The sequence below is a fragment of the Cryptomeria japonica genome, chromosome 2 (genome assembly GCF_030272615.1).
Source record: "Cryptomeria japonica chromosome 2, Sugi_1.0, whole genome shotgun sequence".
Taxonomy (NCBI): Eukaryota; Viridiplantae; Streptophyta; class Pinopsida; order Cupressales; family Cupressaceae; genus Cryptomeria; species Cryptomeria japonica.
The window spans coordinates 92,494,304-92,566,392 of NC_081406.1; the positions used below are offsets into that span (position 1 = coordinate 92,494,304).

The following is a 72,089-nucleotide window of genomic DNA, read 5'->3' on the forward strand; positions in this document are numbered from 1 at the left end:
CCATTGTCCACGTGTCAATGGAGCGCGTTGTTGCTACAGCAGTAGCAAGTTCAACTACTTTAACAGAAGTATGAGACATATTTGTAAATTTAGCATTACATTTGTTATCTTAATAATATGTTATTGAAAATTTTAACGACACTTGTATTTAGTTTAATTTATATTGTGATGCTTACAGGAGGGGCTTGTCACTCTAGATCATGAACGTGCACCTGTTGTGGATGAACATCATGATTATTTGTATGCGGTAAGTGACTATTATGTTATATGTCATTCTAAAATTCAATTTTTGTATATGCTAACATCATTCTTTTCATTGTATCAGGTGGAGTTACAAAAAAGTCTGGAGAGGAGGTCGAGTGGATGTACTCGAAAGACACTTGCATCATATACATCTCCATCCCCTCGACAGGCAAAGATATCTCATGATCTATTTCCTTCCCCTAGAGGGAAATGAATAGAATAGGATCCTATGTTGTATGCCTATATGACAATTTTGAACATATGTTTTGTATTACGAATATGTGACATTCTATCGCCATATGGCTTTTGGCAAGCTCCTATTTGACTTTATTGGATACCATGTTGTATGCCTATATGGAAAATTTGAACATATGTTTTGTATTATGAATATGTGACATTCTATGTCCATATGGCTTTTGGCAAGCCTCTATTTGACTTTATTAGATATCATGTTGTATGCCTTTATAGAAATTTTGAACATATGTTTTGTTTTATGAATATGTGAAATTCTAAGTCCATATGGCTTTTGGAAAGCCTATTTGTTTGCATTGGATATATTTGATAGTTTTAACGGTATACAATGTTGCATGGATTTGTAGCTTTTTGGTTAATGCAAATCATTTATCATGGTTATCCATAATTGCAGTACAAATGATTAGATGAATAATTGCACAAAATTTATTGTTACTTAAGCTTTGAACCTAAATATGTGTTTGTAATCAAAGACACAAGCCACCCCAATGCATACGAGCTGACGGTTCGGTGCCGTAACACGAGCCCGCAGGATCAGACGGATCATTCTTATGATTAACGGGCGCTGAGAAACGTGATGCCGAATATTGACAACTTTGAGCAATTTGAGCACTTGGGCGATTTCGCTGCTAGGGTGTGTCCCACAATGATCGAGAGAGTTGGAAAGCAAAAAGAATGCATTCCTAGCATAAACCCAGCCACCCTGACGTGTACGAGCTGACGGTTCGGTGCCGCGACAAGCGGATTGAAAGATGGGGGATTGTGCAACTTTTCATTGAACTCATCTGACGCTTTTTGTCGCAACCGAGAAAGAGTCGCCACGAGCAACTAGATCCGAGTCTACTTAAACCGAGAGAGGCTTTTTTAGAGTGCCATAACACGACCCTGTAGGATTAGATGGATCGTTCTTATGATTAACGGACGCCAAGAAACGCGATGCCGAATATTGACAACTTTGAGCAATTTGAACACTTGGGCGATTTCGCTGCTAGGGTGTGTCCCGCAACGATCGGGCGAGTTGGAGAGAAAAAAAAGGAATTCCTAGCGTAAACTCGGCCACTCCGACGCGTACGAGTTGACGGTTCGGTGCTGTGATGAGCAGATTGAAAGATGGGGCATTGTTCAACTTTTCATTGAACTCATGTGATGCTTTTTTGTCGCCACAGAGAAAGAGTCGCTAAGAGCAACTGGATCTGAGTCTACCTAAACCGAGAGAGGATTTTTAAAGTGCCATAACACAACCCCGCAAGATCAGACAGATTGTTCTTATGATTAATGGGTGCCGAGAAACGCGATTCCGAATATTAACAACTTTGAGCAATTTGAGCACTTCGGCGATTTCGCTGCTAGGGTGTGTCCCGCAACGATTAGGTGAGTTGGAGACCAAAAAGAAGGCATTCCTAGTGTAAAACCAACCACCCTGACGCGTATGAGCTGATGGTTCGGTGCCATGACGAGCGGATTGAAAGATGGGGCATTGTGCAACTTTTCATTGAACTCATCTGACGCTTTTTGTCGCAACCGAGAAAGAGTCACCATGAGCAACTGGATCCAAGTTTACCGAAACCGAGAGAGGATTTTTTAGAGTGCCATAAAATGACCCCGTAGGATCAGACAGATCATTCTTATGATTAACGGGCGTTGAGAAACACGATGCCAAATATTGACAACTTTGAGCAGTTTGAGCACTTCGGCGATTTTGCTACTAGGGTGTGTCCCGCAACGATTGGGCAAGTTGGAGAGAAAAAAGAAGGCATTCCTAGCGTAAAACTGAGCACCTCGATGCGCATGAGTTGATGGTTCGGTGCCGCAAAGAGCGGATTGAAAGATAGGGCATCGTGCAACTTTTCATTGAACTCATCTAACGCTTTTTGTCTTAAACGAGGAAGAGTCACCACGAGCAACTGGATCAGAGTCTATTGAAACTGAGAGAGGCTTTTTTAGAGTGCCACAACATGACCCCATAGGATCAGACAGATCGTTCTTATGATTAACGAGTGTCGATAAATGCGATGCCGAATATTGACAACTTTGAGTAATTTGAACACTTCAGCGATTTTGCAGCTAGGGTGTATCCTGCAATGATCAGGCGATTTGGAGAGAAAAAAGAAGGCATTCCTGGCGTAAAACTAGCCACCCCGACACATATGAGCTGACGGTTTGGTGCCGCGACGAGTGGATTGAAAGATGGGGCATTCTGCAACTTTTCATTGAACTCATCTCACGCTTTTTGTCGCAACCGAGAAAGAGTCGCCACGAGCAACTGGATCCAAGTCTATCGAAATAGAGAGAGGCTTTTTTAGAGTGTCATAACATGACCTTGCAGGATTAGATGGATCATTCTTATGATTAACAGGCACTGAGAAACGTGATGCTGAATATTGACAACTTTGAGCAATTTGAGCACTTCGATGATTTCACTGCTAGGGTGTGTCTCGTAATGATTGGGCGAGTTGGAGAGAAAAAAGAAGGCATTCCTAGTGTAAACCCAACCACCCCGATGTGTACGAGCTGACGGTTCAGTGTTGCGACGAGCGGATTGAAAGATAGGGCATTGTGCAACTTTTCATTGAACTCATCTGACGCTTTTTGTCGCAACTGAGAAAGAGTCCCCACGAGAAACTAGATCCGAGTCTATCGAAACCGAGAGAGGATTTTTTAGAGTACCATAAAATGACATCGTAGGATCAAACATATTGTTCTTATGATTAATAGGCCTTGAGAAACGTGATGTCGAATATTGATAAGTTTGAGCAATTTGAGCACTTGGGCGATTTCGCTGCTAGGGTGTGTCCCGCAATGATTGGGTGAGTTGGAGAGAAAAAAGAAGGCATTCCTAGTGTAAACCAAGCCACCCCGATGCGTACAAGCTGACGGTTCGGTACCGTGATGAGCAGATTGAAAGATGGGGCATTGTACAACTTTTCATTGAACTCATCTGATGCTTTTTGTTGCAACAGAGAAAGAGTCGCTACGAGCAACTGGATCTGAGTCTACCAAAACTGAGAGAGGCTTTTTTAGAGTGCCATAACACAACCTCGTAAGATCAGATGAATTTTTCTTATGATTAACTAGCACCGAGAAACGCGATGCCGAATATTGACAACTTTGAGCAATTTGAGCACTTGGGCGATTTGGCTACTAGGGTGTGCCCCGCAATGATCAGGTGAGTTGGAGAGCAAAAAGAAGGCATTCCTAGTGTAAACCCAGCCACCCCGACGTGTACGAGTTGATGGTTCAGTGCTGCGACAAGTGGATTGAAAGATGGGGCATTGTGCAACTTTTCATTGAACTCATCTGATGCTTTTTATCGCAACCGAGAAAGAGTCGCCACGAGCAACTGGATTCGAGTCTACTGAAACTAAGAGAGGCTTTTTTAGAGTGCCATAACATGACCTTGTAGGATCAGATTGATTGTTCTTATGATTAACAGGCACGGAGAAACACGATGCCGAATATTGACAACTTTGAGTAATTTGAGCACTTGGGCGATTTCACTGCTAGGGTGTGGCCCGCAACGATCGGGCGAGTTGGAGAGAAAAAAGAAGGCATTCCTAGCATAAATCTGACCACCGCGACGCATACAAGCTAATGGTTTGGTGCCGCGATGAGCGGATTGAAAGATGGGGCATTGTGCAACTTTTCAGTGAACTCATCTAATGCTTTTTGTCGCAACCGAGAAAGAGTCGCCACGAGCAACTAGATCCGAGTCTACCGAAACTGAGAAAGGATTTTTTAGAGTGCCATAACATGACCTCGCAGGATCAGATGAATCATTTTTACATGTCACTAACATCGAGAAAAACCATGCCAAATTTTAACAATTTTTCACACTTTGAGTGATTGACAACAAATGAGCATTTTTTACATCTTTTACCATATTAGCAGGGTATACTTCATGAAATGATCCCATGTGATCTCTAATGGTCCAAAATGACATTATTTACATAAAATCACACAAAACAAGACAAAACCACAATTTTTTATATTACAATGCCTCGAGTAGTCAAAAATACAAGTCATGTACATATGTCCAAATAAGATTGATATTACAATTTTTTACATTTACATTTAATCCAATGAACCATCTGGATCTTTTCTACTCTTTATCGTGTCTAGTATGACCTCATGGTCAGAATCACGAACCTTCCATAGGTTCTTGTTTAGTGGTCTACCCCCATATCTGATCAAATGAACATTTAAAGCTACAACAAGGTTGGAATAATGAAGAATCTTCCTATGTGTCTCGAAGTCCTTGAACAACCACAAGTTAGACTTCTTCATTGGGTACCTTCTAAGCCATGTACTAGTAACAACTACTGATCATGTGGGGTACTCAATATTTTCTCCATCTATCACAAGGTGATCCAATTTCTTTTTTGCATCCACACAACGACACAGGTAATAATTTGTTCCTTCTTCATTGTCTTCAGCTGCAATTATTGCATAAACATGCCCTACAATGATAAAGTGAGAAGAATTTAGCAAACAACTAAGGTAAAATATTAAAGTACAAAAAATTTTATGTGGAGAATTTACCTGGTTGGACTAAATCTGACACATGGTCTAAGTCAATTGATGCTTCCATCTATGTGAGTTGTAGTGCACTCAGAGGTCGGTATGTCTCAAGTGGGATTAGAGGTCTCATACACCATTCGTCCACCCACTCCTTTGACTCACAGTCATTATAGGGACCATCTCTACATGAAGAACAATAACATATGGATTGCGGCATTTACAAATTTGTCAACATATGGATATTGGACAAGAAATTGGTAATGAATTAGTAGAATTTGGAAAATATAAGACAGTGGCCTACATGCTAAAAGATGGAAAAGAAGCAAAAAGGTGTCCTAAGGGGTCATATGGTGTCCTATGACCCCTTAGGACACCATATGACCCCCTAGGACACAATATGGTGTCGTTATGGGTCGTATGGACACCTAAGGGGTCAGATGGTGTCCTATGGGGCCATAGGACACCATATGACCCCTTAGGTGTCGTTATGAGTTGTATGGTGTCGTAAGGGGTCATATGGTGTGTTATGACCCCTTAAGACACCTTATGACCCCTTAGGTATTGTTATGGGTTGTATGGTGTTGTAAGGGGTCATATGGTGTGTTATGACCCCTTAAGACACCATATGACCCCTTAGGACACAATATGATGGGTCATATGGTGTCGTAAGGGGTCATATGGTGTCCTATGACCCTTTAGGACACCATATGACCCCTTAGGACACAATATGGTGTCGTTATAGGTTGTATGGTGTCCTAAGGGGTCATAGGACACCATATAACCCCTTAGGACACAATATGACCCCTAATGACACCTAAGGGGTCATATGGTGTCCTATGACCCATTAAGACACCATATGGTGTTGTTATGGGTTGTATGGTGTCCTAAGGGGTCATATGGTGTCCTATGACCACTTAGGACAAAATATGGTGTCGTTATGGGTCCTATGGTAACCTAAGAGGTCATATGGTGTCGTTAGGACACCATATGACCCCTTAAGTGTCATTAGGGATCATTTTGTGTCCTAAGGGGTCATATGGTGTCCTATGAACCCTTAGGACCTAGAGAGAGGAGGGAGTGAGGAAAAAACCAAGGGAAAGAGGTGAGAGAGGGAATTAGATGGGTGTAAGGATGAAGAGGGAGATAGCTCGAGGGATAGGAGAATAAGGGAATCGTGAGAGCTAGAGAGGGGAGGGACAAAGAAGAGAATGTATCTATTCCACATTTGGCATGCGCCAAATAGGGAGAGTGCCAAATGTGTACATAGAAACCCTCATCTCACCTCTCCCTTCTTTATCTCCCTTCCCTCGTAGTTCCATCCCTCTCTATGAACTAGATCACATTTGGCGCACGCCAAATAGGGCGCTTCCATATTTGGCGAGCGCCAAATGGTCCGCTTTGGGAAACACCAAACCTATGGTTTTGATTTGCCTTGGGCATCCAACCCAAAGGTTTGGACGACCATTTTAGGCTAGAGACGTGTTTTTGACAGAACATTGAAAATTTTGACATATTTTTGGTCGTGCTCTCCGTCAAGTTTGCACGTGTTTCAATGAAGTTAAAAAAAATACCGTGGTAAACTTGAGCTCCCTCTTAGCTATCCAAAAATGTAATTGATTTCAAATTTTTATTTCGTTAAGTCTTTCATCTATAATTTCTTTTGTTAGTGTGTCCGTTTTTTGTCAAAAACCAGCATGCATTATTTTGGGTATAGATTTTTACACGTTCATCAAATTTTGAGAAAAATTACATTTTTAGAAACTAGACTCCATTCTACACAATTTAAAAAAATAGTTTTGATTTTTGATTTGTTTTCAATGATTTTAGGGGGGAGCATGCTCAAATTTCTATTTTTTAGGATGTGTCCACTTCGAAAATTAGTAAAAAATCATATACTCATTAAAAAATTAGCTAAAAATTCTGGCATAAACTACAAGGTGTTAGCTAATTGCTCACCGAAGCAATTTTAAAAATTCAAAAAAAAATTAACATTTTAGGGGTCACAATAGACGCTATGTTATGTTTTTTACATAAAAACAGGACCACTTTTTGTGGCCCCCCTTTTTGAAGCCCTTAATCTCCACCATTTTCAAAAAAAATTAGTAGTTTAGAAAGTAGACTCGAAGCACTCTGATTCTTGTTCTTGTTGCATCTTCAAATTTGGAGTGTAACTATCTTCAATTTGTCGTTGAAGTTTAGACTTTGCTGATTTCAGAAAAAAAAAAGTGGCATCTTAAGACCCCCTTTTGTACCACAACTTGGTGCACATAGAATTGAGACATCAATACATCAATGTTATCCAATCCTAGAATCATATAAAGTTCTATATCCATAATGCATAAAAATAAAGCATCCATAATAGTTCCAACATGAAAATCACTGAAATGCTAGGATGGGTCGGGGTAGGGCCTCACACCCTCCCCCTCTAGGCATGAACCTCCTCCTAGAGTTCATCAAAAAGATGAGGGTACTGTGATCTCATACATGCTGCATCCTCCCATGAAGTTGTAATGTCATCATAGAAATCCCACTGGACCCTAACCTGGTCCAGCTCTCGACCTCGAAGGGCCAACGTCCAGCGAGCTAAAATGCGAATGGGCTCCAAAGCTAGCTGCGCGTCCGACTCCACCTGCAAGGCATCCCAATCTAAAATATGAGACTCATCATAGATATACTTCCTCAAAATTGATACATGAAACATATCGTGGATGCGTGATAGGCTAGGTGGCAAAGCTAGGCGATAAGCAACTGGTCCTATCCTCTCAAGGATCTCAAATGGTCTGACAAAGCGAGGTGTGAGTTTAGAACCCTTTCCATAACAGATTGGACTCTTATGCGGTCGCACTCTCAGGAAAACTCTGCCCCCAACCATGAAGTTCTGGTCTATCCTCTTTGCATCTGCATACTTCTTCTACATATCCTGTGCCTCTCCAAGGCACTATCTAATCAAAATTACCTGTTACTCCATATCATGAACCATCTCAGGACCTACGACCACTCTATCCTCAATACGGTCCCAACTCAAAGATGTCCCGCAAGGTCTACCGTACAAGGCCTGAAAAGGTGGCATCCCCAAAGAAGTGTGATGCCCATTATTATAGGCAAACTCTACTAAGGGAAGGTACTCCACATTTTGGTATCAGAACAAGATTTCCAACACTAGGAACCTTTCTCCATTACGTTTCACTTTAATTATTTAATTAATTAATTTTTTTCTCCAAAATTATTTATTTATTTTGTTTTGTTTTATTTTCTCATAAGGATGCCTCCGACTACGTGACAAGCTCGCAAGCATGGAAGGGGTCCTAGGCGTGCACGTATGGCACACGAAGATGTTGATAGGGAGGAACTGGTTTTGGAAGGGGACCCAGAGGCTCCTCCTGAATGACCGGTTGACTCAAACCAAGACATCTTATTAGCACTTTAGAACCTGATTGGGATAGTACAGGATAGGCTTCCAGCAGTTGACCATCATCCAGAAAACCAGAAATCAGGGAGCCATAGATCAACAGTTAGGGAACGGAGTAGGAGTCCACCTCCTAATCCCTTAGAGGGCCAGGTTGAGCATGAGCCTGAGTCCATTCATCTACTTGGACCACCTCCAGTAGAAGCACCTGTATATATTGAGAGAGCACGTCGTGATCCAAGGGATCTGATCAGAGAGGTTTTGCGCCTCCAGCCACCATCTTTTGGGGGATCTACTGACGGGGTAGAGGCTGAGGCTTGGCTTTTGAGCCTAGATCGGTGCATTGCAATGCGTTCCTATGAAAGCAATTTGAAGGCACGAGTAGAAGTTCACCTTCTGAGAGGAACGATCTCCACATGGTGGAGATAAGAGGAATACAAGTGTGGCCTAGTTGCAGACACCCTCACATGGGAGATCTTTATAGAGAGGTTCAGGGAGAGATACATGTCGGAGCACTTTAGGCAACGCAGGATAGATGAGTTCCATGATCTCCAGCAGAAGGGTCTCTTAGTGACCTAGTATGAGAGTAAGTTCATCAAGCTCCTACCATATGTGGATTACCTGAAGGACGAGAAGCTTGTTGTCAACTATTTTATCAAGGGACTGAATGCCGAGATAGCAGGACCAGTGAGGATGACCACTCTAGGAAGCCTTCGGGTTGTTGTGGAGAAGGCCTTGATAACTGAGGAGATTCAGGTCAAGCCTAAAGACATGAGGGATCGGTTTCAGAACCGAAACCTTGCACCCTAGTCTTTTGGGTTTCAGAAACCCCACTAGAAAGGCAACCATAGGAGTACATCGGGGTCCTTTAAACCCCCTCCTCTGTAGTAGTCACAACAGAATCAAAGGTAGACGCCCCCTTAGGGACAGCAGGGCTTTAAGCCCAAGCAATGGCATTCACAGGGTCCTAGGTGCGACCAGAGAGCACAGGGTACTCATACACCTCTAGTACAGACTCAACACTCCTCCAGGGGTGGGTATAGTGGTTCGAGTAGGATAGGCGGACAATATTTCTCTAGGCCTCAGAGTGTATAGTTTCAGACACGCAGTGCTTGTTTCACATGTGGAGCCATGGGGTAGATGGCGAGAGAGTGTCCGTAGGGGCAGATGGCAGGTAGTCAGAGGATGGTAGCATCAGAGCCTACGGTTGGGGATATGGGCAAGTCCCATAGAGTCTTCGGAGCGGTTGACAACCGCCTAGAAGAGCACGAGGCCACAGTTATTGAGGCTGCAGGTATGATCAGAGGTATCAGTATTTCTATATTGTTTGACTTAGGAGCTACTAACTCCTTTATATCTCCATTGGTTGTGGAGCATTGCGGGCTAGTGGCAATTAGGCAAGGTGTCAGTTGGGAAGTGGAGTTAGCTTCAGGGGCTAGAGTGTTAGTGGATTCAGAGGCTAGGGGATGTCAGCTCCAGATTGGTAATACCACCACCTTAGTAGACCTTAGAGTTACACCACTCAGATCTTATGGTGTCATACTTGGCATGGATTGGCTTTACACCCATAGAGCCAAGATGAATTGTTGCCAGAAAAAGATTGAGTGTGAGGATGATCATGGTTCTCCCATAGTAATCATTGGGATTCAGAGGCTCGTGTCTCTTCATATGATTTCCGCTATACAGCTTAAGCAGAGCATGCAAAAGGGATGCTAGTTGTTTTCTATCACCATCAGTGATAGAGAGGAAGAAAATGAGAAGGAGCCTTCCCTAGACGATCATCCCATCCTTGAGGAGTTTGTAGATGTGTTTCTAGCCGAGCTACTGGGTATGCCACCTAGAAGAGAGATTGACTTCCACATAGATCTTGTACCAGGAGCCGAGCCAGTTTTGAGAGCACCTTATAGGATGACCACAAATGAGCTTAATGAGCTCAAGATATAGCTTGAGGAACTCTTAGAGAAGGTTCACATTCATCCTAGCATCTCCCCTTGGGGTGTACCATTCATCTTCGTGAAGAAGAAGGACGGGTCCCTTCAGTTATGCATGGATTACAGGCAGCTAAACAAAGTGACCATCAAGAACCATTATTGATAATTTTCATATAATTCTAGATGTCTTCATGTCTATAATTATAATTAATTGTTGGTGATGTAATGACATAGTCAAAGTTATAAATTGATTAGATTTTCTAATATGCACACTTCATATTCTTATATTAAGGTATTGATATGTGTAATGAATCAAATATAAGATCGTACATGATAATTTCAATGTTATAATTTGATCTTGTAATAACACCCTTTTATAATATTATATTCGTCTCATCCTTCCATTATATCATAGCATAGATGTCAAAATTGGTACACAACACTCACACATTCAATTTAACATGATTTCAATAAATTTATCAATGATCTAAAGTGGCTATAATATCATTTAATTAAAGAAAAATGCATATACTTAATTATAAAAAATATAAATGAGTATTATGTAAATATTATTGTCATTCAGGTATATTAGATTGTAGGTTTAATAATTTGACTAATTTATGTATAATAATGACAACTTGATAACAATAATGTCATAAATGAATAGTATATTGAATTGATTTCTCTCTCTAAATGTATAGTTTGATGGGGTGCATAGAGACAAAAGACAAGAACAAAAAATAGACAAATGCAAACATTATATTATATTAAATAACATAAACATTACATTCACATCTCCTTATAGCTCTACATAGTTGGACCCATGAAAGAGTGAGAAACAATTCATATTGCATCTTATTTATAGCCAATGATGAAGATAAGGAATAAGTATATAGAAAGGAAACATCTAGAATGTCCACTGTGAAAAATGTCTAGAATTAGAAACATCTAGAATTCAAATCTAGAAACTTCCATCTTAAATGATAGGCTTGATGATTATGCACTGGTAGAAATTACTAATTACCAACACTCCCCCTTAATTTCTACACGAATTCTCATTGCATTCTTAATTTCCTTCACCAATGCTACTGCATAAAAAATCTTCAAATACTAGTGATCGAACCTAGGAAATCTCGTGCTATTGTTGGGATGCTCTTGCCACGAGCTCTGGTTCATTTAGTAACTAGTGCATTGTCGGTTCAAGTGCAAGACACATGTATTTCCTTTGCACCTCCCATAGAGTCACTCTACAGGTGCTCGAGGATCCTAGCAAGCTCTACTAGCCTCAAACATGCTTACACAAATCCAAAATAATTTTTTTCAACAACTGCAGTTGTATTCAAAAAACTCTTCAACTTTGACAAGATTTTTGCGTTAGATATTTTCTCTCGACTGCGACCATCTCTTACTTTTCAGATCTCATGCCTCACGACTTTTATCGGCTTCCACGATTCTCCTTACTTTGCTGGCTTGAGCAAATTTAACGACTTTTAGTGAATTCTTCCGCAACGACCTCCATGGTTGTGGCCTCCTATAATATACATCAATTTCTAGATCTCCTTTATGATGACATCAATCTCACTTTTAATGAACACAATCACTTGTAGGCTGGAACACTCCACTCTTAACCTGACTTCTCCTAGATCTCTAGGAACACAACCATCGGCTTTGATACCACTTTGATGGGGTGGATGGAGATAGAAGACAAGAAAAGAAAATAAACAAATGCAAGCATTATATTATATTAAATAACATAAACATTACATTCACATCTCCTTACAACTCTACAAAGATGGACCCATGAAAGAGTGAGTAACAATTCATATTACAAATTATTTATAGCCAATGGTGAAGATAAGGAAGAAGTATATAGAAAGGAAACATCTAGAATGTCTATTGTGAGAAACATCGAGAATTCAAATTTGGAAACTTCTATCTTAAATTCGAGGCTTGACGATTATGCACTGGTAGAAATTACTAATTACCAACATAGTTACCTTCCTAAGTATATAAATTTGAATGATAAGAGAAAATAGATGTTATTTAAGTCATGTGAACTAAAATATAGATTTTCCTTATATATATATATATATATATAGTTTGTGTATACATATACACATACACATTCATATATGTACATACATGTATATACATATAAATATATACATACATAAATATATGTATACATATATGTTTCTATGTATATATGTATATGTATATACATATAAATATATACATACATAGATATGTATACATATATGTTTGTATGTATATATGTATATGTATATACATCATATGTATATGGATATGGATATGGATATGTATATGCATATATGTTTGTCTTGAATTGTTACAAATTAAATTTCAAAAAGGAAAATGTGTGTTCATGACTACTTGTCACTATTGTATTTAATTGTTATCTTGTCTAAGGAGATCAATGTTTCCCTTACCTAGGACTACTACCTTGGAGGGTACATTCTCACGATTGGTTTCTAGAATGCACTCATTCTTCTATGAATTCTATAAAGATTATGATGTAAGTTCAATAACACACATGTGTAGTGCACACAAAGCATTGTGAAGTGTTCCTACCCCCTTGAAATAAATTGGTCTTACCTTACGTGTTTTCCTTGTTCATTACAACTATTTAGTTTTTCAAAGAATACAACCTTACTAAGTAAAGATTTGATGTTTCATTGCAATTCAAAATTATGTACATAATCCCTCAATTATAGGCATATTCAATATTCTTTTGACATTTTTTTGTTATATACAAGAATTTTATTTAACTAGGTATTAAACAATTCATACGCTTATCAATTTTTTGCCCCTTACTCACACTCTAGCATTAGCATATACGAGGGATAATTGTACATTTGCTGGAGCTTTGGTTTGATAGATTCTATAACTAACTTAATTTTATGTTTAAACTTGGTTGTGTATCTTGTATCATAATTTATCATATTTTTTGAGACATAAAATGTCATTCTGTGTAAATTTTCATAAATTGTTTAATATTTATATCTATATATAATAATAGGTACTAGTTGTTGAATGTTAAAAAAATTAGATTACAATTCCACAATTTTAATTATTTTATCTTCTAAAATATTATCTTTTCTCTAATAAAGTTTAATTTTATTAAGATTAGATTTTAAAATTTTCCCATATAATTGATGTTAATAATGACAACAAATCATGGGATGCAGTTGAAATTCGAAACACTTATCTTTCCATGTATAAAGAGAATTCCAATTTTATATACTTTTTTTTTCTACTCCCATATTTATTGAATTTAGTTAAGAGCTTAAAACAACATTTAGTATAATAATAATGTTAGCTACAACTATGTAGACCTTTAAGAGTTATTTTGATGAATTTATTTATAATATAGATAGGGTGATCTTGAAACTCATAAGTATATCAAGTGAGATATGGAATTTGATGCATATAGTTTATGTTAATCCTATGAGGATCCAGTTAATACTGAGAGGGGGGGTGAATCAGTATTAAGACCAATTGAAACTTTAACTCATAAATAAACTTATCTCAGATCTAAAATCATTTAACAAATAACTCAACTCCTGTAATCAGATCTAATAACCTCTTTATCATATTTTCTTAACATATTTAAACAAATCATTTACCAAAAAATTCACCACCCAAGTAATCATATAAACTTGATCATTTACCAACTCATTAACCTTATCAATAAGATAAAATACTTTCTCAAACAACTTCTTATTAGTATCGGTAACCTCTGATAAAATTCTAATAAAACATCATAAGTGGTGTTTTTGAAATAATACATGAAATGAAATATAAACAAGAACATCACATGAAAAAAATTCCACACATGAACACCATAAGTTTTTGACGTGGAAACCCAAATAGGGAAAAACCACGGTGGAAATTGGTACCCACAAATATTTGTAATCTTTCGAAGTACACCCTGTTAGGAGCTTAGCCCTGTTAGGAGCTTACAATACACCCAGTTAGGAGAAGACCCTATTAGGAGTCACCTGGTTAGGGGATTTGCCTTGCAACCCGGTTAGGAGCTTGATGATCTGTTAGGATCAACCTCGTGAGAGGATTTAACACTCTTTTGAGAGCTGCCCTGTTAGGGGAATTAAATGTTTTAGGCCTATTAGGACCTACCCAGTTAAGGGATTTAACCCGCTGCAACTATTAGGGAACAACAGTGAAATAATGATATGCTACTTGCACTTCTCTACTTGCTTGATCAGATCCAATTATACACAACACTCTGCAAATCTTAAGTAGATCTCACACTTTAATTGGACGGCTTAACACATTCTTTAAGACCACCGACATGATGAACATCAACTGTGTCAACATAAATAGCCATCTCAACTAGGTCAGCCACAAAACCCTTATTACATATTGAATTTACAATTAGATCAGAAGACATCATCATAGATCGTTATACAGATAATTACAACAAATTACAATGCAATGTTAACCGTTGGTTGATCATAACCCATCACGGAAATCCGATCTGTATCCACAAAACACTCTACTATGTGTTTCACTGATTCCCAAGAAAATATTCCTTGAATCGCACCAAAATAGCTACCCAATCTTTCGCGCGGGTTGTGTCGTGTTACCAACTTGATGTAGACTAGTCATAACAAAAATCATTACTGGTTTGAGGATTTAATCACTGGTCCTTAAACCCTACTAAAACCTTAGCAAAAATTCATTAGAAATTTGAAACAAACCTTTCGGTAATCATCACAAGTTTCGGTTCTGGTCACATACACCTTTCCATGATACAAGTTCACCATCCAAACCGCAAATCACCAACCATCGCCAATTGACCGATCCAATCAAAACAACTCTGTTTTACCAGTTAAAGTCCTATTTCATAGGCTTTGGTTCTCTACTGGTAAACCCAGTCTTTCGGTAAACCAAATCACTTAGATGACAAAACAAAACATTAGGAACATCAGTTGACATCAATGACAACACAAATAACTGAATCATGTCATCTATTCATAGAATCTCAATCTCTTCATCACAAACAGACTTATATCCTTTATCGGTGTAGTCATCGAACTTCAAATGCACCACTTGATTTGCATCACTTATGCCAAATGGCAACAGTTTCTTTAAGGAGGATATAATTTCACAAGATTTTTTTTTGACATTTTAAAATATTTTTTATAGATATGATGTTCGTTTACCCCTATCAATTATTTGATGGCATATTTAGGTCATATAACTAATTTAAGCTCTATAATTTTGAACCATGTTTCAAACTTAGGGGATTCACTTAATAAAAAATTGACATAATACATGCTTTCATAGAGTATAAATTAAAGCATTGACATAGAAAATTTAGATGAGTTATGACAAATATATCAATTTATAGAAAGTTTTGAATTAAAAGTACTTGTTCATTTCAATCCCATAATTCTTATTATGCCAACTCAAACAGTGAATCCCCTTAATAACATATATCTCACTTACACTATACATTTTTTTTAAAAATTATAATAAAAGGATTTTAATAATTCTTGGTGATTATTACAGGCAGGATCATGACATTACCAAAATGTGTCCATAATTGATTTTAGGAAACTTGATAGGATGTATTGAACATGCATGACCTAAATGTGACCATTGTTTCCTTTGTTAAATATATGAATTGAGGTTAAGTAGGAGCCTTTAGAATTACGAAATTCTCACATAATATAAAATTGTGTTGTTTAAAAAAAAATGTTTCATTATATTGACAAGATTAACATAATTAAAAAAATTCCTCTAATGTGAATAATGTGTAAAAAATTTGAAATACCTCTTTTAAACAACTTATCTCTTTTTACAAATCCTAATCACTAATACCCACTTATATCACATTAACTAAATTACCCCTTTCCTTTTAATACTAAACCATATTTTAATGATTTAAAAACTCCATATTCATAGTTACTCTAGAGGTTAATCTTTCAAAAGTTCAAGCTTTAATCAAGCTTTCGTTTAGTTATAAAATGGATGGACCGGTCACAATTATGAGGAATGAATCTTCCATGGGTTACATTAGAATCCATTAAATGGTATTTCCCATAAGCCTTTTAGTTCTATTTGAAATGCTTTCTAAATCAACGCTTATCATCTCTTAATATTGAAGGGTAAGGGAAAGCTTGGTGTAAAAAATTTAGTCACAAATATGTTCTTTACATGCATGAACAGATAAATTTCAACACATTCTCTCATTTGGAAAATAATAATGAAATTATTCATTAGAAGTCATCCATCCCTTCTGAAGAACCAAATTGAATTGTCCAGAAAGGAACAAATAAGCCAACCAAAACCTATTATACTCCATACTTGAAATTAGGTCAAACATTAACCTCTGAACATACTATAAAGGTGGCAAATCAAATGAAAGCAAACACTTCTTATAAGTTACGCACACAATTTCTTACGTTGCAGTTAATTATATAAGACCTGAAGAATACTGAACACCTGTAGATGGCAACCACGAATTTCCTTGTATGAATTGACCCACAGTAAACCGGCTTGCTTCCCCCGATGTCGTAATGACATGGTAGCCCCGCCATTTTACTCTATTTGCAGTACGAGAGCCAGGGCCGTCATTCATGTATTCTCCATAATAGAGCGTATCCAATGCAAAGTTTCCGGTCCATTCATACCAGCCGGCAGGATGAATGAAATCACCCAGGTAAGACTGCATTATTACAGTACGAGAATATTGTCTCCATGGCCTTCCCAGAAAAGCCTCGAACGAACTTTTCACGGCAGCAAAGTCAGGGTCTGCTGTCACCTTGCAGTTGTGAATAGAGATGCCGCTGTTCTGATTTGGGTCCACTCTGCTCTGAGCAGTGTACGTTATTTTTTGCTGTGACAACGGCCTACGCGCCAGGATATTACTGTTCTGAAGAACCACTGCCGCATTGCCACAGATGAAGTCTACAGTGCCATGGATGTCACAATCGCGGAAGAATTGGCGAAGGGAGTGGACGTAAAGGGTGTCCTGGAATCCCTTAATACTACACCTGTAGATTGCCGACATATCTGATCCCACGCGAAGGGCCACCGCCTGGTGTTTGGCTGGTCCTGCCGTGTTCTGGAAGGTCATGTCGCGAGCAATGAATCGCGTTCCTCTCACAGCTGCAATGTTCATTCCAAATTATAGGGTTCAGTTTCTTTCGAGCTGTCCCAAGAAGAGATAACTGTATGTTTATTCAATTAATATCACAGCATGAGATTACTCTACGTTTATTCAATTAATATGCCAGTATGAGACGTGAACTTCACTCCTAGATTAGAAGGGGAAAAGAAAATTGAAGTTGGAATTCAAAAAATATCTTCTGAAAATTATGACGTAGGAATTAATAAAGTTTGTGTGTATATATCAAGGCCGTAATTTTCTTTTGAAAAGCTGTCATGGGAGTTACAAGCCACATATTTTGGATTGAAAAATTAGATAAATAGTGATATTAACATATCATTAATAGTTGAGATTGACAATAAACATGAATCTGTCATCCGTTGGCTTTTTGGGGAATTTGAGGTGGCTAGGAAGAAAATCAACAGACATGAGGCCTTTCAAGAGCATCGAGTTGGGAAATGGATGACAAGGACCAGAGAGTTTGGATGGTGGTTGGTAAATTTGTCAAAACGTTTGACAAATGGGAAGGTTTGGAGAAGGTTGTCAAGGGATTCCGTGAAAAAATGAACTAGGGAAATGATACTTAGGATTTGGTGGACGCAATTGAGGCTTTGCATGAAAATCAGGTGTCTATGAAAAGAAAAATGGAGGATATGATTACTCAAAATATGGAGATGACTGAGAAGAACTTTGCTGGTCACCAAGCCATACAAGAAGAAATTGAGAGGAGGCAAGCATAAAAGAGGTGCAATTTGGAGTCCTCCACTACCACTGGGTAGGAGACGTCTATGTCAAAGGTGAAGGCAACCCCATATTCCTTGGCTATCTCCTCGAGGAAAGGATCTACCAAAAGGCTCTCCTTTTTAGAGTAAGCTAAAGATATAAGCCATATAGGAAGTTGGTGATGTCCCCAACCAGGTAAGCCATTGGTTCATGCCTTTTGTGGGGGTGTGTTTTGTTCTATTTTTTAGGTTTGTTAGTTATGCTTTTTTGTAGTCTAGATTTAGTTTGTAGTGTTGGATGCCTGCTGAGTTTTCTTCCTTTTTGGCATTAGGCATCCTGGTCTTTAGCCCTCAGTCCTCATAAGCCCTTGATTTTTGTTGCTAGTTTTTTGTTGTTATGTAAAGGTTAGGGCCTACCCTGATTTAATCTATTCAAAATAATTGAGATTGAAATCAACACAAAAATACAATAGAGCACAAAACATAGTTATACAGTAGCCAACTAAAATTCCCATGATAGCTATTTTTACTTTAACAATTGAAAGCAATTAAAATATTTTAATTTTTAAGATTTTGATGTCTTAAAAATCTTTAATTAATTATTTGATTCAGTTTTATTAATTACAATAATTATTGTTGAAGGAATTATATTTTATTAGTTAAATTGGGTTCTCATAGTGGATACTCAAAATTGAAAGATACCTAAAATTGAATTTCAAAAGAAAAACTAATATAGAATTCTAAATTGTGACTCTTTATCTTTTCTATTGATTTCATATTGATGCTTACATCAACAAAATATTTTTAAATTATTTAACAATATTAATTCATTTTTTAAATTGAAATTAAAAAATTCATAAAGTTTCAATAAATTAATTTTATTGTTAAATTTTAAAAAAATTATTAAGTATCATATAATAATTTTATACAATATATTTCTATTAAGTTTAATATAGATTAGAAAATAATAAAGTATTGTATAGAATGGGGTATATTTATTTCAAATATGTGTAAATTATTAAGAAATGAGACAACAATAATGTGCAAATAGAAGGAATATAGCTATTAGTTATTTATATTTAATCTTAAATAATTAATATATAGTAATATAAATTTAATTAAAATGATTCTATATTATTTGATATCAAATGAATTTATACATGCAAATAATTATCTATTTTTAAGATTATAGTTTATATAAATTATAGAATCAATGTTTAAAATTTATAACATTTGATAAAATAATTAAAAAAATCATTTAAATTTAATTTTAATTAAAAATATAAATAACTTAAAAAAGTTAAAATGAAATAGATTTTATTTTCTTATTTTGGTTGGAATAAATTTCTCTTCTCTTATGAGTCAAATATTTTCTTAATTTTTTTTGGGACAAATGAATGGGACTTATACCTAACAAGACATCTAAGACAAATGGATGGAGAGAGTAAGTGTGTATGTTTATGTCAAATTTGAAAGGCGTTTGGAAAACTTGATCTATTTCGAGAAATATTTAATAATCAAACCTAAATAAAAAATGAAGTTTATATTCCATTGGACTCTCAGAACTTGTATGAATATAAGGAGGTACATTTTCTAACCTGTGTTTCTAACAATATTTATAGTGCTGTTCTACAAAATCTAAAGAGATTACTATAGAAGGGTCAATCTTAAATCACACATTAAGCAACATATTAAACTTAAAAATGAATATTTAACGTTTTTAATTTTAAAAGTGAATATTTAACATTTTTAAATTTAAAAGCAAAACTTAATATGTGTAATTTAAACCACATTAGAATACTTGATTAAGCACAATCTACTGTCGAAGGTTATAGATATTCAAGTTAATTCTACGAGTTCGATTACTTACCAATACAGCGTTGCATTTCTAATTGAAAACAGCGATATCCAATGTGATGAATCCTTTTGCTATTTACAGAGGAAAGGACGACTCACCAACAGTTGCAGAACGATACATTGTGTAGCCATCCTGAACGTTTCGACTACCGGTAACGACGGTCACACCTTTGCCATCTCCAATGAACATGAGATTGTGCTTGCTTTTGGGTATCTCCACGTTCTCCTCATACACCCCTGCTTTTACATGGATCACATATCTCGTCTTGCTCTTCGCAGGAGCTGCATTCACAGCCGCCTGAATGCTACTATGATGCTCGCTCCCATCCCCGGCAACCACAGCGTCAATCCTGATCATACGGGCAGGAGCCCGTAAAACCCGTCGATCTTCCGCCGACATCCACGACGGGAAACCCTCCTCGTCAGATGCAATGAAATGCTCCGACAACAGACGGCGCCGGCGATTGGAAAGCGAATCCGCATGGCCCAGGGCTTGATTTGCTTTGTCAGATAGATTACCAACCATGGCAAGAGAATTGCTCACCAAATTCGACACGTAGCTCAGTGGACCATTCATGTCCTGTTCGAGATTTCCTTTGGAGAGTTGCAAACCCTCGAGGCACGTGTACTGGTTTGTCATGGCCGCACTCAGCAGTGTCTGCATTTCAGCACCGTGTTTTGGCATGGACCAAAATGAAATGTTGTGCAGATGGGATAGCGTGCCATTGAGCTGGTCCAAAGTGTCATCGAACAACTCCATGCAGTCTTGCAGAGCGGTGCGCTGCGTGAAGTCGAGGTCGGGGCGATAAAGACTGCGAACGTGGGCCATCACTTTCTCCACCGCCAAAACGCCCACACTCACAGCAGCATTCACAATCTCCGTGGAACCCGATTGACTGGAAAGCCCGCCAAAACTTAAGATACTGGAGACACACAATTCAGGATGAAGAGTGCTGCTGCACGCCTCTTTCACGGCATCTGACGTCGAATTCCCCCATCCCAAATGATTTGTTCTCACATGATTGTCTCCCTCTTTATCATGCCCATGAACTCCAACTGCGAGGAAGATAACGGCACCGACTATCAATACAGAAGCCAATACGGTACCGAGAATTCTCTTACTACTCTTGCGCCTCGCGGGTTGCTCTGATCTACCATTGAGCTCATCATGGTTTACATTCACCGAGCCCATTGTACTATAAACCACACTACCTCAGAACCTTGAATCAAAACAAAAATACATGGAAAGATAACTTCTCTCCACTTGGCCTAACTGAGATGTCAGGCTTGGGATTGGCTCTACAAGACTGTATGGAAATGTTCGATGGCATGCGGGTTTATATAAGAAACCTCTCTCTATTGAAGAGTACGAAAAATGGCATATGTTGTTTGATAGAGGGGTAAAGTATTTTTCTTTTGGGCATTAAGTCTACCGATTCGGGTTAAAGTTGTATTTCGTTGGGTGATGTGTATTTCTAAAATCAAAAGCAATTCGTTATTCGTCATGGACTTCTTTTTCTAGTGACAATGCCTTGCATGGATTACAATTTGTCGGCAGAAGACATTTGTCGGCAGCAAGTCATAACTCTGGAATCTTCCTTTCTTTGAGAAAAATTGCAAAGCGCAAATTGGTGTTCTTCGTCCACTTATGACGAGTCATGTGTTGCAGGCCAATAGAGAATTAACGTCACACTCAAAATTGTATTGTTAACATCTATCCTAGGGAGAATTGGCGGAAATGGTTCAATTCACTATTCAAGTCGTAGTAGGTAATGATGATAGACTGTTTGGGTGTCGCCATCTTCATATATTCTTAATTGCACTTGTTACAAGTTAACACTAAAGATTCTGATTTACAGAGACCGCATTCCTTTTTCACTCGATCAAACTTTGATTTTTTGGGTTAATTTTAACTTTTCATGCATGGGATTCTTTATCGATTGCCTAAGAAGATGGTAAAGAATATCATGTCACATTGTTGTGATTGGTAGGTTTTGATTTGACAGTCATCTAATAAATGAAACTTTATTTGGATAAAACAAAATATCACTTTGATGATTGCATCTATTTCGTATTTGACTGCTTTACGTTGGGAATTAAATTTTACATGTGGATTATTTTCCGTTTTTGCTTGTCTCGTGACGTGGCCATGGAAAATATATTCCATCTTATTAAAACAAATTGTTAGGGTTTGGTAATATTTTTCCCACGAATTTTGTCCATTTTTCCTCATTGCCGTGGTTGAAAGGATGTATAATCTTAAGGTAAGTCACTTGCTATGGTTTCAATAAGTTTTTATGGTAATATGTATATCAATTTATTTATATGTGCAATGAGGATTACCATTTTTAAGCCGATAGGCTTTTAGTGGGGGAAAGGGTTCGGAATATTGCAAGACATTCCAGCGGCCGCCGGAATGTCTTGCCGGCGGCAGTAATCCTCTGGTGCGTGCGTGGTCTCCGGTGCGTGCGGTCTGTTTCCCAAAGGGCGCTGCCTTTAATGATGTCTTTAATGATTTTGTCCTCAAGGCTGTGCACGAATGACGACGTTCTTTATGCATGTTTGCAACCCTAAAATGTAGTTTGTTTTGTTGTTGTTGCCAATATTTCGCTTTGCAATTTTCGCTCTGGAAATGTTCGCATAGATTGTTGGGTTTTGTCCGAATGTTTGCCTCTGCAATTTTCGCTCTGGAAATGTTCGCATAGATTGTTGGGTTTGCTTCGAATATTTCGGTCTACAATTTTCTCTCTGCAAATGTTCGCATAGATTGTTGGGTAATGTTCTCATTTTCACTGTTTTGTGAGTATTTTACTGGGCTTGCTTCTGAGGTTGACACCGTTAATGGTTTGAAGTTGGAAGGTAAGGTTCTGTTTTTTTTAAATCTGCATTTCGCTCTGCAAATGTTCGCTCTGCAATTTTCGCTCTGGAAATGTTGGCATAGATTGTTGGGTTTTGTTCTCGTTTTTACTGTTTTAGTGGTTACGTTTGCTTCGCATTCTGAGTATTTTGCTGGGCTTCCTTCTGATCTTGACACCGTTAATGGTTTAAAGTTGCAAGTTTTGTTTATAGCCTCTTTATTTCTTGCTTCCGTGTGCTTGCAGGGTTGCTCCTTTGTTTGTGTTGCTTAACTGTTTGTGGGTGTCGCTCCTTCGAGTTTGCAAGCAATTTTACAGGTTGTTCTGTGAGTTCCAGGCCATGAAAGCTTTGAATTAGCAAGGTAGTTTTTTGTATTATTTTTCCCTTTTGTGTGCTTGCAGAATTGTCGGTTTGTTTATGTTCTTTAAATGTTCGTGGGCGTGGCTACTTGCACTTTCAAAGCCATTTTCAAGGCTGGTTTGTGACTTTCACGGCGTACTTGCTTTGAATTTGCAAGGTAAGTTCTGCCATTTGTTTTATTCTTGTAAGCCTTATTTCGCTCTGCAAATTTTCACATGCGTTTGTATATAGTGGTGTAGTTAGGTTTTGTTTTGGTTGTGCCTGTTTTATTCCGCTCCTTTATGAGCTTTATGCCTTGAATGCTTTGATGTGCTTGCAGGGTTGTTTGTTTGTTTATGTTATTTAACTGTTTGTGGTCGTGACTATTGAAATTGCAAGGTAAGTTCCCGTTTTATTTAGATTCTTTATGGGCCCTTTGAATCCTAAATTCTAATTGGTTTTGTTGTTGTCGGCAATGTTTCAGTCTTCAAATATTCGCATAAGGTTGCATATAGTCGTCGGCCGTGAATCGTTTGAATTGTTAAGGTAAGCATTGATTTTATTAAATTCTTTTTGGGTTTTGTAATGCTTTTTTATTATAGTCTTCTTATTTCCTCCTTGCCTCTGCTTGCAGGGGTGTTACTTTGTCTATGTTATTTAACTATTTGTGGCCGTGACTACTGCCAGTTTGCTAGGCAATTTCACATTGCTTTCGATATAGTTGTTGCATTAGGTTTTGTTGTCGCTTTGAGTGAATGGTTTGAATTTGCAAGGTGAGCTCTGCTTTTAGTTAGATTCTTTTTTTTTTTTGTATTGCATTTTTCTAGACTCTGCTTATTTCCCAGTTTTATTGTCACTCTGAGTGAATGGTTTGAATTTGCAAGGTAAGTTCTATAGATTCTTTTTTGTTTTGTAATGGATTTTTCTATAGTCTGGTTATTTCTCGATTTCGTGTAGTAGGGTTTTACTTCGGTTTTGCTATTTGCAGATATTTATTCATTTAATTTTTTTACTTTGTTTTAATCTTTTCATCTCTGATGATGTGCACCAATGCGGAGTGTTTTATTGGGCTTGTTTCTGAGCTTGTTGGCGTTAATGGTTTTACATTTCCAGGTACTTGTTTATTTTGTTTTTAAACTTTTCAAAATTTGTAATGCATTGTTTCATACCATCCTTATTTTTGGGTATGCTGTGCTTGCAGGATTGTTACTTTGGTTATGTTATTTAAATCTTTGTGGACGTGATTACTTTCAGTCTCCATCGTCTCTATTCACTTTGAGAGGTATTTAGCTTTTCACCATTCTGTTACTAATGAAATTCTGGCCTATGTTAGAAGTGTTTTAGTTTGCTGCTTAGAACCCTAAAATCTAATTTGTTTTGTTGTTGTCAAGAATGTTTTGCTGTGCTCATCTCCATGCATGTGGTCTGTTTCTCAAACAATGCTGTCTTTAATGATTTTACTCCCAAGGCTGTGCATGGTTGTCAACGTTCTTTATGTGTGCAGAGATTATGAAATTGTTACAGTATATATATATATATATATATATATATATATATATATATATATCTGTGTGTGTGTGTGTGTGTGTGTGTGTGTGTGTGTATACACTTTTATTAAATCTCTGTTTGTATATGTACATAGGGTGCTCTATGTTGTAGTGTGAAAGTAGTCACGTCCACAAATAGTTAAATAACATAAACAAAGTAGCAAGCCTACAAGTACTTTGGTTATGTTATTAAAGTGTTTGTTCTATTTTAATAGCTTAAAGAATATTTTGTTGTGGCCATCTCCATGCATGTGCTCTGTTTCTCAAACAACGCTGTCTTTAATGATTTTGTTCCCAAGGCTGTGCATGATTGTCAATGTTCTTTATGTGTGCAAAGATTGACAAATTGTTAGAGTATATATATATATATATGTGCGTACAGACATGTACGTATATATATACATGTGTATATACACTTTTATTAAATCTCTGTTTGAATAGCTCTATTGTAAACTGTCTAAGATTTGTTGATATAAGACTACACTGTAGTCTAAATGTAGTCATGTCCACAAACAGTTAAAAAACATAAACAAAGTGTATATATATATATATTTTAGAACACATTCAAGTACTGATATATGTATATGTGCATACACATGTATACATGTATATCAATACACACATGTACACATATATATATGCATGTATGTACATACAACCATCTGCGTATGTATATATACATAGGGTACTCTATGTTGCACTCTGAAAGTAGTCACCTCCACAAATAGTTGCATAACATAAACAAAGTAGCAAGCCTACAAGTACTTTGGTTATGTTATTAAAGTGTTTGTTCTATAGTCTAAATGTAGTGACGTGCACAAACAGTTAAAAAACATAAACAAAGTATATATATATATATATTAGAACACATTGAAGTACTGATATATGTATATGTGCATACACATGTGTACATATATATACATACATGTATGTGTACGCATGTATACATGTATATCAATACACACATGTATGCATATATATATGCATGTATGTACATATAGGCATGTGCGTATGTATATGTACATACGGTACCCTATGTTGTAATCTAAAAGTAGTCACGTCCACAAATAGTTAAATAACATAAACAAAGTAGCAAGCTTGCAAGCATAAAGGAATTTTTACAGTCTGAATACTTCTATATAAATCTATATATATATACATGTATGTATGCCTATACAAATGCAATTATATATATACATGTTCAAATATATAAACATGATGTGCATATACATATCAATTTATCTTACTGAATAAAAACCTTCGTGTGCACAGAGCAGTAAATACTCATACCTAAACTTGCAAGCAGACGAAAGAAGGAAATAGGTAGACCATAAAAAAATTGCATTACAAAACAAAAAAGACTTTAAATAAAAACCAAACTTACCATCCAAATTCAAACCATTCATGGCATGAACCTCATGAAGAAACCATATAAAACTATCATATCCACAACAAAACCTAACTCCATAACTATATACTGCCTTATACGAACATTTGCACAGTGAAATATTGTCCACAACAATTAAACTTGAAGTAGGCATAGCCACAAATAGTTAAACAACATAAACAAACCTAAATAACATAAACAAACAAACAATCCTGCAACAACATCAAAGCATTGAAGTCGTGCAGGTCATAAAGGAGTTGAATAAAACTGGCACAACCAGAAGAAACCTTAACTGCACCTCTATATACAAATCCATGTGAAAAATTAGCAGACTGAAATAAAGCTTACAACAATAAAACATATTACATTTTATGGTTGCAACCGGTGGAACTTAAATTGCAAATTCAATTCATGCAGACCGTGAAACTCACAAAACAGCCTGAAAAATGCCTTCCAAATTGCAAGTAGGCATGTCCACAAACAATTAAACAACAGAGAGAACAACCTTGAAAATTGCTTCCAAACTAGAAGTAGTGACACCCACAAATAGTTAGTGAACAGAAAGAAAGCAGCAAGCCTGCAAGCACACGGAAGGAGAAACTAAACAAGCTATAAAAAAAATGCAATACAAAACAAAGACATATTTAAATAAACTGAAACCTTACCTTGCAATTTCAAACCATTAACAGTGTCAAACTCACAAGGAAGCCCAATAAAATAGTCACAACGAGAACCAAATGTAACCACCAAAATAATCAGAATGAGAACAAAACCCAACAATCTATGCGAACATTTCCAAAGCGAAAATTGCAGAGCGAAATATTGGCAACAACAATAAAAGAAATTCCATTTTAAGGTTGCAAAGAGCCATAAAGAACGTTGACAGTCATGCATAGCCTTGAGGACAAAATCATTAAAAACATCATTAAAGACAACATCCCTTGAGAAACAAAGCATAAAACAGTCACAAAGAGAACAAAAGGTAATAACCTTATGTGGAAATTTCCACACCAAAAAATGCAAAGCAAAATATTGTTGACAACAACAAAACAAATTAGATTTTAAGGTTGCAAGCAGCCATAAAGAATGTCAACATTCATGCACAACCTTGAGATGAAATCATTAAAGACAACATCGCTTTGGCAACAAAGCCCACGCACACAGATGACCACAAGACAACATTGGTTGACAAAATATTTGCCCAGCGTAACGCAAATCAAATAACTAACTCTGTGCACATGAAGGCTTTTAGTCTCAAAGATAAATATAGATATATATGTATATATATCAAATGTATATGCACACATCTATGTACACTAATATACACATGTATACTTGTATATATACACATGGATATATATACACACATACTCTAAAATAAATGCAACTAAACCCTTCTTTCACAGAGTGAAAGCTTTGTAAGTTGAGTCATTAGACAATTTACAAAACTTAATGTATTGCCCTAATTATTACAAGTTTTTAGAGTTTGTTAATAGTAAATTCATCATGATTCACAAAAAAAAATGTGATCTACTTAAAGATTTGCTGTATTATTCTTGTATGTTCACTTTTTTTAGTAATGCATTTCCAATCTATCATTCAAACAGAAAACAACCACACTAACACAATTAAATTTCAACAATGGATACGAGTTTGAAAGCAACAGAGGACATCAACAATGTAATTGAAAGCATGTTGCAAGAAAGCAACAAGTTAAAGAGTAATCTCAGAAAGATCATTGCCCACTATGAACATAAATCACCAAAGCAAACAACAATCAACCTCTCTACATCTTCTAGTGCTGTAACAACCATACATAGTATTGAAGTAACACCTTTTCCAATACCAAGTACTGAACAATTACTTGATCCAACAGTTATTTTCACATTGGGAGACAAACTATTTAAATGGAGTGATAATGACCTCGGATGGGCTGCTTGGGTTGATCCTATGTTGTTGAAATTATTCAATATTTGAAAAGTTACATTCATATTTTGGTTAACATTCAAAACAGATAGAACCATCTCGTATTTTGAAAGATCTTTGATCAGATAAACTCATATTTTGCTAATATTCTCTCAAATATATAAATCATTATGTCATATTTAATTTTTTTTGAGCTTATCAACATATGACCAATTATCGCTTTCAATGCATGTTTCAATCACATTATGATCAATTCACTAGCATTTGAAACAAAAAATAAATTGTAGCAACATTACTCTATGCTCAGTTAATTTTACTCTACTTGTGCATATATACCTTTGATAAGCTTACATCATCTTGTGATTGTATTCTGATTTAAGAACTACAATTCATCATGCTTATAATTTACTTTTAATTCTCAAAAGGTATATATGCACAATGGCATCTTCAGCAGCTACCTCTGAATCCATAGAGCCTCCACTATTGATAATTTGGTAAGCTAAATTATCAAAGCTTTTCAATATAGAAAGCTTTTATGCTCTTTTTTTGGACAGTTCATTGCTCTTTTGCATACCATCCTTTTCATTACCACATGCATCCTTTTTTCATAGCATAGTACAAAAGTAGATGCATACTATATACATACCATAGCTTGATTACATAGTTTACTAACACAAGCTTTACATTAACAAGTAAGGAAATATATGAGCTGCTTCCCATTAAAATTAAATCCTCTATATTCATATTATTTTTTGTAGGCAAAAAACCAAGAGTATGTCCCTACCCCTTTTGCAATTCAATCTATCAATGTTGGGGATGACCTTCCTTCAACATTGCTACAAGTTTTGTCATTTCAGAAAATGCAGAACAACACATATGATACTAACAGACATAAATTAGTGTTATCTGATGGCAAATACACGCAGTTGGCAATCTTGCCTTCTAAATATGCTACCCTGATAGATTCAGATATTCTAAAAATAGGCACAATAGTCCAGTTATCGAGCTATACATGTCGATACATATGGAACACAAGGTAGGAAATCAACTATGATTATTAAATACAATATGTTTCAGCTTTTTTTAATTTCGTTTATGTATAATTAACAGTAATTTAAGAAGAAGTCTTTTGTTTTCACAGGACTATTGTAATACTTAGTCTGGAAGTGAAACAAAGTGATTGCCCATTCTTTGGTAAACCAGAATATATATTCAAAGAACAACAACCAGAAATTATGTCTGAGGACAGACCATCAACATCTAAACGGTCACTTCAGTTTGCAACTGAATTGCCATCCCCACAAACAACAACTTCTGAAAATATAAGTCCTATCAAAACTTTGAATCCATACCAAAATAAATGGACAATCAAAGGGAGAGTTACTCATAAACGACCTATTAAGGCATATAGCACAGCCACCAAAAATGGCCATGTCTTTAGCTTTGACATTGTTGATTGTGATGGTTCTGAAATTAGAATTACATGTTTTGATGAGATAGCTAAGTTACACTCTAACCGTGTGGACATAGGTTCACATTATATTATTTCAAAAGGATCTGTTAAGGAGGCAAATGCAAGGTATAACAACTAAACAGTCATTTAGAAATCACCTTGTTTGATACATCCATAGTAAAATGCTGCACCAACGAAGAACAAGCAGATCAACAAAGTCCTCCTTTCACGCCCATTAGTGAATTGTTTCAACTAACAAATAACACACTGGTTGACATAATTGGTCTTGTTCTATATGTTGGAGATATCATTCCTATTCACAGGAAAGATGGCAGTCAAACACAAAAAGGTGTGGTGAAAATTAATGATCTATCTAGTTCAACAATTGACATCAACTTATGGGGCCCAATGGCAGAACAAAAGGGCTTGGAATTGAAAAATATGTTGACCAATGATAGTGTGATTATCCTTGCTTTACGTAATGCTCGTGTTGGCTATTTCAATGGGAAGCTTGTAAACATAACAACTGCAACAACATTACATATCAACCCAAGTTTTCTAGAAGCAGAGCTTCTAACATTAAGAGGAAAGGACCCTTTGTTGCAGAAACTATCCACATAGATGGCAAATATACTAGAATGACAATTTATTCAATCCGTGAGTGGATGAGCATCAAACCAAAAACAATTTAGACAACATTGCTAGCTGGTCTATGCTTTGTCAACGCTAATGACCAAAATTTCTATTACACAGCTTGCCCACTGATAATCAATGGAAGGCCTTGCAAGAAAAAATGTACACAGGAAGCTGATGATTCTTGGTTCTGCTCTAGATGTCAAATGAGTATGCAAGACTATAATTATAGTTACCTCTTGCCTCTAAAGTTGCAAGATTCCACAGGTACTCTATGGGCCACTGCATTTGATGAGGGTGGGAATCACTTGCTACACAAAACTGCAAGACAGCTCTATGCACTACAAAATGATGCAACAACAACAAAGACACTTTCCTCAGTGATCAAGGCAGTACTGTCACGTTACTATTCATTCACACTGTTGGTTTCTACTGAGACATACAATTCAGAATCCAAGATGAAAGTGACGGTCAATAAATTTGCTCCTGTTGACTTCAAAGCTGAGTGCCATGCACTGCTTGTAGAAATTAGCTACCTAAGTACAAAGACTTAAAATTATAACACATCTTTTCTAATTATTAAACTTTGTAGTTTACAATACAATTATACTATTAGCTAATTTTCATCTTTAATACTTTTACCTATACAAACAATTACGTTTAACAGAAACAAGTGTGCTTCTATAAATATCTATATGGACATTTCTTACATCTGCCAATTATCTCTTTGAAAGTTTTTCCTCTTGACATAAGTTACTTTCAGTCATACTTATTACTTTTAAATGTGTTGACACTATGTTATTTGCAAATAAAATATACATATATGCACGTATATTGTTCTTTTTCTGGTCTAATATCTTTCTATATAAGAATATACATAACTATATATAAGTATTCATAGTTATAGTTTTTTTGAAATACACGTGTAGTTATATATGTGCATATGTTCATATACAAAACTTTGATTTTTTAAATTATATGTATATGTACATGTGTATATGTGTACATACATTTGTATGCATCAGAATTTACTATAGTTGTGCATACCTATATTACAATCATGCTTTTCAAAACACAAAACAGCTAAGAACAACAAATATATATATATATATATATATATATATATATATATATATATATATATATATATACTATTATTGTTCATAGTGTCAATTTTTGTGATATATACATGTGTAGTTATATATGTGCATATGTTTGTATGCAACACTTCAAATATTTAATTCATATGTGTATATACATGTGTACATGTATACATACATGTGTATGTATCAAAAATTACTATATATAACGCATACCTATATGACAATACTACCTTTTGAAAAACTAAGTTGCTAACAACAACTTGTTTACGCAGTACAACACTACAAAGTCAATTTATGACTTCCCACAACCCACAGATTTCAACTAAAGTCATTTACAAGTATATAAAAAGCTAGACATATAAGTTGAGTCGAGGAGAGCAACAACACAACACAACAAATCGTTAGAGATACAAATAAACACAACAAAAGCAACTTACATACACAACAAATCCTCTAAAATCACATAACCATACATGAAGGAATTTTCAATTCTCATACATTCTTCATACATGCTTCAAAGTTAACTACCTTCAGTTATGAAAATTCTGACATACCTATGCTCTCTTTCAAATATTAGATATCTATCCAGCCTTGCCCTCAAGAAATTGATTTTATCAAATTGAAGAGAAGCCAGACCAATAGAACTTATTATGCAAAGAACAGAGGCGATATCTCCAAGAAATTAAAACTGAAGCGTCATGCACTTCATAGATCTTCCAATAACACAGGAAAGTTATTAGAAACAAAAAACAATGATGTTGAGAAAATTAATCTCAATCAAACATTTTCTATTGCTCCTGAACTTGCTATGAAGGCTGCTTCATTTCAAAATACATTGTCTAATTTCCGCAAAAAGATTGATATGTTGGAGATGACACAACCATGTTCTATTTGCAAAGAAATGTATGTGGCCATGACTATTAAAAAAGTCAATCATGTAGTTGTGTGCATGAGATGTTATGGTGAAAAAGGCCTCCACCGCTTCTCATTATCAAACAATATGGACCCAGGTGAGCAACCTTCTATTTTAAAGTCTCTCTCTCAAGTAGAAGAAATGCTCATATCAAGAATTTCCCCTGTTTTACAAGTAACACATGCAAGGGGAGGCCAATACAAATATTCTAGCCATACAATAAACTTCCCACAAGATATTTCTGATATTGCAATAACATTACCTCGCCATATTAACCAGTTAGAAATTTTAATTGTCCGTAGAACTAATTTGCAAGGTTTAACTTATGACTGTTACGTGAATAGATTTCACGTCATGAATGCATTGACTTACAAAATGAAACATGATCAATACTACAAGGATGTAGTCATTGATCCAGATGCAGTGCTTCTATTGCCAGAGCATAACACTGACATTACAGAGCTGCTGCATGCAGTGTATTCCCTGCAAGAAGATGTTGTTGAAGATACCTCTATTCTACCGAATATTGATAACGAGGAACAAACCAGAGAGAATACTTCCTCATTTATCCCACAACTACCATCATTAATACCTGAACTTGATGCAATCAAAAACATCCTCCATTTAGATAACAGCATCAACAATGTTATTCCTTGGCCAAAAATTAGTGCAACACCTATCAATGAGTACAATACTGAGGGCCTCCTTTCCATGGCATTCCCAACGCTTTTCCCTACTGGAATTGCTTTACCACTACAACAAAGAGCAAAGCAAGTGCATTTACATGAATATGCTTTGCACTTGATCAAATACTATGATCAAAGATTTGGGCAACATGTTAGCTTTAGATATTATATCTACAATCTCATGATGAGACACCGATCCCAGCAATCAGCTTCTGTCTTCATTAAGACTAATCTACAAGATAGTCTTCCACAAAATCTTTATGGTTTAAAGGAATACTTGCAGAACACACCTTCAAGTGAATTACCAAATCACATCATGCGATATGCAGCCTCATTGCGTGGTACCTGGACATTTTGGAGCAAGTCCCGATGTGACCTTACATCAATGATAGAACGGTTAGGTTCACCTACACTATTCTTCACCTTAAGCTTAGCTGACACAAAATGGCTAGACTTGCATAAGTTATTGCCAAAGTCAAAGTCAGCTACAACACCTAACAATAGAAGATAATTTACCAAAACTTTAAGCAATAATCCTCACATTACAGCTTTGTACTTACACTTAAGATTTCAAATCTTTCGTGATGAAGTCATTGTCAAAGAATTGAAATCTATTGACCACTGGTACAGATATGAATGGCAACACCAAGGATCTGCACATATACATGGCTTCCTTTGGTTAGCACAATCACCAAATGTTGATAACCTTGACTGGTTATATCATGCAAATATCCAATCAATTAAACACTTCTTTGACCAGTACATCACAGCATGGAATCTACATTCTGAAGAGGCTCGCTTGAACAGGCAATATATGCTTGCAATTTTAGATCCATGCCTTGCAGATACAGAGATCATATCCAAATCAGATCCTTGTACTGATTACACTGAGTTGCTCAATGCTATTCAATGACATACGAAGTGTTTAGAGTCTACCTGCTTGAGGAAAAAAAAATCAATCCTTCAATGCCGATGCAAAGCTCCTTGGCCTGAACAACCTGACTCCTCACTAATATTAGACCAGAACAATAACCCATCATACAAACCAGCAAGGAATGATACCCGCCTAAATGTACATAATCCTACAATGCTCGCCATATGGAGTGAAAATGTTGATTGTCAGCCTGTCTACTCCAAAAAAGTAGTTCTACAATATATTTCAAAGTATGCATCAAAAACTAAACAAAAGTCAGAAAGCTATATTGATATCTTGAAACATATAGTTGAATTGGCAAATTCAGATGATACAATCCTCTTGGCATACCAAAGGTTGCTCATGGGAATAGTTGCTGATAGGGACATTAGCGCACAAGAAACTTGTCACATGCTGCTTAAACTCCCATTGATATCTTGTACACGCCAATTTGTAACACTGAATGTTGGTAAAAGAATCTTCCAGCGCATAGCTAATTGTGATGAACAAACTCAAACGATGATATCTTACACCTCAAACTACATGAACCGACCACCAGAATTAGCAAACCTCACTTTGCTTCGTTCAACCCAGCTATATACATACTCTGACCACCGTAAATCATGTAAATGGATGAAAAGAAAGCTACCCGCAATTGTAAATGTCTACCCACAACACAAATCATTACCTTTAGAAGAGGACAACAGTTTTGAAAGTTTCTGTTGGACTGAATTGCTTCTTTACAAACCATTTTGAATTATTCCTCTACATATAGGGAGCACACCTAAAGAAATTATCATAAATTGGAAACATCTTCAAAGTACAGATTACATTCGTTGGCATGTAAATGGTTTTGAAGAACACATTACCATAGAAAATGGTGAAGAGCTACAAATAGAAGATATTCATCAATCAACTCAAGAAGGACTATACGAATGGGAGTTTTTGTCACAAATGGGGGCATCAAATAACTTCAACGTTGCTACTCTTCAACTGCTTGGCAAACGTGATTTTGATCTACAGTTTGATTGGACTGCTTCTATACCTGATGAACCACTGCATTCAAAAGCATTTAACTTTATTTTAACAGAGAAAAGACAAGCATCCCACAGTCTTGCCAACCCGCATTTAAATGCACCTACTAACTATGAGCTTGCACGAAACCAAATGATTGCACTTGATATTATTAAAACTCATGCTGAACACAACCTACATTCTTCACCATTACGATTAATCATTCAAGGCACTGCAGGTACTGGAAAATCATTTCTAATTGACTGCATATGTAGACAGTTAAATTCAAATATAGAACATGCACAATGCCCTTTGCTTGTACTAGCACCAGCAGGTGTCTCTGCATATAATATCCAAGCAACCACAATCCATGCTACCCTTCGTATACCCATTCAAGAATACAAACCCTTAACAGGCCATTCTCTATTAATGTTTCAAGAACAATGCAAACACTTACATTACATTTTAATAGATGAAATGAGCTTTGTTGGCCCTTAGTTACTCATTAAGATTGATAAAAGATTGTGAGAACCTTTCCCCAGTAGACAACATGAATCATTTGCAGGTATCTTAGTCATTTTGGTTGGTGATCTTGCACAGCTTCCACCAGTTATGGATAGGCCATTATATGCATCGCACTCAATGGCACTAGCTCTATGGCACACATTCAATACTGTTGTCACCTTGGATATTCCATTTCGTCAACAAGGCACGAGTTCTTCACACATAAGATTCTGTGAAATATTACTTAACATCCGCAACTCAACACCATTGCAAATAGATTGGGAATCCCTCCAGTTGCGGTCAACCCATGCTTTGACACTTGATGAGAATAATCACTTCAACCAACAGAAGCATTTGTTTGCAACAAATGCAGCTTCAAGTGCACACAACATAAAAATGTTAACACAATTGCACTCGCCCATTGCACATGCAACAATAATCATCACACATCAAAGAGATAAGAAGGCACACCAAGAAGAACAACTAGCATTTGAAATTCTTCTTTCTATAGACCAGGAAATTATGCTTATTGCAAATTTATGGATAGAAGTTGGCCTTGTAAATGGTGCTTTGGGCCAGATCAAACAAATTGTCTACGATCCAAGTTCAAAACCACCTGATTTGCCAAAATATGTTGTTGTTCTTTTCAAACATTATACTAGCCCTTCATGGGATCCACAAAATGCAAAACATGTCCCAATTGCACCAATTACTAGAGGAAATTGAACACAAATTCCACTGGCAATGGCATGGGGCATTATAATTCACAAATTACAGGGGTTGACATTAGACTTTGCCACAGTTGACATCGGAAAAACAGAGAAACAAGGCCTAACATTCACAACCCTTTGAAGACTAAAAGCAATTGAACATCTACGTATACAACTAGACTTCACTACCAAAGGTACTCCCGATTGAAAGGTGCAACATCAACAGTACTTCGAAAGATAGAGGAAGCTCGCTTGCTGCAACTTTCACACAACATAGAACAAGCATACCTGCAGATGAAACATAATCAGGTATGCGAATCAAATCTTGATTATGTTTTCATGTATTGAATCTCTTCTATTCAATGTATCAACAAAAAACAATATTTCTACTTTACATGATCAACAACACAATGAATGACTGTGGAAGTCTAGAGCACTTTTGCATCCCCGAAGCCTGTAATGAAAAAGGTACACACATAACACCTGCTCGCTATTCAACGATTCCCTACATTTCATGTACTAGTACAATATTCTCTCTGCCATTTCACTTCTTCAATAATTTTAATATTAACTAATAATGCACTAATACAACATTCTTCTTTAACTGCACCTCTTCCATTTTACAGGTTTTACACTTTATGAACATTACCTTTCAAAACAAAAAAAATCCAATACACCAAGTTCAATAATTTAAAGGTATGTAACACTCTTTAGATTTTATGTCCTCTACTTTCAAGTATCTTGCTTTGTTCATGTTCTCTAACTGTTCACAGTTTTCACCACTTCTAGTGTGCAACAGACCTATTCAATTTTACACATTTATTTGTGCTTATGTTCCCTCACTCTGCCACTCTTTAAATCGATTTGTGTACTTCCAAGGTTCGGTTTTGCTATTTACAGATGTTTATTCATTTAAGTTTATAACTTTGTTTTAATCTTTTTGTCCCCACTGATGCGCACCAATGCAGACTGTAGGATTATTACTTTGGTTATGTTATTTCACTGTTTGTGGACGTGACTACTTTCACTCTCCAACCTCTCTATTCACTTTCACAGGTATTTGCAATTTGACAATTCTGTTGTTAATTAAATTCTAGTTTAAGTTACAAATATTTTACTTTGCTGATAGTACCATAAAATCTAATTTGTTTTGTTGTTGTCAACAATACTTTGGTCCACATTTTTGGCTCTGCAAATTTCCACATATCCCAAGAGATGATGTCTTTAATTGTTTTGTTCTTGACACTATGCATGAACCGCAATGTTCTTTATTGCCAACATTTCACTCTGCAATTTTCACTCTGGCAATATTCGCATAAATTGGTGACTTGTTTTCTCATTGCAAGTATTTTGCTAGTTACGTTTGCTTCTCCTAGTGACTATTTTACTGGGCTTCCTTGTGAGCTTAACACCGTTAATGGTTTGAAGTTGCAAGGTAAGGTTCCGTTTTACTTAAAAAATAATTGTTTCGTATTGCCTTTTCTTTATAGTCTGTTTATTTTCTGCTACCATGTGCTTGCAGGGTTCCTGCTTTGTTTCTATTACTTAATTGTTTGTCACTGTCACTACTTGCAGTTTGCAACCAATTTCCAAGGCTATGATGTCTATTGCAAGCAATGAAAGGTTTGAATTTGTAAAGTAGATTCTTGTATTATTTGTTTTCAGACTCCAAAGTACCTATTCTTTGCTCAATGTACCTCTCTTTGCTCACTGTTTATCATTACACCATTCCTTTACACCTTCAAATTATTTTCATTCAATAAATAAGCTTTCAGTAAAGAATACCATCACATCCAACTACATCATTGGTTTCACGGTATGTAAACCTTGCTTGCTCATTCAATCTATTGAATTCTCAATGTCACCTTGCAGGCTTCTTACTTTGTTCAGGGTATGCTTTCTCAAGGTTTTGAATCTGTACCTTTTATTCAATTCTACATTTATTGCCTTCTCTCTCTAACACCCATCCCGACTTTCAGGTTCTCTTCACTGCAAAGACAACTTTCCATGAAAAAAGATCAGGTAAATCCTTTTCACATTACATAAATACTCTTAAGTTCCTTTCACATCTTAAACAAAACTTAATTTTTACTCTCTTTAAATTCACTGCAGAAAAACTACCTCACAACAAAGAAGTACTCACATGCATCATACAGGACAGTCCAATTCTGCAATTACACATTCATCACGTATTATATTGCTAAAAAATACTATCTTTCAAATTTTCAAGATTTTCAAAGTTTTTAACTTCACCAGATTTTTATATTATCCAAAACTGACATATATAAATGATAAAATGATGCAGGTATTTCACCATAAACATCACATGCAATTCAACAAAAGGCTATATAACATGCTGGTCTTACCAGCATGGGGGATGGAGGGTGGATAAGAACAAGACTCTGGGTCCAAGAAAAAAATTGGTTGGGAACAATATAGCCTACAAAAAAAAATGTATAACTATATTCATAACATATTCTTCATGTACAACATGCTGCATACGCCAGCATGGGGGATGGTGGGTGGAAAATTGTAAACTTTGGGAACAACCATTCGTTGGGATATGTACACAAATAAATGACTCTTTCACTTTAATAAAATTTCCTTGTTTAGTTATATAATACACATCACCTCATGTCTCTTTATTTCCCTAACTTCTCTAACCACTCTCATTTATTGGACAACCTTACTTTATAAAAATCAATAACACTGTCATTCAGAACATCATGCTACTCATGTCTATTTGTATAACTCTATTGAAGGCTTCTACCGTTAACTAAATTATATCGCTCATTCATGCTCCTTAACAATCACACCTATCGGCCTCCCATTGCAGGCACTTCCCCTGCAACTGCTAGTTTATGTTGTTGGGGGAGTTTAGAGGATGCACATCAAGTGTTTGAAAAATTATCTAAAGCAATTTTGGTGTCATGGAACACACTGCTTGTTAAATACACTTATAAGATTATATGGAAACATTAATATGTTCTAGATTAGTACTAAGAGTGGATGGGTAGGCAGATGAATTTCTTTTGTCAAAATTTTGAAGGCATGTGCTAGTTTGAGGGAGATTCAATTCGGGAAGCAAGTTCATTGTCATGTTATGAGAAATGAGATCATGTTTGATTTGCTTTTGATGACAACATCCCAAAGAACAATGAAGCTTGTCCATGTCTTGTTTTGAAGAATTCCATGAAATACTGTAATCTCTTTTAAATGTTTTCATTGAGACTTTTCTACCTAATATTGAGTAAACATAAAATTCTATAGATCTTTCACCTTTAAATCAATATTAGACCATCCTCATGCTAGATCCCAAAATATCTAATCCTCTTCCTATAATATATTTTACTTATAAGGCTAGGGTTGTCAACATATGAGTAAAATGGCCCATCAATAGAATTGTGAAGGATTCTAAGATAACTTGTCAAGGGTGGCTTTTATCTCCTATGTTTTGATCTTATCTTAGAATGATGAGGTTGTTCCCAAGGATATTGGAGAAAATGAAATAATGAAAGCCAAACCCAACTCGATGTCTTAACCCCAAATACTATCACAAAACTAAGGACAACTAGCAATAAATAATCCATATATAATTGACTCATCTAAAATATTTCTATTGACTATTCACTTGAGAACGATTCCTTGGTTATATCTATAGTGATGGGTGCATATGGAGGACTGCCAACACTAAACTAATGCTTAAAATATTTTGATTTAAAATATGAGATTGGTCAAGTGGGAAAAGAGATTGGTTCCTATCAATTGGTCTATAGTCATAGATGTAGGGAAGAAAACCATGATTGAAGCAAAAAATAATTAATCTGGGCATACATACCATCATATCACAAAAACTGCATAGATATCTTACTTAGTTATCCAGACCAAACTACATGAATCCACATAAATCAAATCAATAACTATTGCAAAAATTATAACATATTAAAATGTTGTCACATTTATCAAACATTAATTACATTTGTACCAACAAGTGTGGCAAGGAAGAATCTTTATAATAATGATAGAACCCCCAAGAAATATATAAAAAATAATTGAGAGATTCCCTATAATATGATATCTATACATGCACATTACCTTCGATGAACCCTATGAAACTATAGTCATCCCACAAGTAGACAAACCTTAAGTTGAAACTTGAGATAAAATTTTATGCTTGTGTACCTCTAGCAACCATGAAGAGAACCAACATCTTAAAAATAAACAAAATCTACCAACATATATGCATAGGAGGAAACCCTAAATTGCAAGAAAGTGTAGCACTCAAAACCAATCATGGAGGAGATCACACCAAAATAAATTCCTTATGTTGCTGGAAATCAGCAACACTGAATGTAGGTAGCTGAGATGGGAGGTAAATTCAATGCAAGTTGGTGGGGAAGATGTGCTAATTACATTCATTGTAGTCATCTTTTGAAATTACATTGTCACAAAACAACAAAACATAAATACATTCACAACCAACACTATATGAGGCCTTTTTATTTAAATTATTAGGACATAGTGCTACACTATTACAAGCATTGAGTTTTTTAGGAAAATTGTGTTGAAATGAAAAAAGTGATTAAATGTGCTCATAATATTAAGATCAAGTTCTATATGATTATTTAATAGTCCAGGAACAAAAGAAATCATCTAGGGCTACAAAATCTTGGAGAAAATAGGAGGTCTACCTAACAGAGAATTTAAATTCTTAGCTCTCAAAGAGGAAGGCATAAGAATAGAAACATGTTTCTATGGTTGAGTGATGTGAGGGGAAATGATCACCAAGGTACAAGGAGTTAAAGAGGATCTCCTTAAATAACCTACTTTGAATTTAAAATATGCTTTGAATAGGAAAACATCACAAGGTTGTAAAGGTCCTAGATGATTGGTTTGAGGAAAATTTTACATTTATGCGCTATATAACTTAAATAATTCATGGAATTTAGCAACAAAATTCCTAACTTCACTCTGAATAAGTCAAATCCAAAAACAAAAACAATTGTGGTTTTCATTGACTTAGATCCAACTTGGACTATCAAATTAATTGAACCCAAAGTAGACACACACACACACACACACACACACACACACACACACACACACACACACACACACACACACACACACACACACACACACACACACACACACACACACACACACACACACACACACACACACACACACACACACACACACACACACACACACACACACACACATATATTTCTTTAATTATAACGTTGACCTTGCTAGGAGGATTAACAAGAAAACAATTAATGGTCTCCTCATTGAAACAAGTAAGTATATAAAGACATCAATACTCTTTATCATAGGATATATCATTTTCAAGAAAATATATAAATGAAAAGATGATATCACATGTCTGAATTGGTTAAGTGTGGAAATCAACCATATTTATCATCATATTTGATTTATTTTTATGATAAAGAAAGGTTGAGGTAATGAAGTTAGTAGAATGTGATAGAAATGGATCTGTATAAATTTATAACTATTAGTTTGGTTTGGAAATTCACTTGTTAGCACTTTCATTTTTATTGTGAATCTAGATAGCCCCAACATTGACATGTTTTTGCTAAATGATAAGTATGTATACATTTCTTGGTATCATGTCTAACAACAAGATGAAATCAACAAAAAAACTGTTGAAAGCTAATCAATTGAAAGTTGTTTATTTTTAAGAAGTATAATAAATATATTTTAATAGCTTTTGCATGATAATGTATAAAGAATCAAATAGTTTTGTAAACTATCCACACTTTGAAGGTGTTATAGATGAGACCTTAGGAGTTTGTGACATAGTAATTATACTACTTTGTTGGTTGAAAGGTTTATTTGTTTTATACTTTCTAGAGGGTGAAACACCACCTTGGTTATCATAGTGATTCAACGAGGATAAGCCCCCATACTAGTGAACAATTTGTTAATATTCTTGTAAAGTAGTGCATAGATGTGAAAAAGAGTGATAATTCATTAAAAAAATTATGTTGAACCATTATTTGTAGGTTTTCAATGAAATATCATTGGAAATTAGAATCTATGAGCACACAATGGATTTATGAAAATAGAATTTGGTACCTCAAAATTAAAATAGTGACTTTCTCAACAAGTCCTTGTTTATAATGGACCAAGACAATAAATGTGACCTCATTTTTTTTTCTTATACACATGGCTCAATATCATTGAATTAGACAACATGGTGGATTTTACCCTTATTCTATTGTCTTTTCCTTCTACAACTACCACATGAGATCCTCTAGAAATAAATATGATATCAAAACCCAACACAAATTTATTCTCCTATTTGTTGCTATATATATTCTCTGTTTGATAAGTGATTGAAGCCACATTGAGGTGTGAACATAAGCATAAGTATAAATTTACAAAAAAGAACAATTTTGGCCTTTCAGACCAAATTAAGAAATAACATGAGACTAATTAATTAAAATGGTATTCTTAAATTATTAGTAACACCTATTTGGTATATGTGTTATAATTTTATGGGTTGTGAATACTTATCCACATCTAAAATTACTCCCTTATATAGGATCACTTATTCTATTTTTATGTTGACTAGGACCCCTTGACTTGTACATGTGATAACAACGATTGTGATGGTGGGAATTATCTAGATATTAATTATGATTTGGTACAAATACTAGTGTATTTTAAATATTTTGAATGTAGATGCTCTACTTGTACAAGTGTTAATTAAGCACTAAATGAGCACCTATCAAGAATGTTATAAAATATGCAACCCATTAAGAATAGATATTACAATACATATAATATTACTTACTACGCATAATATGACTAGATATTCATCTCAAAATTCTATGATTGAGGCTATCCAAGCTCCCCTTTTTTTTCAAATCTACTAACAAAGTGAGCACAAATCTTCATGAAGGCTTGTAGTATATTAAAACCTTAATCTAAAATCAATACCCCCATTAGAAATCTATTGAATTTTATCATTAAAGATATAATTAACAATTTACATTTGGGTGTGATATCTTTTGGGCTTGTAATTATATATATATATATAGTTGGAGCCAATTTTATTTGAAGGGGTTAGAAGTTTCTGGTTCCATTTAATAAATTTTAAGTTATTATTGTTTGGAAGTAGTTAAGATTTAATTTTTTTGCAATAATTCTCCTTGCAAGTAATTTGGTGGGGATATTTCTTAATTCTATTTGAATATTATTGTCTTCAAATGTTTCTATTGTAGCTTGTATAATTTTTCTTTATATCTTAGAGAAATAGAAGAACTCATAAGAGTAGGAATATAAGTAGTAAAATCAAATGCCTACCACACAAGAGATGGAATAGAAATAATTGTTATAGTGCCAAAAGATAATAAATATAGATAGCCAAATACATCCAAAAAATGAGAAGACCTTGCTATAAAGACAAGAATCAAACCCTAAGACAAATTAAGATCATGACAAATTTTTCAGTCACTGATACAAAAAATAATTGACGTGAGCAACCTAAATTAACAAGTTTTGAATAATTCCTAAGTGAAACTAGTAAGGTAATGTACCATTTTCTCACAAGAAACTCCCTTGTGTACAACTTAAGGAGAATGAAAAATATACAAAGATGTGGTATAGGTCATGAAAACAAGACCATGTTAGGTACCCATGTACACATAGATATATCACAAATGAAAAAAGAGAAGACATTCTAGAGAAAAACTACTACTCAAAAGAGAGAAAAACATGAACAAAGGAAGGAGTCAAGATGACTCCCAAGGACCACTTCTGTCATAGATACAATAGATGTCCTTTGGATAGGAGAGAAAAAATGTGAAGGACTAAGAAGCCTCCAAAAACTATCCTAAAAGGAGTAGGAACATGTAGATTATTATGAAGAATACTCTTGAACCATGAAGTTTAGCTACAAATAACTAACAAAGAATAATTGCTATGGTGTGGAAAGTGAAGAACCTCCTCCACAATTAGGGTAACTATCAAAATAAAATGTAAAAATATACATGAGTGATCCTAATGATACTAATTGAAAAATGACCAAATGGCTAACCAATGCAATAACCTAGTAGTCCAAGATACATATGGCACATCAATTTGCATAACTGGACCTAGTACCACTACTCAACCATTACATATATAATCTATAAATTAAAAAATATAGGTTCTATTTGTCTCAAAAATAGTGACTAACTAGGGATGGAAAATTACATTCATAAATAGGAATACATATGATCTCACTCTGGATAGAAAATGAGGAAACATTAGCACTAATAGTATGCTACTGTCATAATGCTAACAAAAGATAGGTAAGACAAGTCCACTGAAATTGTGTAACACAATGTAGTGTAAGAAGATGAAGAAGAAACAATAGAAGATGCATAAGGTATTACCTAGAAAAATAGTGTATGAAAAGAAGACACTCACATGAAGGTAGACAAGTTTTTTATTACAAATAATAAAACACACAAAAAAAGATTCCTCATGGTACTTTATAAATTAGTGAGTATAATAATGACATAACATGATGCTCTTATAGTGGTGAACTTTCAATTTTCATGAAAATTCTCATATGGTTTTGCACCTATTTTGAGAGAATTACTTAATGCAATAAACACATCAACAAAGGACACATTCTTGTTTGAATTTTGGTTAATTTTTAATATTATTATTTACCCTCATTACACTTTCTATACATTTATCTCCACTATATCCACACAAACACATATCTTAATACATTCATTATAATTACTCATTTACTACACCTCTACATGCACCTATTCTCAATATTCTATTTCCTCCATTCTAGCATCTTTTTGTTCTAGATCAATTTAACAAGTATGGTATCGATTCCACTCCCATGGATTTGACCCTTAAATTTGTAAAATTCAAATTCAAATTTCATTTATTCCCATCCATTTCACTAGCTACTATGACTTAACTAGTAGACATTTTCATAATGTATTATATTTCAAGGCATTGAATTGCATTCATTTATCATTTTTTTACATTTGAGCATTATTCACATTTAAGAAAGGAGGATGCTAGACCAATTCATTTGGAGCTCTAAAATAAATTCAATTTTACAGTATCTCTAGAGATTGTTAGCCTTGGTGTTTTCCATGATCAACCAAAATGGCAAATCCCCTTAATACCACATATCTCAATTATACTATACATATTTTTTCTAAATTGTAATGAAAGCGTTGTATAAATGCTTGGTGGTTGTTATAGGCAATATCCAATAATTGATTTTAGGAAACTTTGATAATATTGTACTAAATATACATGACCTTGATTGGACCATCATTTTCTTTGTTAATTATATGTTGGAGTTGAAGTTAAGTAGGTCCCCTTGAAATTATGAAGTTTTCACATAATATAAGGCTATGTGAAAAAACAAGCGTCAATAGATTAACAAGATTGACATTATGCAAAATAATTTATAGAAAATTTGAAATACCTCTTTTAAACTAGTTTCTTTTTACACTTCCTAACCACTAATGTCTATCTATATCACATTAACTATATTACTCATGTCTATCCCCATATTCATACCTATTCTAGAGGTTAATCTGTCAAAATTTCAAACTTTCGTTTGTTTATAAAATGGATGGACTGGAATAGCTTAAACCACACACACTAAGCTTAAACTTCTAGGCTTAAAAATGTTAAACACTCAGAGTTGACTGACATTTTCTAGACTTAATATGTTGCTTAATATATGTGGTCACACTAAGAATACATTTTTAGACTTAAAAGTATTAAACACTCAGATTTGACTAACCTTTACTTAGTGTGTGGGATTTAAGGCTACCTGGATGAACCGGTCACAATTATGAGGAAGGAACCCTCGATTGGTTAAATTAGAATCCATTAAATGGTATTTTCCAGCAAACATTTTTGTTCTCTATTTGAAAATGCTTTCTAAAATCCGCTGTTATCATTCATCAATATTTAAGGGAAATTTTGGTGTAAAAATTAAAACGAACTTAGTCACAAACATGTTCTTCACACTTAGGAACAGATATACATTTCAACGCATTCTCTCATTCAGAAAAGAGCAATGAAATTATTTATGGAAATTGGTCATCCATCCCTTCTCCAGAACCAGATTAAACTGTCCATAAACGGAAAAAGAAACCAAGCAAAACCAATTATACGATACTTAAAGTATGGTCAAACACTAACCTCTGGACATGCTATCAAAGTAGCAAAACAAATGAAAACACAGACTTCTTATAACTTCTACACACCATTTCTTACGTTGCCGTTAACTATATAAGACCTGAAGAATACTGAACACCTGTAGATGGCAACCACGAATTTCCTTGTATGAATTGACCCACAGTAAACCGGCTTGCTTCCCCTGATGTCCTGATCACATGGTGGCCCCGCCATTTTACTCTATTTGCAGTACCAGCACCGGGGCCATAATTCTTGTATTCTCCATAATAGAGCGTATCCAATGCAAAGTTTCCGGCCCATTCATACCAACCGGCGGGCTGAATCAAATCGCCCAGGTAAGACTGAATTATTACAGTACGAGAATACTTCCTCCATGGCCTTCCCAGAAAAGCCTGGAACGATCTCTTCACAGCAAGAAACTCAGGGTCTGCTAAGAGCCTGCAGTTGTGTATGGATATGCCCGTGTTCTGATTTGGGTCCTCTCTGCCTTGAGCTGTGTACACTATTTTTTGCTTTGGTGAGGGCCTACGTGCCATGAGATTACAGTTCTGAAGAACCACTGCGGCATTGCCAAAGATGAAGTCTACAGTGCCATGGACGTCACAATCGCGGTAGAATTGGCGAAGGGAGTGGACATAAAGAGTGTCCTGGAAGCCCTTAATACTACACCTGTAGAATGCCGAGAAATCTGATCCCACACGAAGGGCCACTGCCTGGTTTTTGGCTGGTCCTGCCGTGTTCTGGAAAGTTATGTCGCGGGCGATGAATTTCTGCCCCGTCACAGCTGCAGTATTCATTCCAAATTAGTATAGCTCTATTGTTTACTCATCAATATATCACATCATAAGATGTAAAGTGCACTGCTGGTTTTCCTCAAAAAAAATTCTTTTGGATTTAAAAAACTATATGGAGTGCTGTTTTCAGCCACTTCCAAAATAAAATAAGGGACAAGATATATTTGTGAGAGTACCCAGCTAAGATTCCTAACCTCAATGGCTGTCATATGATAGTTATTTTAAAAAAAGAAAAAGGAACAATTTAAAGCTGCTAAATATATTAAATCTCATTTCAATCAATTGCACTATTAATTGTTCCGAAGAGTGAGTTTAAATTGGTTAAAGGAACAATTTAAAGCTGCTATATAAGTTAAATCTCATTTCAATGAATTGCACTATTAATTGTTCCGAAGAGTGAGTTTAAATTGGTTAAAGAATGAAGTTTTTGTTGAAGATAATCAAAATTGATTTTAAAGGGGACATTTAATATGAAATTTTATGAAATGAATTTTCGTTCTTTCAAGTTGACTTTTAATATGGAGGTGGTTTCTAAATAATTAGATTTCTAAATTGTGACTTTTGTCAATGAATCACTGATTTGCATATAACTGATTTGCACATGAAGTTGAATAGTTCTTAATGAGCCCACTAGGGATCAACTTCTATTGAGTGCACAACTTTGACATCATAAAGGATGAAGTTGAGATTGTACCTCTTGCGAATTTGGTGGAATGGATACCCCTCAATCCTTGGCTCTTAGCTAAAGAGGTTTCAGCATGGCTTGTGCTCACATATTGGGTACTTAAAACAACTTTGTGGATGAAAAATCCTCCATAAAAATAAATAAATTGTCACTCTTGATTTTCCATAAGTGATTTCTAGTTTTGTTGTTTGAAAGGAAAGGATATTAGTCTCATGATTATATTCACAAAAAAATGTACTGATTTCATGTTGATACTTATATGAACAAAATACTTATAAATGGTTCAAAATATAAAAAAATATATTAATTAAATATTTAAATTTTAAATTTATAAATTTTAAGTATGATAATTTTATTTCTCTCTATATAAAATTAAATTTAATATAACCTAGAAAATAAGAAAGTATTGAACATTAAGTTATAATGAATAATAATATCCATTTAAAATAGGGTATATTTATTTCAAATTGTTTGTAAATTATCAAAGACAATAATAATGTGTGGATAGAAAGAATATATCCATTCAAATTGTTTATTAATTATTTTTTTAAAAATCAAATAATAAACATATAATAATATTAACTCATATATTGTTTCATATTAAATGTGTATATATATTTTAATTATATGTAACATATTATATTAAAGTAGTTAATGATATTATTTGATATGATCCCGTGACGCAATGGTAAGCTACACACGTCCTACTTGGGAAGTCTTGGGTTTGAGCTTGCTCGAAGCCCCCACCATCTATTGGATCCCTCAACCAACGAATTGGTTCAAGTCAAAAGGCGATGACGTAGGCTGGCACATGCAAAATGGAGGCCATGTAGTTGAGACCAAACAAACAAAGTTGCTAATGTGGAGGTGTTAATGCCTCTTCATTCGGCGACAATTGTTATGGTGTAGATGGAGGAATGAGGAGGAAGGTACATGTTCGAATTGGTGAGGATGCTGCAGAGAGATAAGGGTGCCATTTGGAGTGATAAGGAGATGCCCAAGAAATGAAAGAGAATTAAGAGATCAATACCAAACAAATTAGGGAGGTGTTAATGCCTTAACAGACCAAAAAATGTAACCTAGGGATGAGGTCTCCCATTGTAACCCCACTGGTTCATAGCTCCAATCAAAAGCAATATATGGAACCAATTATCAATAAAAAAATAATGATATTATTTAATATTAAATAATATCATGATTTTTTTTATCAAGATTCAATTGTGTAGTTTTTGAGTCAAACTCAATGACCCATGTTTCATGACTAGTGGTTCACAATAACAAATCTCTCATGAGAATGAATGGTCCACTTAGCACTCATTGCATCTAAGTGATGCTCACAAGGACTTTCCACTTGTTGCATCTAGGTGATGCTCACAAGGACCAATGTTTCATGAGTAGTGATTCACAAGAACCCATCTCTCATGAGAATGAATGGTCCACTAAGCACTCATTACATCTAGGTAATTCTCACAAGGACTTTCCACTCATTGCATCTAGGTGATGCTCACAAGGAGTTTCCACTTGTTGGGCCTTCCCAAGAGGTCACCCATCCCGGTACTACTCCAATTCAAGTGCGCTTAACCATGAAGTTTCCTCCAAGGTTAAACCCACTTAGCTTGCAACTCAATTTGCAAAGCAAGTGTCGTGCCTTATGAACCATTCATTATACAGTCCCTTTAGCTCATCAATTGATAATATTTTCTACCTATCAATTAAATAATATCATTAACTTATTTAATTTAATATATTTATATAAAATATAAATTTAATAAAATAGTTTAAAAAATCTTTAAAATGTGAAATAGAATCATTTAAAAAATTTTAAAATAAAACATTTTTCTAATGAAATATTTTCTCTTTTTTAGTTGAAACAAACAATCAAATGAAATGCATTTTCTTTTTCCCAAAGTGAATGGAATAAATCTATCTTATTTTGGGAATTTGATTGTTTCTTTAACTTTAGTTAGGACAAATGAATGGGGAGACAATTGCTTATATCTAAAAAGGGAAGTATAACAAATGGATGGAGAGATTAAGTGCGTATATTATATCTATATCAAGAAATATTTAATATTTAAAAGTTATATAAAGATGACTATTGAATTCTATTGTGATCTTTTATGAAAGCTAAAAAGACAACCATGAAAGAGATGTAACATTGGAGCACAATCATTAAGCATAATCCACGATTCAAAATTATAGATATTTTAGTGCTTATCAGTATTCGACTACTTACTAATACGGCGTTCGATATCCAATGCACTAGAAAATTTTGCAATTAACAGAGGAAAGGAAAGAACTTACCAACAGTTGCACTACGAAAAGTTGTGTAGCCATCATGAACGTTTCGACTGCTAGTAACGACAGTCAGGTGTTTGCCGTCTCCAATGAACATGAGATTTGGCTTCTTCTTGGGAATGTCCACATTCTCCTGATACATCCCTGCTTTAATGTGGATCACATATCTCCTCTTGCTCTTCTCAGGAGCTGCATCCACAGCCGCCTGAATACTGCTATGATGCCCGCTCCCGTCCGCCGCAACCACAGCATTAATCCTCATCCTATGTGCAGGAGCCCGTAAAAGCCGTCGATCTTCCGCCGACATCCACGACGGATAACCCTCCTCGTCAGATGCAATGAAATCTTCTGACAACAGGCGGCGCCGCCGATTGGAAATGGAATCTGCACTGCCCAGAGTTTGATTTGGTTGGGGAGAGAAATGGCCAACCATGGCAAGAGAATTGCTCACCAAATTCGACACGTAACTCAGTGGACCATTCAAGATGTGCTTGAGATTTCCTTTGCAGAGTTGGAAGCCCTCGAGACACGTGTACTGGTTTGTTATGGCCGCACTCAGCAGCGTCTGCAGCTCAGCGGCGTGTTTCGGCATGGACCAAAATGATGTGTTGTGCAGATTTGACAGCGTGGCGTTGAGCTGGTCCAGCGTGTCATCGAACATCTCCATACAGTCCTGGAGAGCACCGCGCTGCCTGAAGTCAAGGTCGGGGCTATAAAGACTGCGAGCATGGGCTATCACTTTCTCGACTGCTAATACGCCCACACTCACAGCAGCATTCACGATCTCCATGGAACCTGCTTGACTGGACAGCCCACGAAAACTTAAAAGACTTGAGACACACAATTCTGGATGAAGCGTGCTGCTGCACGCCTCTTTCACTGCATTTGAAGTCGAATTCCCCCATCCCAAACGATTTGTTCTCACACCTTTGTCTCCCTCTTTATCATGCCCATGAACTCCAACTGCGAGGAAGATAACGGCACCGACTATCAATACAGAAGCCAATGCGGTACCAAGAATTCTCTTGCTACTCGTGCGCTTGCCCAATTGCTCTGATCTACTATTCAGCTCATCATGATTTACACTCACCGAGCCCATTCTACTAGAAACCCACTACGCTAAGCCTCACTGCCTCAGAACCCTAAATCAAAACAAAAATACATCAAAAGATAACTGAGATACCAGGCTTGGGAATAGCTCTCCAAGACTGAATGGAGATGTTCGATGACACATGGACTTATATAAGAAATCTGCCCCTGTACAGCAGTACGAAAAATGGCAATAGTAGGGGGCATGGCATATATTGTTTGATAGAGGGGTTAAGTATTTTTCTTTTGGGTACTGAGTCTTTTCCGATTCGGCTTAGAGTTGTGTTTCTTTGGGTAATCTAGGTGTTTAGAACTAATACCATCTCTGTAAGTAACCTAACCTCTTGTCCCCTCGGTCTAAAGCAATTCGTTGATATTATTCGTCACATGGACTTCTTTTTCTAGTGACAATGCCTTGCACTGGATTAAAATTTGTCGGCAGGAAGACATAAGTCGGGAATACTTCTTTCTTCGAGAAGAATTGTGAAGTGCAAATTTGTGTTCTTCAATAACCTCATGTCTTTCAGGCCTATAGAGAATTAGCGTCGCACTCAAAACTGTAGTCATTATTAAATGCTTAACATGTATCCTAGGGACAATTGGTGGAAATGGGCCAATTCACCAATCAAGTTGTAATTTGTAATGATAGTTTGTTTGGGTGTCGCCATCTTCACATATTCTTATTAACAGCACTTCTTGCAAGCTAGCTCTAAAGATTCTAATTTACGGGGGCCGCCGCATTCTTTTTTCACTCCATCAAACTTTGATTTTAGGGTCAATTATGCTTTTATGCATGGGATTCTTTGTCGATTGCCTAAGAAAATGGTAAAGAATATCATGTCACATTCCTGTAATTGGCATGGTTTCTGATTTGAAAGACAAGTAATAAAGGAAAAAATTAATAGACAAATGGTTTCTGATTTGAAAGACAACTAAAAAAGGAAAAATTTATTAGATAAAACGCAAGAAAAAAATGATCAATTTCATGGTTGCTTTGCTTTCGTATGTGGCTTGTATGTTTAACTTAACTTGCTTTACATTGAGCATTACATTTCACGTTGATTATTTACTTTTATTCTCGTCTCGTCGCCATGCAAAATATATTCCTGCTGGTACAAATATTGGATGGGTCACGTAATATTTGTTTTTTCCCTTCGGAGTTCGGACTTTTTATAAAGAATGACGTGTACAATTAAGTACTACTTATGGGAATATTTTCTGCCCACTTAATTGACTAAATCTCTTCAAACTCCAGTTCTTAAGATCTTTATCCAATGCCCATATCATCAAAGAGAAAAAATTGTCTATCCAATACATGAAAGGTTCTATTATTATGTCGAGTCTTTGATAAGATTACAGATATCTTATTTATTTCTTTCTTAAGAGTTATTTTATTTAATTTTAGAATTATTTTAAAATGATTTTATTATGTTAAAAAATATAATATTTATTGATAAAGATGAATATAAAATAAAAATATAATTATAATAATATAATAATTTAATCTTAATATATTTTTTATTTTGTAAAGAGTTTAATAGAAATAAAAAATATAATAGTAATAATTTAGTCTTGTTTTTGTAAAGAGTTTAACAAGAAAATAAGAATATATTAAACTATAATATTAGCAATTGCATCTTGGCGTGCAATGGGTACGTCGAAGAGGTGTGGAAGGTCATTCAGGGAAAAGTTCTGAATAGATTAAATTGGAAGAGGCTCGAACCTTTCCATAATCGCAAAACTAGCAAGCGAAAAAAAATAAGGGCTCACAAGGAGTGAGAGTCCAATCCCAAAATGCCTATTGCCAAAAAGGGACACAAACCAATAGGCATCCAACACTACTAACAAAACCCATCTACTACTAACAAACAAAACTAGTGGACCAAAAAATAAAACAATAGAACAAAACACACACCCATTGAAGGCATGAACAGATGGCCTACCTGGTAGGGGACATCACTATCTTCATATCCTTGCTAATATAATAGCCTTTTTTTGAAAAGGAGACCTTTTTGTTAGATCCTTTTCAAGAGTAGATGGTCGGGGAATCCGAGGTTGCCTTCACCTTTGACATAGATGTCTCTAGCCTAGTGGTAGTGGAGGATTCCAAATGGTGCCACTTCTTTGCTCACCTCCTCTCAATTTCATTTTGTATGACTTGGAGAGCAATAGAGTTCTTCTCAGTCATCTCCATATTCGATGTAATGCCCTGCTATGAAGCCTAGAGGACATAAACAAATAAAACAATGAAAATGCGAATAATTTTTTTTTTTTGTAAGGATAAATTATACATATGCACTGAGTTCCATACTACAAGATAAAGAAGGATGCAAAAATATTAACTAAGAAAAGTCCTAAGGCCCCACAACAATGTTACTCAAGATAACAATAACCATACATACAAAGTCATATGAAATCTCATAAAATATGACAACATTGTCTATAACAAGGATCAAGATACAATAATGCATTGCCATTACATTTACTTATGATCATCGATTACATAACAAGGTATCCATAAGGATAAAATCTCCATGAGTACAAACAATGGAGAGAATACATAAATCAGGTACATAATGAAAGTCTTCAATCTCCTCACAAGCCATCACGATCAGGATGGAAGATGAACCAAAACCTAATGGGTGTGAATAGAACTCCACCCAGCCATGTGGTATCATCAACTCCAGCACCCATGCTAGGAGGTATCAGCCAGACCCAAGAGACAAAAGGAAGAACAAGAAGATACAAATGACTCACATGAGGCTCACAAGACTACTCTCACAAGAGACTCACAAGGCTATATCACAGGAACCCAACAGTAAATAAACCAACTTCCAGAGGCCCAAGCAATCCACAAAAGGACAAATCCAAGAGAGATCACTAGGTAAGAAAATAGAGAAGAGTGTCATCACTAGGTTGTCATGAGTTACCTTGGTGAATCTTCACTAGGTCCCGACCCCCTTCCTGGGTTACCCTGGTGACCTATCTTGACCCTTGACCCCATATAAACACTAGTGGACCACACCAAACTTTCGAAGGGACAAGATTGGTGGATGCCATTCTAGGCCTTCTCTACTTACCTCAGTCTTAAACAAGCGCCTGAGCGTAAGAGAGGCAACAATTTAATCTTTATTAATGTGAACTAGCTACCCTTCCCAATTCATTATTTTAAGTTTTCACTTGATTACAAAACTCTCATTGAGTTACCTTGGCAACCACTTTGGGTTCCGGCCCCTAATGAAAGCCACTCCCCCTTGATTGGCACCTAGGAATACAAAATTCAACACAAGGTCTATGACACCCAAAAACACCAAGGGTCTAGACCCCTCTACCATAGCAAGGTTGACTAACTTGCTAGAAAAGGGTTACACACAAGGAGGTTCAATGCAAAAAGAATGAATGACTAGCATAGAAGTCATGCAGGACACTAATCTCTCAACATTCATGATGATGAGAAACCATACACAATTAGGAACTCAAACAGTGTCTTAGCCTATGGAACCTAAAAGCATTTAATAACATAACTAAGTATCCCATGATAATAGACAAGAATCAAAGAAATTACAGGGTCTCACAATGCCAAACATACAAGAATCCAATCCTAACATATCACCAAAAGGTCCAAAACAACTTCCATACATCCATTAATTCTAATTGACATTATTTACCAATATCCCAAATTTAAATCATTATAACTCATTTTATTCCTATTGATTTGCACAATAAAACTAACATTTCATTATTCAATCATTTAAGATAACGTAATACATTATTGCCAATTGGCTAACATGTTTCTTGATCATCAATAAATTAAAGGAAAGAATCCAGAGTTCAAAAGATAAAGTGCACATATAAATAATCCTAAACATAACTTAATCACATGATTAATTAATTATATGAAATGACATATGAATAAATCTAAATACATTTACTTTTCTAAAAAATATATCTAATTTTCAACTGTATCTATATTTAAGAAAATACAATATATATATTTCGCAAAACATAACTCCATACTCAAATCTAATAACATTAACCTACATACATCCAATTTAATCCCTTAAAACTATCTTTATCATAACCTAGCTATATTTATCCAAATATAACTATTTTAATCCATTATACTATCTTATCAAAATAGACTAATTTTTCCAAATTATGAATATATATATAATCGAACCCACACAAATTAAACATGAAACATTAATATATACAATACTTTTACCAAACGGTTTCTTTTTAATATATTAGTTGCAGACAAAGGAAGTGTCTTTTTTTTTGGGGGGGGAGGGGGGGTTTCCACCGTGGACCCCCACGGTGGGTGGAATCCCCACTTACCCATGGTGGGTGGGCTTCCCACCACCGTGGGTGCCCACAACACCCCAAAATAAATATAAAACGGGGCAGCGAAACATATAAACTTAATACACAAAAATAATGAAATAATATTTACATTGATACACACACACAAACATCTAAATTACCAGACAAAGATTCATAGAGGTTTCTTAAGGTAAGTGTAATATAAGATTTTCGGATTCATGATTTCAAATGCACAAACTCACTATTAAATTTGATCTAACCCTCAAATTTTTCAAAATCAGACAATTTCTTTTAAATTTCTTCATCACAATAAATCAAATAGGATGATTCTCAACAGATTGAAAGGAAGTTTTACATGCAAAAGAAAAAGAATATGAAATTCCTACCTCTTTTCACAATCTAAAAGTCACACAAAAGCAGAAGTAAAAATCCTCAAAAGATCCTTGGCTGCCAAACACGATATTCCAGGCACACAAAACCAGAAGTTTGAATGAAATCCATCAAACCCTTTCACTTATTCCACAACAAAAACCCAAGATAGAACTCCATTATTTCACCCAAATTCTTCTTTCAACCCGGGTTTTCCCAAAAACCCCTTTTCAAAAACAATAACCATGAATTCCTGGGTACCCCAAAACTTCACAGGAAGCTAAAGATTTTATTCCCCTAAACATAACCCCCAAAAGGCATGCAAGAATCCACTTTTTAATTTCATTAATTAATTTATTTCTTGTAACTCCCCACACATGCAAATTTTGAAATTGAAAACAATTAAATATTAATTACATTTAAAATTAATCTTCCATGAGCACAATAAAATCGAAAATAAATATTTAATTCTCTTTTAATAAATTATTTGCAAAGACAATAGAATATGTATTAAGTCACTTAGCTTATGTAGTTAACTAAATATTATGATGCACAATTTTCAATTTTTATTAATTAATTAATCATTAATACTCGATTACCTTTAATATATTAATATTAATACTTTCTCGCTAAAAAAACATTACACTAATACAAGGGTAAGAGAACAGGACCAACATTAACATGACCAACAAACAAGGAACAAGGGTACCTGACAGGGGTCTTGTTCCCGTAGGAACGATGGTATGACAAGGGTCTGACTAATAACTCCAATTTCTACTTTACCATTGGATTATAGATCACGCTCAGACCTGAAGGTTTAGATGGAGTCAATGCTCGGTACCTGTAGTTGCATAAACAAATTGTTGCACATGTACATACAACCATGTAATATCATATTGTGAAAAGGGAATGGAAGCGACATAGCTTGCCCGTAAAGTTCAGTGCGAAGCTTTTCCCTTTCACCCAAGCACATCAAGGATAAAGCACAGTGTATATCAAAACAACTAACATCGATAAATATAGTGACTAAATCCCAACATCACATATATAATCCATCTCATTAATCATCTAACTATCAGAGCATAAATAACGACATATAATCACATCAACATGAAAATCATCGATCTATAAAGCATATACCATAGATAGCCACATAAACTACAACAAAGGTCATCCAGAGTCAAACTAAGTTAAATTGAGTCTGATCTAGGGAGGGGCATTACATCCTCACCCCCTAGGATTTGACTTACTCCTGGAAGTCACAAGGCTAAGATAGGAAAACAAGAACACGTTAGTCATAATGCTTATATTAATTAATTCTAAATTCCTCATTCCAAAAGTATTCTTGCAAACCAGAGATTCTCTTCTGAGTTCCTTATAGGAAAGTGGACATTTCATAATGTACAAACGTCAAAACTTACACTTTTCAAAGATGAGAACACTTCCTTAACACCTATATGCACCATTAAAATGATTGATATGTAAAGTTTTGATGCCAATAGCTAACAAGATGAGGAGGGGGGGGGGGAATCATACAAACTTAATCTTCCATAAAATCAATAGATTCGACCTTGGTAACTTAAACTTCAGCAATATAAAAACTGCTAAACATGCTATCTCATAAACACATAATCATCATAACACATATAACACCAGATTTAACGTGGAAACCCAAATAGGGAAAAACCACTATGGGATTTCGGACCCACTAAGAAATATACTCTTCCAGAGTATGCTCGATTAAAAGCAAATCTTGTTTAAGATTACAAACACATTGCTAGATGTGACCCGGTTAAGGGATTTCCCTCAGATCTGTTAGGATCTTCACTTTGTTAGAAGTGACCTTGTCAAAGGATTTCAAACACTCATTTAGAATGTTACCTTGTTAGAGGGTTTACAAATAAGACTATTAAGTCCACTCGGTTAAGAGATTTTTTGTCACTTACAAAATAACAGTAATAAAAATATATCTACAACTTCACATCTAAAATGCTAAAGCAGATTCTATTTTGCTCAAAACAATCTTGTCATAGGACTTATCTTGTCCCTCTACTGGGCTCCCTATTCTGTTATTCAAACAGGTCTTCAAGCTTCTATGCTCGGTAATCACTATGTAGCATCCCTTACACTTGCCCGCATACATTGTTTATCAACAATTCCTTATTTATAAACAATTTGCTAACCGCTGAATCTCCTTGATCACATTTCCCATGATCAATCTTAGTCGTCAGATCTTTAGTCTTGACTAGGTTCAATGTATCCTTCGATCTGAAAACTTTTTACCTTGCCTTGGAACTTGCATACTGATGCAGTGCATCATGATAATCCAACCAAGAACCTTAAATCATTCATGAAGTTCAATCATCAACACAAATCTTCCAACATGTTAGAGGCATTGTCATATATTTCCCAACAAAATTATCAAACAAATAACCATTATAAAATCTTCTCCATAGATATAAATCAATCATGATTGTAGATCCATATATTATGCATTAAATATGAATCATTTAAATCCTTCATCTATTCATTTCTTGCAAATGAAAATCAAGAATTTTCCCAAGCTATGAAATTGACTCTATTCTGGTCATGAAATTGTCGTCATGAAAAATCATTAATAACTCTTAAAATATTAATCATCTGGACAATCTCTCTAGTCCGATTGTAGAAATGATAGTTATAAAACTTTCCTCAAAATTATATAAATATCCAATAGTTAAATCCAAAGTTATGATGATTGTGCCAAAACTGGTCACCGTGAATCAGGGTTTTGGGTAGTTTCAAACGGTTTTCACCAAAACATTCATAACTTTCTCAAAACTGAATAACATAAACTCAAACCAAAAGCAATGGAAACATTATTCAATATAATAAACTATCATTATGGAAATACACTTGTTTCCAGGCTGTACATGTTCATACCAGGCCTGGAAACAAGAGGAAAAACTTCCAAGATCACAAAACAAGAGATTGAAAACAATGAAAATATGATACCAAAATGTTTCCAATGCTTTCCAATTCCTTCTCCAATTTTTAAATACCCTTATGAATGACCATTAAATAGTTTTTATATCCTTTTCAACTTTACATGGAAGTTACAACTACCCAACTTCCTCTTATAACCATACAACTTCCCATTTTGGTCTTTTTACAACTTTTGAAAAGTTACATTTTACAACTTTTGACTCAAATGACTTTAAACCTTCAAAAGAACCTTCAAAACATATTAGGATGGAATAATGATGTATTTTTGTCACCATTTTACCCCTCCAAGGTTATTTTATACAAATATTACCAAATGACTAATTCAAGACCTTATTGGGACAATTTGGACAACTCATTACAATGGGCTCTTTTAGCCTTACATATTGATTCATATTGACTCAAAATGACATTACAAATGAAAATGTTATTGAATATACTTATGAATTGATCTTTATCCTCTTATAGACTCCTTTTGTGCCTTTGTGTTTGGTGCTCCTGCACCACATACCTTCCTAGGAACTTGTGCTAGGTTATTGCGGTTCAACCTGCGTTGTAGATCTTCCTCCTGATTTTCCATTGCCGTAGATCCTTAACAAACTTCATGCGTGGCATACCAATCATTTATACATCTCTAGCTCATCAACACCCTTCATTAAATAATGCTTTTATCCATCCAATGTGATCTGTCATAACTCAGTTGCAACTCGATAAATACTAAACTTTACTCGGTAGACATTCCGCCTTCATTAACTGATGTTGATAACCTTAGGGTTTACCGACTAGGTTCCTTAGGGTTTATTGACTAGGTTCTTTGCTTGGTGAAATGGAATAGTATTAACCTTACAATTAACAACATATGTAGGATATCAAAACAATCTAAACATCATGATCTCATCATTGTCTAACTCGGTAGTAGTTGCCCATTGAATATCTTATTTCTCCCCTTTCTTATCACATTCTTTCTGTGTCTTTTACCGACATCTTAATTCTCTTTAAATCAATCTTCTAAAGATATGGCAACATCATACTGAATCAGAAAATCAATTTCTTGACATCAATGACAAAATAATGTTATAAAGATAGTTATCATCATTTTTCAGTTATATCAAATAATCTTCAACAACCTTCTCAACATCTTTAATGAATATCAACAATCTCCTTCTATTGAAATGCCAACAATCTCCCCCTTTGGCATTGATGGCAAAACCAACTTTTAAAAGGTAATACCAACAAGATATTCAAATTGATTCGGATTCAGATTGTTGTTTTATCCTTGAGCTGTTAAAATCTTTTGAAGTCTTCTCCCTCTTTCAGTAATCTTCTCCCCCTGTCATTAGTCTTCTGTCATCTTCTTCATTTAGGGCTTTACCATTCAATCAACCATTTAGTCTTCTCCCCCTTTGACAACAATGCCAAAAAGTAAAAGAACTAAATCATGATTCCTTCCCCTGTGAAGTGATTTGCCTTGCTATGTATCATCTCAGTCTCGGTCAGAGAAACTTGTCTCTATTCACTATTTCTTGCACACCTTTAGAAAACCTCCTAAAGCGCGTAAATCAACATCAATCCACACATAATACTCTGTAGATTCATCGAATTGATTCTTTCACTGAACTCTGTTAGTGAGTAGAAGATAGGGGTAGGACCCCTAACTTGCTTCTGAGATACTCAGAAGTGTCCCTTGGCAGTGGCTTTGTGAAGATGTCTACTAGTTGCTCCTTTGAACTGATATATTCCAGCACAACTTTCTTCTCTTGAAATTCTTCTCTGAGATAATGATACTTTATAGAGATATGTTTTGTCTTAGAGTGCATTACCGGATTCTTTGAAATGTTAATGGCACTAGTATTATCACAGAATATAGTTACTGGCTCAGTAACTTTCTCATTTATACCTTCTAATAGTTGCTTGTTCCATGTTATATTGGTACAATTTAATGCTACAGCAACATATTCAGCTTCTGCTGTTGACTGTGAAATACATCCTTGTTTCTTACTAAGCCAACTCACTAGTCTTTCTCCTAAAAAGAAAGCTCCACCACTTGTGCTTTTCCTGTCATCTATGTTGCCTGCCCAATCAACATCAGTATAAACTTTTAAATCAAAATCATTCCTCTTTTCATATACTAAGCCATAATCTTCAGTGCCTCTCAGGTATATGAAAATTCTCTTAATTGTTGTCATATGAGTTTCTTTGGGATCTGTAGAGAATCTTGCAACAAGACCTACTGCATGTGCTATATCCGGTCTACTGTGCACAACATATTGCAACTTCCCAATCATAGATCGGTAAAGTGTCTCATCAACAGATGCAGATTCATCATACTTTGATAGTTTATAGCTAGTAGTCATAGGAGTACTTACTGGTTTAGAATCCTCCATTCCAAATTTCTTCAAGATTTCCTTTATGTACTTGGATTGAGTAATGAAAATCTCATCTTTCATTTGTAGTATCTGTAAACCTATAAAATATTTTATCTCACCGATTAATGACATCTCAAATTCTTTGCACATTTCATTTCCAAAGTTCTTGCATAAGGAGTCATTACCACAAAAAATAATATCATCAACAAATATGGCTGAGATCAGTATTCCATTGTCCTCATCATTCTTCATGTACATATTGTTGTTTTCACTTGTCCTTATAAAACCAATCTTGATCAAATAAGAGTGCAGTATTTCATACCATGCTCTAGGTGCTTGTTTCAGACCATATAAAGCTTTGTTTAGTTTACATACCTGATCTTTACTCTTGTCTTCAACAAATCCTTCAGGTTGTTCAATATAGACTTCTTCTTCTAGTAAACCATTCAAAAATGCAGATTTAACATCCATTTGATATACCTTGAAATTTTTGAAAGCAACATATGCCAACAATGTTCTTACTCCCTCAGGTCTAGCCACAGGTGCAAAAGTCTCACCATAATCTATTCCTTCTTCTTGAGCATAACCTTTGCAAACTAGTCTTGCTTTGTTCCAAATGACCTCACCTTTTTCATTTAGCTTGTTTTTGAAAATCCACTTTGTACCGTTACATTTTTGTCCTTCGGTCTTGGGATCAGTGTCCATGTGTCATTCTTCTTGATTTGATCAATCTCTTCTGTCATAGCATTTACCCATTCTTCACTGTTAAATGCCTCTTTTACTATTCTCGGTTCAAATTCAGATATCAGACATGTGTTATGTCTTAGTTTGTTCCTTGTCATCACTGGATCATCCTTATCTCCTATAATTTGACTTGATGCATGATGTCTTTTGACATATTTGGCTAATATAGGCTTGGTAGACTCTGTATGATCTTCTTCATCACTCGGTAATTGGACATTATCTTCATTTTCTTCAGCAGCTTTCTTGGTAGGATTTCTTGGTTGAACATAAACAAATTCTTCATAATTTTCTGGTTCTTTGGAATTTCCTTCATCATTTATGTCTGCAAATTCATCAATTTTCACATTTGCACTTTCTACTATTTTGTTAGATGATTTGATCAGACATTTAAATGCTTTACTTCTAAAAGAATAACCAAGAAATATTCCTTCCTCGCTTTTCTGATCAAACTTTCCATTTCTGTCATCTTTGTGAACATAGCATCTACTTCCAAAGATTTTAAAATAACTTACATTAGGTTTCTTGTCATACCAGATTTCATATGGTGTCTTCATAGTTCATTTCTTCAGTTGTACTCGGTTCAGGGTGTAAACTGCAGTGCTGGTTGCTTCTCTCCAAAATGTTTGAGGTACCCTCTTTTCTATCATCAGGGTTCTTGCACAATCTACAATTGATATGTTTCTTCTCTTGGCTATCCCATTTTGTTGAGGTGTTCTCGGTGCAGATACTTGCCTTTTTATACCATGATCATTGCAGAATAAGTTAAATTCATCAGAAGTGAACTCTCCTCCTCTATCAGATCTAAGATATTTCATCTGTCTTCCTGTTTCATTTTCAACTCTTGCCTTGTACCATTTAAACATTTGAAAAGCTTCCGATTTTTCTTTTAAAAACATAACTAACATCATCCTTGAGTAATCATCCACAAATAATATGAAATATTTATCACCATAATAACTTTGAATTTTCATGGGACCACAAAGATCAGTGTGTACTAGATCTAAAATTCCTTTAGAAGTGTAGGACTTACTTGTAAAGCTTGATCTTGTCATCTTACCCATCTAGCATCCTCGGCACATAGCATTCTCAGGTTTTTCCAAACTCAGTAGACCTCTTACTTGGTGCTTCTTACTTATTTTGATCAGATTATCAAAATTTACATGACAAAACCTTTTATGTCATAACCAGGTATCATCTATCTTTGCATAAAGGCACTTGTTCAGAGTTGAGTCAAGATGAAATGTATTACCTTTTGTTTGTGTTCCGGTAGCAACTAACTTTCCATGCTTGTCATGAACTTTGACAATTCCTTTCTGAAATTCTATTCGGTATCCTGTATTGTTTAGCTGTGCTACACTCAACAAATTGTATTTCAAACCTTCAACCCAATATACATCATGACATTTAGCATTTTCAAGAAGTGTTATAGATCCTTTACCTTTCACTGGACATGGTGTATCATTACCAAATCTTACATAACCTCCATCATAGTCTTCTAATTTAACAAACTTGTGTTTATCACCTATCATGTGATGTGAGCATCCACTATCTATGATCCAAGAATCATTATTATTTATGTGAGATATTAGGGCCTTTTCTTCATACCTTTCTTCATCTGATCCATCTTTAATAGCCACATAAGCAACTTCCTCTGTATCAGTTTCATCAGATTTGTCATCATTGGATTCCTCATCAGCTACTAGGCATGTCTTTCTGTCTCTCCTTCTGAAGTCTCGGTGTCTTCTATATTGGTTGTCTTTCTACGTGTTATCTCAGTATTCTCTCTTTTCACTAGATTCTTTGTCAGGGCAGTTAGAAGCCATATGTCCTATTTTATCACAATTGAAACATTTTAAAGGTAGTTTTCCTTTATACTTACCTTTTCCTCTCGGTAACCTTCTGGCTAATAATGCTTCAAACTCTTCTTGCTTTTTGATTTCCTCATACAGTTTGTGCACTTCTTTCATGTTCTTGTGAAATCTTTCACTTGCTCCACTGTGATTCCCTTTAGAGTACTTACTCATTCTATCATTGTAATCATCAGATTCTCCAATATGAAAAGAACTGAATGTAGATTCTACTTTATTTACCGAAGACCCACTGTTATCAAAATTGCTTAACTCAAATGCATGTAGCTTACCAATAGTAGCATCCAAAGAAATTGGCATGTTAGGAGACCTTAGTTCATTGGTTGCAAAGACTTGAATGGCATAAACAGGTAGAAGGGTTCTCAACAACTTACTTGTTACATCCTTTTCTTCAATAGTTCCTCCTACGCCTTTAATTTGATTGACAGTCTCCTTTAACCTTGTACTATATTGGGTTATGTTCTCACCTTCATTCATTCTCATGGATTCAAGTTGTCCTCTTAGACTATCTACTTTTTCTCTTTGAACATGTTCATCAACGCCATACACAGATATGAGCTTAGTCCACATTGCTTTTGCATCATTACAGCCTTCTAGATCATTAAACTCTGAGTCAGTCAATGCTGATGTTATTTCAATCATAGCTTGAATATGTTCTTGCTTTGCCTTTATCTCTTCCAAGGTCATCGGGATGGTGCTTGGTGGTATGTAATCATTTTCCAAATAATATGTTGCATATTCTCCAATTCCTGATAAATGCAGCTTCATCCTTTTCTGCCATGTGGAGAAACTTGACTTGTTCAGCTTTGGTGCATCCCTTTTATACATCTTCGGATCTTTGCCTCAAGTACCTTTAAACTTTTCTTCTGGAGTCCAAAGCTCTGATACCAATTGTAAAGTTTTGATGCCAATAGCTAACAAGATGAGGAGTGGGGGGGTGAATCATACAAACTTAATCTTCCATAAAATCAACAGATTCAACCTTGGTAACTTAAACTTCAGCAATATAAAAACTGCTAAACATGCTATCTCATAAACACATAATCATCATAACACATATAACACCAGATTTAACGTGGAAACCCAAATAGGGAAAAACCACTATGGGATTTCAGACCCACTAAGAAATATACTCTTCAGAGTATGCTCGGTTAAAAGCAAATCCTGTTAAAGATTACAAACACATTGCTAGATGTGACCCGGTTAAGGGATTTCCCTCAGATTTGTTAGGATCTTCACTTTGTTAGAAGTGACCTTGTCAAAGGATTTCAAACACTCATTTAGAATGTTACCTTGTTAGAGGGTTTACAAATAAGACTATTAAGTCCACTTGGTTAAGAGATTTTCTATCACTTACAAAATAACAGTAATAAAAATATATCTGCAACTTCACATCTAAAATGCTAAAGCAGATTCTATTTTTCTCAAAAAAATCTTGTCATAGGACTTATCTTGTCCCTCTGTTGGGCTCCCTATTCTATTATTCAAACAGGTCTTCAAGCTTCTGTGCTCGGTAATCACTATGTAGCATCCCTGTGCTTACACTTGCCCACATACATTGTTTATCAACAATTCCTTATTTATAAACAATTTGCTAACCACTGAATCTCCTTGATCACATTTCCCATGATCAATCTTAGCTGTCAGATCTTCAATCTTGACTAGGTTTTGATAGTTCTGATACTTAATATAAGTACAGATCCAATAGCCAACAAGATGAGAGGGGGGGGTGAATCATACAAACTTAATCATCCCTTAAAACATTAGATTCAACCTCAGTAACATGTATATCAGTAATATAACCAAAACTATCAAACATGCAAACTCAAAAGCATATGAACATCATAAACCTCATAACACAAGATTTAACGTGGAAACCCAAATAGGGAAAAACCACTGTGGGATTTTGGACCCACTAAGAAATATACTCTTCTAGAGTATGCTTGGTTAAAAGCAAATCCTGTTAAAGATTACAAACACATTGCTAGATGTGACCCGGTTAAGTGATTTCCCTCAGATCTGTTAGGATCTTCACTTTGTTAGAAGTGACCTTGTTAAAGGATTTCAAGCATTCAATCAGAATGTCACCTTGCTAGAGGGTTTTACAAATAAGACTGTTAAGTCCACTTGGTTAAGAGATTTTCTATCACTTTCACAAAATAATAGTAATAAAATCTATCTGCAACTTCACATATAAAATGTTAAAGCAGATTCCTATTTGTTCAATACAATCTAGACATAGAACTAATCTTGTCTATCTGCTAGGCTTCTATACTCTATTATTCTAATAGGTCCTCAAGCTTCTGTGCTCGGTAATCACTATGTAGCATCCCTGTGCATACACTTGCCCGCATACATTGTTTATCAACAGTTTCCTACTTATAAACAATTAGGTAACCGCTTAATCTCCTTGATCACATTTCCCATGATCAATCATAGCCATCAGATCTTCAATCTTGTTCAGGTTCAATGCATCTTCCAATCTGAAAATGTTTTACCCCACCTTGGAACTTGCATATTAGTCTTGGAGCTTGTGCCAGGGTATTGCGGTTCAATCTGAGCTGTAGATCTTCATGCCGACTTTTCATTGCCTTAGATTCATTAACAAACTTCATTCATGGCTCACCAATCATTGATCAGTTCCAGCTCATCAGCTTCCTTAATTAAATACTGCATATAAACATTTAATGCATTCTGTTATAGCTTGGTTGCAACTCGGTAACAACTCAATGAATACTAAACTTCACTCGGTAGACATTCCGTCTTCATTAACCGATAGCGATAACCTTAGGGTTTACCGACTAGGTTCCTTAGGGTTTACTGACTAGGTTCTTTGCTTGATAACATAGTGTAGTATTAACCTTTACATTTTACAACATATGTATGATGTTAAAACAATCTAAAACATCATAATCTCATCATTGTCTGACTTGGTACTAGTTGCCCACTGAATACCTTATTCTTCTCAAGATATGGCAACATCATACTGAATTAGAAAATCAATTTCTTGACATTAATGACAAAATAATAATATCAAGATAGTAAACATCTTTAATCAGTTATATCCATAATCATCAACAACCTTCTCAATATCCTTATTGAAAAGCCAATAATCTTTCATTGTCTGTTATAAAGCTATGTTGCCAACAATCTCCCCCTTTGGCATTGATGGCAAAACCAATTGATTTGACCTTAAAAGATTTGGATTGTTGTGATTCTGAAATGTTGAAATGCTCCCCCCCATACATTAGACTTCTCCTGGTTTCAGTATTCTTTCTAATCTGTAGTCTGCTCAGTTTTCTTTTAGTCTTCTCCCCTGATAGGTCTTCTTCCTCTATATTAGTCTTCTCCCCTTTATAGTAGTCTTCTCCCCCTTTGACAACAATGCCAAAAAGTAAAGAACTAAAACATAATTACTTTCTGTAAGAAGTTATTTCCTGCTATTGTGTATCAACTGAGTCTCGGTCATAGCATTTGTCTTCAGTTCCCGTTCCCTGTAATATTTCCTGTATTATTTCCTGTATACCTTTAGAAAACATCCTAAAGTGTATAAATCAGCATTAACTCCCAAAAGATATTCATTAGAGTCATCAGATTGATGCTTTCACCAAACTTGGTCAGTGAGTAGAAGATAGGGGTAGGACCCCTAACCTACTTCTGAGATATTCAAAAGTGTCCCTTGGTAGTGGCTTGGTGAAGATATCTGCTATTTGTTCCTTTGTGCTAACATACTCCAACACCACTTTCTTCTCTTGAGCTTCTTCTCTAAGATAATGATATTTGATAGATATGTGCTTTGTCTTAGAGTGCATAACAGGATTTTTTGAAATGTTAATGGCACTAGTATTGTCACAGAATATAGTTACTGGCTTGGTAACTTTCTCATTTATACCTTCCAATAGTTGTTTGATCCATGCAATGTTGGTAGAATTCAATGCTGTAGCAACGTATTCAGCTTCTCCTATTGACTGTGAAACACGTCCTTGTTTCTTGCTAAGCCAACTCACTAGTCTTTCTCCTAAAAAGAAAGCTCCTCCACTTGTGCTTTTTCTGTCATCAATGTTGCTTGCCCAATCAGCATTAGTATAAACTTTTAAACCAAAATCATTTCCTTTCTGATATACTAAGCCATAATCCTCTGTGCCTTTCAAGTATCTAAAAATTGTTTTGATTGTTGTCATGTGTGTTTCCTTAGGATCTGCAGAGAATCTTGCAACTATACCTACTGCATGTGCTATGTCTGGTCTGCTGTGAACAACATATTGTAGCTTTCCAATCATGGATCGGTAAAGTGTCTCATCAACAGATGCAGATTCATCATTCTCTGATAATTTACAGTTGGTAGTCATAGGAGTACTTATTGGTTTTGAATCCTCCATTCCAAATTTCTTCAAGATTTCCTTTATGTACTTGGATTGAGTAATGAAAATCTCATTTTTTAGTTGTAGTATCTGTAAACCTATAAAATACTTTATCTCACTGATTAATGACATCTCAAATTCTTTGCTCATTTCATTTCTAAAGTTCTTGCATAAAGAGTCATTTCCACAAAATATAATATCATCAACAAATATGGCTGAGATCAGTATTCCATTTTCATCATTCTTTATGTACATGTTGTTGTTCTCACTTGTCCTTATAAAACCAATCTTAATCAAATAAGAGTGCAATCTTTCATACCATGCTCTTGGTGCTTGTTTCAAACCATATAAAGCTTTGTTCAATTTACATACCTAATCTTTATTATTGTCTTCAACAAATCCTTCAAGTTGTTCAATGAAAACTACTTCTTCTAATATTCCATTCAGAAATGCAGATTTGACATCCATTTGATATTGAAATTTTTGAAAGCAGCATAGGCCAACAATGTTCTTACTCCTTCAAGTCTAGCAATAGGTGCAAAAGTTTCACCATAATCAATTCCTTCTTCTTGAGCATAACCTTTGCAAACTAGTCTTTCTTTGTTCCGAATGACCTCACCTTTTTCATTTAGCTTGTTTCTGAAAATCCACTTTGTACCGATTATATTTTTGTCCTTCGGTCTTGGGATTAGTGTCCATGTGTCATTCTTCTTGATTTGATCAATCTCTTCTGTCATAGCATTTATCCAATCTTCACTGTTAAATGCCTCTTTCACTATTCTCGGTTCAAATTCAGATATCAAACATGTGTTTTGTCTCAGTTTGTTCCTTGTCATCACTGGATCATCCTTATCTCCTATAATTTGAGTTGGTGCATGATGTCTTCTGACATACTTGGCTAATACAGACTCGATAGGCTCTGTATGATCTTCTTCATCACTCGGTAATTGGATATTCTCTTCATTTTCTTCAACAATCTTCTCGGTAGGACTTCTCGGTTGAACATAGACAAATTCATCATATTCTTCTGGTTCCTTGGAATTTCCTTCATCATTTCTTTTTGCAAATTCATCAATTTTCACATTTGCACTTTCTACTATTTTGTTAGATGATTTGATCAGACATTTAAATGCTTTGCTTTTAGAAGAATAACCTAGAAACATTCCTTCTTCACTTTTCTGATCAAGTTTGCCATTTCTATCATATTTATGAACATAGCATCTACTTCCAAAGATTTTAAAATAACTAACATTAGGTCTCTTATCATACCAGATTTCATATGGTGTCTTCAAAGTACCTTTCTTCAATTGAACTCGGTTCAGGGTGTAAACTGCTGTGCTTATTACTTCTCTTCAAAATGTTTGTGGCACCTTCTTTTCAATCATTAGTGTTCTAGCACAATCCACAATAGATATGTTTCTTCTCTCAGCTATTCCATTCCATTGTGGAGTTCTTGGTGCAGAGACTTGTCTTTTAATACCATGATCATTGCAAAATAAGTTGAACTCATCAGATGTGAACTCTCCTCCTCTATCTGATCTGAGACATTTCAGTTGTCTTCCTATTTCATTTTTAACTCTTGCCTTGTACCATTTAAACATTTGAAAAGCTTCTGATTTTTCTTTTAAAAACATTACTGACATCATCCTTGAATAGTCATCCACAAATAATATGAAATATTTATCACCATAATAACTTTGAACTTTCATAGGACCACAAAGATTAGTGTGCACTAGATCTAAAATTCCCTTAGAAGTGTAAGACTTACTTGTAAAGCTTGATCTTGTCATCTTACCCATTTGGCATCCTCAACACATAGCATTCTCAAGTTTTTCAAGACTCGGTAGACCTCTTACTCTGTGCTTCTTACTTATTTTGATCAGATTATCAAAATTGACATGACAAAACCTTTTATGCCATAACCAGGTATCATCTAACTTTGCATGTGAACACTTATTCCAAGTTGAGTCAAGGTGAAATGTGTTACCTTTTGTTTGTGTCCCGATAGCAGCTAACTTTCCATTCTTGTCATGAACTTCGACAATTCCCTTCTGAAATTCTATTCGGTAACCTGTGTTGTTTAGCTGTGCTACACTCAACAAATTGTATTTCAAACCTTCAACCCAATAAACATCATTGCATCTTGCATTATCAAGAAGTGTTATAGATCCTTTACCTCTCACTGGACATGGTGCATCATTACCAAATCTAACATAGCCTCCATCATAATCTTCTAACATAAGAAACTTGTGTTTATCTCCTGTCATATGATGTGAGCATCCACTATCTATAATCCAAGAATCATTAGTGTTTATGTGAGATATTAGGGATTTTTCTTCATACCTTTCTTCATCTGATCTATCCTTGATAGCCACATAAACTACTTCCTCTATATCAGTATCATCTAATTTATCATCGTTGGATTCCTCATCAGCTATTAGGCATGTCTTTCTATCTCTTCTTCTGAAGTCTCGGTGTCCTCTATGATAGTTATCTTTCTGTCTGTCATCTCGGTAATCTCTCTTTTCAGTAGAATCTTTGTCAGGATAGTTAGAAGCCATATGTCCTATCTTATCTCAATTGAAACATTTCAAAGGTAGTTTTCCTTTATACTTACATTTGCCTCTCAGTAACCTTTTGGCTAATAGTGCTTCAAACTCTTCTTGCTTTCTGATTTCCTCATACAGTTTGTGTACTGCCTCCATGTTCTTACGAAATCTTTCACTTGCTCTACTGTGATCTCCTTCAGAGTACTTATACTTTCTTTCATTGAAATCATTAGATTCATCAAGATGAAAAGAACTAAATGCAGATTCAACTTTATTTACCGAAGATCCACTGTTATCAAAATTACTTAACTCAAATGCATGTAGCTTACCAATAGTAGCATCTAAAGAAACTGGCATATTAGGTACAGACCTCAATTCATTGATTGCAGAGACTCGGATTGCATAAGTTGGTAGAAGGGTTCTTAACAACTTACTTGTTATATCCTTTTCTTCAATAGTTCCACCTACTCCTTTGATTTGATTGACAATCTCCTTTAGTCTTGTACTGCACTGAGTTATGTTCTCACCTTCATTCATCCTCATAGATTCAAGTTGTCCTCTTAGACTATCTACTTTTACTCTTTGAACATGTTCATCTCCTCCATATACTGATATGAGATTATCCCACATTGTCTTTGCATCATTGCAGCCTTCTAGATCATTAAACTCTGAATCGGTCAAAGCAGATGTTATTTCAATCATTGCTTGAATATGTTCTTGCTTTGCCTTTATCTCTTCCATAGTCAATGGATAGGTGCTCAGTGTGACAAAATCATTCTCTAGATAGTATACAGCATATTCTCCAACTCCTGATAGATGTAGCTTCATCCTTATTTGCCATGTAGAGAAACTTGACTTGTTCAGCTTCGGTGCATCCCTCTTATACATCTTTGGATCTTTAACTCAAGTGCCTTTAAACTTTCCTTTCGGAGTCCACAGCTCTGATACCAATTGATAGTTCTGATACTTAATATAAGTACAGATCCAATAGCCAACAAGATGAGAGGGGGGGGGGGGGGGGTGAATCATACAAACTTAATCATCCCTAAAAACATCAGATTCAACCTCAGTAACATGTATATCAGTAATATAACCAAAACTGTCAAACATGCAAACTCAAAAGCATATGAACATCATAAACCTCATAACACCAAATGTAACATGGAAACCCAAATAGGAAAAAACCACTGTTGGATTTTGGACCCACTAAGAAATATACTCTTCTATAGTATGCTCGGTTAAAAGCAAATCTTGTTAAATATTACAAACACATTGCTAGATGTGACCCAGTTAAGGGATTTCCCTCAAATCTATTAGGATCTTCACTTTGTTAGAAGTGACCTTGTTAAAGGATTTCAAACATTCAATCAGAATGTCACCTTGCTA

General features: G+C 35.3%; 2 protein-coding genes across 2 annotated transcripts; both read right to left on the bottom strand.

Annotated features, from left to right (window-relative positions):
- Window positions 1–16,715: 16,715 nt before the first annotated feature.
- LOC131078802 (pectinesterase) lies at window positions 16,716–21,383 on the bottom strand. Its single transcript, XM_058016565.2, has 2 exons — window positions 20,188–21,383; window positions 16,716–17,508 (listed from the first exon to the last, which is right to left on the bottom strand). Exons 1-2 carry the CDS (start codon window positions 21,278–21,280, stop codon window positions 16,814–16,816), a joined length of 1,788 nt encoding a protein of 595 aa, XP_057872548.2. The 5' UTR covers window positions 21,281–21,383; the 3' UTR covers window positions 16,716–16,813.
- A 24,756-nt stretch (window positions 21,384–46,139) lies between these two features.
- Window positions 46,140–51,275, bottom strand: LOC131078801 (pectinesterase). The gene is made up of 2 exons (XM_058016564.2): window positions 50,059–51,275; window positions 46,140–47,059 (listed from the first exon to the last, which is right to left on the bottom strand). Exons 1-2 carry the CDS (start codon window positions 51,149–51,151, stop codon window positions 46,365–46,367), a joined length of 1,788 nt encoding a protein of 595 aa, XP_057872547.2. The 5' UTR covers window positions 51,152–51,275; the 3' UTR covers window positions 46,140–46,364.
- Window positions 51,276–72,089: the final 20,814 nt, after the last annotated feature.

Excerpts from the sequence above, each read along its gene's own strand:
- LOC131078801 (XM_058016564.2), bottom strand. The coding sequence starts at position 51,151 with ATGGGCTCGGTGAGTGTAAATCATGATGAGCTGAATAGTAGATCAGAG. Across the intron at positions 47,060-50,058 it reads TTTTCGTAGTGCAACTGTTG|CTGTGACGGGGCAGAAATTC; the intron begins GTAAGTTCTTTC and ends TGAATACTGCAG.
- LOC131078802 (XM_058016565.2), bottom strand. The coding sequence starts at position 21,280 with ATGGGCTCGGTGAATGTAAACCATGATGAGCTCAATGGTAGATCAGAG. Across the intron at positions 17,509-20,187 it reads GTATCGTTCTGCAACTGTTG|CTGTGAGAGGAACGCGATTC; the intron begins GTGAGTCGTCCT and ends TGAACATTGCAG.